General features: G+C 44.7%; 1 protein-coding gene across 1 annotated transcript; it reads right to left on the reverse strand.

Moving 5' to 3' along the window:
- Positions 1 to 2,879: 2,879 nt before the first annotated feature.
- On the reverse strand, positions 2,880 to 57,899 carry LOC146857263 (uncharacterized). Its single transcript, XM_085647774.1, has 4 exons — positions 57,834 to 57,899; positions 48,713 to 48,804; positions 31,412 to 32,176; positions 2,880 to 8,542 (listed from the first exon to the last, which is right to left on the reverse strand). Exons 2-4 carry the CDS (start codon positions 48,795 to 48,797, stop codon positions 5,427 to 5,429), a joined length of 3,966 nt encoding a protein of 1,321 aa, XP_085503900.1. The 5' UTR covers positions 48,798 to 48,804; positions 57,834 to 57,899; the 3' UTR covers positions 2,880 to 5,426.
- Positions 57,900 to 72,089: the final 14,190 nt, after the last annotated feature.

Raw genomic sequence — 72,089 nt, forward strand, 5'->3', positions numbered from 1 at the left:
GTTTGTGTGTGGAGCCATGTATTGGTTTTATGGTGCTTCCATGTAGTAGTGTGTGGGTCTTGGTGCTTAATTTGCCACTTCATGCCTTCTTCTACCACCCTATACTTCTTGTCTCTAAATCTCACTCTTGCATGGGCTTGGGCCCATAATATTGCAAGCAAAATATCATCCGACGAAGTGTTCTAAATGATATTTACGAAATTATTGGCCCATTAAAAGTTAATATTTAGATGCGCAGGACGCGCTATTTCTGTAAGATCTTATTTTTGCTAAGGATATTCTGTCATACAACTGTTCTCTTTTGATTACTATTTCCTTATCTTTCTGAGCCTTCTTGTTTCTTTCTTGTGTCTTTCTCTTCTTCTGGGTAAAATTCTGACCATGAAAATTAAGTCCTGATTCCCAAAAAATGAATGCTGGGCCTACCACCCGCAACTACTGACACCAATGAAGCACTGATTACCAGGGAAGCAAGGTGTCCTTGATGCAACGTCAGGATTGGCTCTGGGGAATCTGGGAGCCTGTGCCTGCACGGTAACGGTGAAGGAGCCAGAGAGGAGTGTCAGAGAGTCGAACAGGTAAATTATTTAATTATAATTGTTTTGTTGTTGTTCATTCCGGTCCCCCCCCCCTCCTTCCGCCCTGCCACTTTGTCAAGAAACCGGCTGCTACTGTTATAATTGGTTTTAATATAGGAACATGATGGGGTTCTACCTGCATTTGTGAAGCTGTGTGTAGTTTTCTCTGTGGAAAACATCTGCCAAGAACAAGGGAGGGGGAAATTGATGCCATGTGGAAATAGTGCTGAATTCAGCACACATTGGGCCAGATGTACGTAGGTAATTGTTTGCGATTACCAAATTGCGATTACCAAATAGCGAATTTCAAAAATTGGCTATTTGGTAATCGCAATCACCCATGTACAAATGTTTGTATTACTCCTTTTGCAATTCCCCATGGGTCTCCAATAGACCTACCTCATGAATATTAATGAGGTTGGTCTCGGTTTGTGACCCATTGGGAATCACAAAAATCACAGGGATGGTGGCCTCCATGGGGCAGCAAACCATCATATCTGTGATTGCTTTAAAAGGAAGCAATTTTTCTTTTAAAATGTTTTCCGTAAAAGAAAAAGGGATGCGTTTCATAAAGAAAAATGAAAACTTTTCTTTTCATTTTTGAAGTGTAGGCAGTGGTCTGTGGGACCACTGCCTTAGACCACTGCCTGCTCTTAAAAAATATTTTTGCAAACATTCACAAAGGGGAATGGGTCCAATGGAGACCCCTTCCCATTTGCAAATGGGTCACCACCTACTTCAAGTAGTTGGTAAAATTTGATTTTTTTTCAACAGCACTTAGGTCATAAAACATTCACACATACCCCTTCGATTCAGGTTTAGGAAGGGATGCCCTAAACATGCCCCTTCCTCATACCGAATTGCAAACTCAATTTGCGATTCTGTTATAGGTTACCGAATAGCAAATAGGGATTTGTACATTTCAAAAAGTCCTTCTGCGTTCGCAAAATGGGCTAATTCTGTGAATCGCCTGTTTGCGAACACAAAAACTATTTGTGCATCTGGCCCATTGTCAATAAAGAAATAGCTGCAGGCCGGGATTTAAGAAACTTCAAAAAAGACAACGTATAATCAAATGATTTTACAATGAGACAGGTAGATGAAGGAATAACATAAGGGTTAAAAGCAGGCATGGATTGAGTGAGACATGTGTGAATGTATCAGTCACGAAGATGGTGAACTAAGCTTTATAATTGCAATTAAGGTGGATGCATTATAATGGCCAACTGACTTTTTGGAGGCCATCATCAATCATCATTTCTTTCATCAACTGTACTGGGGCTTGTTACTGCACAGCTACAAACTCGAAAAGCAAAACTACAAGACCCAGAATCCAGAGTGTAGTTGGCTAGGACTGGCTGAGGAGGACCATCATGATGCATGCAGAAGCAGAGGGTATATGCCACTGAGATGAGACTCGTGGCTTAGCTGATTATGCCTCCTGCTAAAGTGTGGATAAGTGTCTAGGGTCCTTCAAGGGAAAAGCGGAGAAGAGAAGGCCATCTTTAAGGTGAAGCAGAGGAAGGTGCATGGAGGAGAGTTGTAGCTGCCACGTGATCCTGTCTTGTGTGGCTCCTTCCACCAAGCCTGACATTGTCTCCATCAGCACTTCGTATGCTGGGATTTATAATCCCATTCCTATATTGAGGGAAGGGAAAACACAAGTCCTAGAATGTATAGAACAGGTATCAGTCTTTCCACCAAAAACACTCGCTTTGAGAAAGCTCATAGACTTACATGTGCAGAATGTGTAGACTGATTCACGTGTATGAGTTAAAGAACAATATAATGATTTTTTCACCCTTTGCAAAGAAGAATGTTTTATTTTATTTTATAGGAGGAGTGTTTCAGCCTTGAATTTAACAGAGTGATTGATTCAACTTTTCAGCACATGGTTCTGCGATCTAAATACATGAGCAGTTCCAGGAGTGGCAGAAAACCTTCTAGCCTGCTTCACTATCATGACAGCACCGATGTCCTATGGAACCGGCGACTGCTGCGCTAGAAAAAAAGCCATACTTTATTTACCTTAACATGTGATCTCATGTGCTATGTTGGACTATCTTTGCACCTTCACATAACACCATGAGAGGCACATGGAAACAAACGGTTTCAAAATGCATCTTTTTATAACAATTTTATATGATGTATTGGACATCGCTAATTCATAACATTAGTTGTAAGAGGAAAACAGAAAAGATTGTTAGACTTCTAACTAGGGGAAAATGCCTATAACAACTTCTAATCACTATAGTCTTACATCATTCCCAAGGCTTTCAATCACAAAAGTCACCACAGAAATACGCACTATGAGCAGTTTATTGGCGGCCTAGAAAGAGACCGCAGCCCTTCATGTATGATGCGGCCACGAAAGAGACCGCAGCCCTTCATGTATGATGCGGCCACGAAAGAGACCGCAGCCCTTCATGTATGATGCGGCCAAGAAAGAGACCGCAGCCCTTCATGTATGATGCGGCCAAGAAAGAGAGCGCAGCCCTTCATGTATGAGGCGAGCCCAGCAGAATGCAACAGATCTCGAATGTCCCAGGAATGAAGTGGGGGAAACCTCCAGCCAGTGTTCCAGCCTTGTTAGGGTCCGAGGGAGGAGTCTCGCGTGCTTTCCTGCGTCGCAGTCGGGGTCTTCCCAGCAGCCCTCCGAGTGGCTCTGCACAGGTGAATGTTTAGTCTGCTCTCAGGTGTCACCGACAATGCACATTTCATAAGTCCATCCTGGAGCCTCGTGCAGTGGACATTTCCGGTGACTGTGGACGTTTCAGGTGACTGTACGTGTCTCCGACTGTGACGCTGCAGGTGTGTTTTGTGTGTCTCGAAGTGTCTCCGACAGTAGGTATTTAGTGTGAATCTACATGTGTCTCAGAAAAGGACAATTCGTTTCGAGGAGCCTTATACAGGGATCATTTCACGTGGCTCTCAGACAGTGGAAATGTCATGTGTGTCTGCAAATGTCTCATGTGTCTCTCCATCTAGCTCAGATGAAGGGGGTCCTTTTCGGCAGAGATGGTGGGAGATGCAAATGGAAAATATGGATTTGAAGTGCAGCGGGAATACGATTTTGTTGAAGGAATGTATTCATTGATCAGAATGTTGGGGGAATTTCTAGTTGAAGGAAGATGTTCCTTGTGGCAGTGTTTTCTATTCGAAGTCATGCTTTTTTTTCTGTCTGAGATTTTTAGCAGCGTGGGTAAAAATGCTTATTAGCATGATTGTCTAGGCAGTTTTGGTTTTCAAAAGCTATTTTGGCAGGTATTTGTAGGGAGTGTATTGTTTAAGGATAATGATTTTTGGTGGGGATTACAGTATCAGATCGATTTGTGAAAAGGGCTAGTGGACTGGGAGATGCTGGTCACTGGAAGAAGTTTTTGACCTAATTATATGGTATCTTGGTATTGAAGGGAAAATATTGCTGGAGGGTGTTGTGGATCTATTGTTTCTGATGCTGTAAGTTGGTTTGTGGCAGTCACCGTGGGGGAGTTTCCTCTCGATGTAACCCACTTGTTAGGACTCGTGTAGCATGAGGGGGTTTCATGCAGCAGAATAGCTTTTTTTGTTGGACGAAGTTTAACGGATGTTTATTTTTGATGAAAACCGCTTCCCACTGGGTTTTGCAGAGGGTATTTCATTGGCACTTTCTTGTTAATGGGGTGCGTGGGTGGTGGCTACTATGAGAGGAGGCTTGTCACAGGAATGTTGGATATGTGTCTATCTTAAGCTTACTTCCTGTGTAATAGGTGTAGAAAGTAGTGATTCACATTGTAAATATGGGTCAGTAGCACTGTGGCTGAAGCCACGAGAATTAACCAAGATCTCCCATACCTATACATATTGATTTCAAAAATTGTTTTCACATATATTCCATACATTCTGTGCTCTCCCCAGTGTTCCTGGACTTCAAGTGAGATGGCTGCGTTTGATTGCTGGGTAGTGTTGGCAGCAATGAGTATAAATATATTCCCAGTGGGCACAAATAGGATCCCTAAAGTGGTTTATGAAATTATCAGACATGATTATTGCGGTGGATCACCAGGCTATGGCTGCAGAACATACTACACAACTAGTCCTCTGCTCTGGTCTGCGTTAACCAAGTGAGCCTACACCGAGAGTGAGCTCCCACTCTGGTTCCTAATTCTGTAAAAAGCACCAAGCTCCAGAGTGCATATGTGCACATGGCTTGAATGCGTGTAATATTTCCATTTTAAATGTGACATGAGTGGCAATCTCAGCCCCAGGCACCTTTGTGGCCAAGACTTAGAACCCACTTGAGGGCATTTGGCAAATGTCACTGGTGCAGATCAAGGTTGTGCCCTTCTAGCCATGCTACATTGACATACATTGAGCATCTTGATCAGCACAGGAGGATGGGGTGATGTCTGTGATTGCACCCATCCCAGAGGTTCCCAAACCATTGCTTTCCCTCTTGGACATTTACTTCACGTGGAACACGCTTCTAAACTCTCCACTGCAAACCAACGAACACACTCTCTTAAATGTGGTGGGTTACAAGGTAAATCAGAACATTTGGTATAACATAAGACGCTACAAAACTCCTTGCAGCACAGCTATCTGATCTGAACAGTCTGCAGCAATTGATTAAGCAGTAGTAGGACTGAATTTGGCTGGGGAGTCTTTAATGGCAGGCCAGTGGGCAGACCTTCATATGTTTAATTGTATGGGAGGCAAGTGCACATCAGCTGGCTGCAGTTGCTATCTGCTTGTGTATTTTGTTTTGGCTCATGGGTGATAGAATAACACGCCTTGATTGTGTGATGTAGTGTTACATATTGGTCTAAGAAATTGAAGTATATGCAGACTCACAATTTATCTGAAAAATCACTCAGTTAAAAAGGGCTCTGTTGTTGTGGACTCGGGGTTTGGAGTCTCTGGATAGGTCACTAGAGTTGTCAATTGCTTAGTGACTGTGGTAGTTGTTGTGATTGTTTTTGTGCCATCCTCTACTGGAGCTGTGGTTGTCTCTGTAGTTGTAATTGATGAGACTGGCTCTTGGATAAAAGGCAAAGGAGGCAGTGCCCAATTAGAAGTGTTATTATTTTGTGTCTCGTGTGATGTATGTGACTGCTCTGATGAATTTCCGGTGTCCACAGTCACAGATGTGTCGATATTTACGGTTGTGGTGAAACAAGACTTGGAGCTGATAGTCGTTGTTCTTGTGACCTGCCTAGTCATTGCTTTTATGGTGGTGGTAGTTTTCGTCGTCTCCTGTATGGTGATTATAGTGATCAGCATCCCATTGACATTTCTTGTTTCAGTTGTTGTTATGATTTTAGTTTCGCTTTCAGTTTGGATTTTTGTAACAGTGGGTCCTCCTGGTATCGCTGAGGGGCTCGTAACCGTGGGTGGGTATGTGACTTGTGTTGTTGACTCAGATGTATGATCCTTTGGTGGCGTAGATTTTGGAAGCTCAGAAGTACTTGGCCCAGGAGTGGGAGGCTCTGGTGTGGGAGGCTCAGGAGTGGGAGGCTCGGGTGTGGGAGGCTCGGGTGTGGGAGGCTCGGGTGTGGGAGGCTCGGGTGTGGGAGGCTCGGGTGTGGGAGGCTTGGGTGTGGGAGGCTCGGGTGTGGGAGGCTCGGGTGTGGGAGGCTCGGGTGTGGGAGGCTCAGGTGTGGGAGGCTCAGGTGTGGGAGGCTCAGGTGTAGGAGGCTCAGGTGTGGGAGGCTCAGGTGTAGGAGGCTCAGGTGTAGGAGGCTCAGGTGTGGGAGGCTCAGGAGTGGGAGGCTCAGGAGTGGGAGGCTCAGGAGTGGGAGGCTCAGGAGTGGGAGGCTTGGGTGTAGAAGGCTCAGGAGTGGGAGGCTCGGATGTAGGGTGCTCAGTAGTGGGAGGCTCTGGAGTGGGAGGTCCTGGAGTGGGAGGCTCAGGAGTGGGAGGCTCAGGAGTGGGAGGCTCAGGAGTGGGAGGCTCAGGAGTGGGAGGCTCTGGTGTGGGAGGCTCTGGTGTGGGAGGCTCTGGTGTGGGAGGCTCTGGTGTGGGAGGCTCGGGTGTAGGAGGCTCGGGTGTGGGAGGCTCAGGAGTGGGAGGCTCAGGAGTGGGAGGCTCGGGAGTTGGAGGCTTGGGAGTTGGAGGCTTGGGAGTGGGAGGCTCGGATGTGGGAGGCTCGGGTGTGGGAGGCTCAGGAGTGGGAGGCTCAGGAGTGGGAGGCTCAGGAGTGGGAGGCTTGGGTGTAGGGGGTTCAGGAGTGGGAGGCTCGGATGTAGGGGGCTCTGGAGTGGGAGGCTCTGGAGTGGGAGGCTCTGGAGTGGGAGGCTCAGGAGTGGGAGGCTCAGGAGTGGGAGGCTCAGGAGTGGGAGGCTCAGGAGTGGGAGGCTCGGGTGTTGGAGGCTTAGGTGTGGGAGGCTCGGGAGTGGGAGGCTCGGGAGTGGGAGGCTCGGGTGTGGGGGGTTCGGGTGTGGGGGGTTCGGGTGTGGGAGGCTCAGGTGTAGTGGGCTCTGGTGTGGGAGGCTCCGGTGTGGGAGGCTCCGGTGTGGGAGGCTCCGGTGTGGGAGGCTCCGGTGTGGGAGGCTCAGATGTGGGAGGCTCAGGTGTTGGAGGCTCAGGTGTTGGAGGCTCAGGTGTTGGAGGCTCAGGTGTTGGAGGCTCTGGAGTGGGAGGCTCTGGAGTGGGAGGCTCTGGAGTGGGAGGCTCTGGAGTGGGAGGCTGGGGGGTGGGAGGCTCGGGTGTGGGAGGCTCGGGTGTGGGAGGCTCAGGTGTAGGGGGCTCAGGAGTGGGAGGCTCAGGAGTGGGAGGCTCCGGTGTGGGAGGCTCTGGGGTGGGAGGCTCCGGAGTGGGAGGCTCTGGAGTGGGAGGCTCTGGAGTGGGAGGCTCTGGAGTGGGAGGCTCTGGAGTGGGAGGCTCTGGAGTGGGAGACTCAGGTGCTGGAGGCTCAGGTGTTGGAGGCTCAGGTGTTGAAGGCTCAGGTGTTGGAGGCTCAGGTGTTGGAGGCTCAGGTGTTGGAGGCTCAGGTGTTGGAGGCTCAGGTGTTGGAGGCTCTGGAGTGGGAGGCTCTGGAGTGGGAGGCTCTGGAGTAGGAGGCTCTGGAGTGGGAGGCTGGGGGGTAGGAGGCTCTGGTGTGGAAGGCTCAGGGGTGGGAGTCTCAGGTGTTGGAGGCTCAGGTGTTGGAGGCTCAGGTGTAGGGGGCTCAGGTGTAGGGGGCTCCGGAGTAGGGGGCTCCGGAGTAGGGGGCTCCGGAGTGGGAGGCTCCGGTGTGGGAGGCTCTTGTGTGGGAGGTTGGGGGGTGGGAGGCTCGGGTGTAGGAGGCTCGGGTGTGGGAGGCTCAGGACTGGGAGGCTCGTGTGTGGGAGGCTCGGGAGTTGGAAGCTCAGGAGTGGGAGGCTTGGGTGTGGGAGGCTCAGGAGTAGGAGGCTCAGGAGTAGGAGGCTTGGGTGTAGGGGGCTCAGGAGTGGGAGGCTCAGATGTAGGGTGCACAGTAGTGGGAGGCTCAGGAGTGGGAGGCTCGGGAGTGGGAGGCCCAGGCGTGGGAGGCCCAGGTGTTGATGTTGCTGCTCTGAGTGGTGTTGACATTGGTGTGGTTGTAGTTGGTGGTTTATTGGTAGTTGATATGGATGTTGGCATTGTTGTAGCTGTTGCAGTGGTTGTTGTTGTTTCTGTTGTTGCTGAAATGGTTGCTGTTCTTGGTGTAGTGGTCATTATTTCTGGTGTGGTATGTTGTGCAGTGGTCATTGCTGATGTGGTTGTTGGTATTGTAGTGGTAGTTGTTGTTGTTGCTGGTGGTGTTGCAGTTGTGGCAGTCGTCATTAGTGTGGTTGTTGTTGGTGTGGTTGTTGTTGGCGGAGTTGTGGTTGTTGGTGGTGTGGTTGTTGTTGGTGGTGTGGTAGTTGTTGTTGGTGGTGTGGTAGTTGTTGTTGGTGGTGTGGTGGTTGTTGTTGGTGGTGTGGTGGTTGTTCGTGCAGTAGTTGTCGGAAATGGCACTGGAGTTTGTGGAGTAATAGCTGGATCTAGAAAGAAAACAGAAGATGAATCATAAATTAATGATGACTCTCCAGCATTTCAAATAATAAACAATGTTAATTTATCTGCATTCTGCATCCAAATCTAGACCACAATCAATCTCAGATTTTGCAATTGTTTAAAATATCAACAACACTTCAAGAGACGAAATATATTTGGCGCTGTACCTTTAATAGAATGGGTACTGGGCAACACCCAAATTGGAGACTGTAATATTGTGGGCACTGACAAACATAGGGAATGAAGTTTTTGAAATAGTGGTTAACAATAGCACTTGGATAACAGCCTGTAATATTGTGGGCACTGTCACATATCTAGACCATAGTATCTAACATCCTGTTACTGATCAATGTCTGGAGCAGAAGACTGAAGATTCTGGGCACTGAATTACATATTGAATTGGGTACTTAATATCATGAGCATTGATTTCCAAGTAGACCAGAGCCATTAATACACTGGGAATTGATGACATCTGAAATGGAATGTTTTATATTCTTAACACTGAAAATATGTAGTCTAGAATCTGTAATGAAATGGGTACTGATTCACAACTGTATTTCAATCAGTAATATTCTTAGCCATGGATTGGAGCCTGTAATAACTTGAGGTCTGGTGCATGTCTAGTTCAAAGCCTGAAGTGTTTTGGCACTGGCTCCCATATGAAAGTGCTTGTTGTCCATCAGTCCAGCTGCAAGGTTTGTTTATGTATTCTGAACTCTGAGAAGCTGCTATTACTTTGCTAAGAGTACGTTTTTCAGCTTACTTAATATTTTATAATAGGCCCTTTATTTTGGAATTTCTTTTCATGCCCACCTAGATTTGGAATGGAAATGTTGCCAGCTTCATATGTGTTTTATCTGGTCATCTCTGCAGGGTTACCCCATATTTTTGCCTTCCGTTGCAGAACCCATTTTTGTTGGCTTTTAGGAATGTGCACCTTTTCCCTACTAATCAGTGCTAAAGTGCTTGTGCTCTCCCTTTAAAAAAGTATAAATTGGCCTGCACTTGATTAATACATTTAATTAACGTATTTAAAAGTATTTGGTACTACATGCTACCAGTGGGCTCAGCACTCATTGTGCCACCCACTAAAGTAGCTTGTAAAACATGTCTCAGGCCTGCCACTGCAAACTGTAATGCAGTTTGAAACTGTCATTTCAACCTGGCAAAATATACCTTTTGCAAAGTCAATGATCTGAAGCACAACCTGGTTTTTAACTTTTACGGTTCCTTTTGCTTTTTCTCAAATTCGGCGTGTAGCACCCGGAAGTGCTCCATTCCTTTAGCACTGAACATGTAACAAATGAACAAATGGTGATCCGCCGGGTTGCAAATTCAGAACGGGTTGCACAGCCTGATACACTTTGGTGTTCATTTATACACTTCAACCATAGTAATCCAATTTTTGTCCTTTTATTTCTCATATTGTTTTCCAAATTAATCCATCACATCAAAGGTATGAGATTTCAATCATCTTATGCGTTTTAAATTTATCCCAGAATTGCCCATCCAGGCCTAATTATGGACAAAATGAAATCTCAGTTTCTCCCAATAATCACGAACACATAGCACCCAATGCATTTCGGTTCTTAAATAACCTTTGTCAGGGGTATCTGCAAGTTTATAAAAAACACATATATCAGTCATCAGTTGAAATCTCATACCTTTGACGTGATGGATTAATTTGGAAAACAATATGAGAAATAAAAGGACAAAAATTGGATTACTATGGTTGAAGTGTATTAATGAATACCAAAATGTATCAGGCTGTGCAACCCGTTCGGAATTCGCAACCCGGCTGATCACCATTTGTTTGAAATATACCTTTTGCCAGGCCTAAATCTTCCTTTTTAATTCTTATGTTACTCCAAAAAAGTCTGGAAAGTTTCACAGAATTTAGCGCATGGTATTTAAAAGTAGGACACGTGTATTTAAGTTTTGCATGTCTTGTCGTTTTTCACTGTTGTAAGGCTATCTCTCACATAGACTAACACATGGTTACCTTATCATCATCATAATAAAGTGATAACTTCACTTTGGGACCAGATAGAGAAATTCTGTTGACACTCAAAATAATAGTAATTTAAAATTCCTGTCTGATTTTAAGTCACTATTTTGAAAATGACACTTTTAGAAAGTTGCCATTTTTCTACCTAAACCAAATGTGCCTTTCTTTGAGTGTACAGGGTCACATGACTGTGAATGGCTCTCCTGTGGTGAATTGTGTATTCCTTCCACACATGAAAACAAAAGGGCCTTGGGCGTGGAGCAAGGTGTTCACCTCCTGAGCAAGATATCCGGGTGGATATCCTCAGCCTTTCTTGAGCTTCAAAGGATAGCTGCAGGGCTTGCCCACCCCCTTTCTGACTTCTACAGGTGTCTGCCCTACCACTGACGAATGCAGCTCACACCTAGGCCGGCCGGCCATTTGTTGCCCTAGACAGATTGGAGCCAAACCAAGGAAATGGGGAAGGTTAGGCAAAGGGTGCATCCGCCACCCACAGGCTCCTACTGCATATATGAATGGCACCTTGGGAATCTCTCATCGGAACACTCCTGGATTATGGAAGATTCAGAATAAGGATTGTCCTGCTGTCTGAAAAAGGAAAATCGGACCTACTTGACTTCAGCCTCCTCAGAAGTGACTGACCGTGACAGTTGGCTGACCTCTTATTTGAGCTACAGGGACGCAATATGCTTCCACAGCCCTCCCTGCAAGTGCCCAGCTGACCAGCACTAACTGGACCTGCCTGAACCCTGTTGCTGGCCACTGCTGGAGTGAGTGCTGATCTCCAATAAATGCCTCCAGGTCCTGTACCCTTCACTGACATCAGAGTGTACTCCTTCTGACCTCTAGATGAAGATACCAATGTGTTGGGTTCATCGTGATCACACAGTGATCTTTTCACGCCAAGGATCGACTGTCCACCATGTCCTCCAGAGCGAAGCTCCAACAGAATCTACACTTTGCCACAACATTGACCGTCTGTGACAACCACCAATGTGGGTCTACATCGAGACCAGCATGAACCTGGTCCCTGTATTCAACCCACACTCCATCATGGCCAGCCAGAACTTGTGATTTTATCCAGGTCTAGATGACTGAATGTGGCACTTTGTGCTCTTTGGCAGTATTTTCTCCAAAACTTTTAAAAACTCATTCCTCTGGTTCTACTGATTTGATGTTTGTCATTCTGGGGTCATTTTATTCATAGAAATGTACTCTATATTTCTAAGTTGGCTTAGGACTTTTCTTGTGTTATGTTTGCACTTTATTACTGTTTGAGTGCTGCACGAATATTTTACACATTGCCTCTAAATTAAGCCTGACTGCTTTCGTACCAAGCCACCAGAGGTTTAAGCATGTGTTTATTTAGTGAATTTTGTGATTCACCCTCACAGGGATTGTTTTTATTATATAGGTGGGGCTGGGATCCCTCTCAACTAATAACCAAATGTCTTCCCGTATGTGGGCAAGTACCATTGCCTCAGTGCCTTAATATGTGTGTATCTTTCACGCTTACTTTTATGTTGGCCCTGGTGTCATGGTACGCAAACATCAGCTCACATGTCCAGGACTGTCTTTGGCTAGGTGCAGTCCAGGACCTATTGTATGACTTAGAGGGGTGCATTAAGCATACCTTCATAGTGGACCAAGGATTAGCTTCCCTCTCCTAGGTTTATTACTTAAGGTGGTGGTGGCAGTATACTTTGTTTTGTTATATCATATAGTGGGCAATACTTTTTTTTATCAAAGTCAGAGAGAGTGTGGCCTAATTGCTATTTGTTAGAAACTGAGTTTCTAGTTGGCACAGATAAGCACCCTGTCCAAGCAGGAACTAACAATCCAGTCAGGGTAAGCTAGATACACACTAAAAGATATCCTGTGTGCACCCTTAGGTAGATTGCCTCTTTAGATAAGCCTGCCTGTTCTGTGTCAATGTGTTAAGTATTTGTGCAGGACACACACACAGTACCACAGTGGAAAAACACACAAAAAGACTCCACACAGGTTCAGAAAAATAGAGAATGTTTATATGAGTAAACTAAGATGAAAATGACAAAAATTGGATAAGTAGAAGTCGAGATAGGAATTTTTAAAGAATAAACCAAAAATAGTGCTTAGAAGTCAAAAGCGCCAAAAGGTTACTTGATGTCACGCTAGACCAGGGTAAATTCAAAGTTAAGGCTGACTATGATGGCGGGCAGGCCAGCTACAGGACTCAAACAGGTGCTGACAAAGAACCCTGGATGGAGCAAAGCGTTGTCATCGAAAGTCCAATGTGTTGTTTCCGTATCAGACAGTCGGGTCGATGTGTCGAAGTCAAGCCTCGCAATCTGGACCTCGGCTCGGCACTGCGTCATCGCCAACCCTCGCTGTTGGGTCCTGGATCGTCATCGAGCCACTTAGGTATGTCTTCTGATCGGCACTGTGTCAGCATTGAAGGGCATTGTGTGGTTCCGATCGGCGCAGTGGTGACAATGCTTTAATTTTGTAGCAAAGCAGCTTCAGGACCAACTTCTGAGGCCTAGGACTGGAGGGGCACTTCAGGCAAGGGTAGGACAAACAGATGGCTTAGACCAACAGCACAAGGAGGGTTGTAGGAAGTCTTTGATGACCCTGAGACATCACAAAACAGGAAGCAAGCCTGCAAGCCTTTGGTGTCAATCTGGTTCAATTCAGCTGGGTTCAGTTCTTTGTCCTCAAGAGTTCTTCACAGGTCCAGCAGTGTACTGATTTGGTAGGGTCAGAGCCCCAGTACTTATACCCAAATGTGCCTCTGAAGTGGGGGTGACTTCAAAGCAGCTCCTAGAAGTGGACAGGTCCCCTTTTAATTTAGCCATGTCAGCCAGGCTATCTGTGGTAGTGGGGGTGGGGTGGTAGGGGTAATCAGCCCATTGTGTGGGACACAGGACACTGCCTATTCAGATGTAAGTATTGGCTCCCACTCCCCTTTCCTGCCCAGGAAGGCTATTAGAATGCAGATGAGCGACCTGTCACACCCACCCTTCTTGTGTTTCTTGTAGTCTAGAGAGAAAGTGTAGCTGTCACCCAGCTCAAACATGTATTGGAGACAGCCTGCAGGCACACAGAGGAAAGTTAAGGGCAGACAAATTTCCACTTTCTAAACATGGCATTTCTAAAATAGTAATGTTAAATCCAACTTTACCATTAAAGAGGATCTATCATTGTAATTCCAAAGATATGAAACAGAATGCAGTTACTTCTTTCTAAACAGGAATTACATTTTAATTAAAGTGTTTTGAGAAATTCCCAATCCTAGCCTATTAGAGGAGAAGGCCTCACAGTAGTGAAAAACCAATGTAGCTGTCTGTCACTACCAGGCCATGTAAACCTGAAAAGTACATTTCCTACCTTTTTACTTACACAGCACCTGGCCCTTAGGTCACCCCTATGGTAGGCCACAGGTAGCCCTATGGGGAGTTTAAGCCTTGACAAGTGGTTTTAAATGCCATCTCAAAGTGGTTGTAAACTGCAAACAGTGGGCATGCAATGGCATGCCTGAGACAGGATTGAAGGTCAACTTGTGTGAGTGTCACATCCAGAGCAGCAGGACCACTAATAGCATTTAGATTTCAGGTCCTGGATATATGGTATGCCACTTTACAAGGGATTTACAAGTAAACTAAATATGGCAAACAGGTATAAACCAATCATACCATGTTTAGAAAAGAAAGCACATACCCTTTAGCTCTGGTTAGCAGTGGTATTAAGTTGCTCAAAGTCCTAAAGCCAACAAAAAGAAGGTCAGGAAAATAGGAGGACGAAGGGAATACATTTGTAGTGAGTTTGAGGTGACTCTTCAGAGTGGACCATTTTCCAACACCCCTCTTATGTAAAGTTCTACAGTTATTTGACATCTTATTTGTATGTTGAGTACATTGTCTATGCATTATGTGTGAGGTTCGGGTTTGGTAGTAGGCCTCTCTGTGGTCTCGGTGTGTGTATGAGTCTGTGTACTGAAGTCAGTGGGAGCCATTTTGGATGCCCTTGGTTCAGCATTACAGAATATTTATTTATTTATTATGTTTTGTATAGCACTTCACACTTTGGAAGGGTGGAAAATAGTAAAGAGAAAATGACAAAGGGGTTAACAGAGAATATCATATTTTGTTAATACCATAGCATACTGGGAGAAGAACAAACATTACTAAATAGGGAATAGCAGACGAACCTGAGCTTCACAAGCTATTAGACCACTAAAGTATGTAGTCAAAGGGGCATTGAGAAAAACAGACGAGCGATGACCATTTAAGGCAAGAACTTGTTAATTAGGATTATTTTTACTTCCTGTTTGAAGGCAACCGTCGAGGAGATTCTGCGGACTTCTAGTGGGAGAGAGTTCCAGATCTTTGGGCCGTGCCTGAGAAAGCTCTGTGCCTCGGTCTCTTCTTGCGAAAAATCTGTGGCTTTGGCCATTTTACAGCTTGGTATGGATAGCACTGTGCTAATCCCATGCTTAAAGACTTTGCTGTAGAAATGGCAAAAGACTTTGTCCGTTTCTATCTTGGCATGGATGGCACTGTGCTAATCCTTCACTTAAAGACTTTGATAGAAAAGCAGACATGTGAGGTGAGCACATTTAGAGTGTTGCTGGTGTTGAGAGTGCTCTATACTGGAGCTGCTTTCCACCTAAACTTGATAACTACACAGAGTTCTCTGCTTCTTTTTTTGCATAATTTATAAGTCACTCTATGCCTGAAAGGGTTTTGATTTGATTGATAAGTAAATATATTATATATATATATATTTATATATAATGCTCTTGCTTTCTGGAAACAGAGCATACAACTGTTTCTATGTCACCGGCCGCACGAGCAGGGAAACAGACTAATTGATTTCCCGCACAGAGAGCCATCGGGGAACGAAGGGACCTTCAGGTTCCCCTGTGGTCCCAGTGTAGACTAGGTACCGCGGAGGCACCCAGAGAACTATAGCTGGACCCTGGGGCATGGGAATAGACGCGGCGACTTAACACAGTGTACACAATCATGCCAATGAACATTGCTGACCTGTGGATACACCCCCGGCGACATTCTAGCAGTCTCATACACCAAAAAGGCGACAAGAAGAAAAAACAACTTGACACCTTAAGGGTGCCAGGGACAGGTTTAGCACACAGGATTGCTCCCCTCTCTCTAATGTAACAAGCTAACAATTAGATTATGCCAACACTTTTCACTGCAGGGATGGGATGCTTGGTGGGGTTAACGGACAAATCTCCCCCCATACAGGTACAAGGTATGGGAATTAAGCACTCTGCGAGGTTGGGGTGGTGGGTAGTTTTAAGTCCATCATGCAGGGAGGCAGGGATGGGGGTGGGTAAGGGGACAGAAGTTTTTGGTTTTATGTTATTATGTAGTTTTTGTATTGCACACTTGACGGTTAGGACTTACTATTCGCGCAATAGGCTTCCCGCAAAGAACATACGCAAATCCCCTTTGGCACTCACGAGTTATGACGAGGGGTAAAATACCAGTAGACGGGGCGACCGCTAACACACCAGTACCCGTAGCAGATGGTCCCCCTTATGATTTTATCACGGAACGTCAACGGCTGGGGAATAAAATAAAAAGAGGTCTGGTTCTATATTTGAAACGGCATACGCCGACGGTGGCCCTCCTACAGGAACGCATTTGGTGGGTAATACATGCAAAGCTTTGGACAGATGGGGCTACCGCATGGTGGCACAATCGGAGTTCACGTCTGGCTCCAGGAGAGTGGGCATCCTGATTCGGAAGCAGTTCCCAAACATAGATTTGCAAACATGGATGGAAGACCAGGGATGTTTCACAGCGGTTACATGCCAATGGGAAGGACAGATATATACTATTGTTTCAGTGTATATCCCACCAGCACTTCACACGCTGACGCTTTCAGCCCTCAGCGCGTTCCTCCTCACACTCCGTGAAGGAGAGCTCCTTATAGGCAGAGATTTTAATGCCACGATCAGCGATAGGCTCGACCGTATGCCACCTTGGGAGCAGCGTGGGGTAAGCTCCCGATTCGCCGAGTTCCATGAAGCACTGGGCCTTATAGATGTGTGGCGGTACAAATTTCCTTCGGAACGGCAATATACATTTCACTCTGGGGCACACAATAGCTTATCTAGGATAGACTACATACTTACGCTGGCAGATAGTCTTGGGAGGCTGGAGGGAGCGAATCACCTACCCAGAGGTATTTCTGACCATTCACCAGTCGTATTGAAGCATATGTGTCCAGCTAAAATTCCATGCCGAACCTTCTCTATATATCTGGGATTTCTAAAAAATCCTAAAATTGGGAAAATTCTGACAAAAACGACGAAACACTATTTCTCAGAGAATGACCACTCGGTGGCCTCTCCAGCACTTCTATGGGAAGCATATAAGACAGTTCTCTGAAGGCAGGCCATTTTGGCGATAGCCGGCCACAAAAAGTAACGTAAAAAACAAGTCGAAGCCTTAGAATAAGAGACGAGCCAAGTGGAAATAGCACATGCCATGAACCCCACTGCAGACACTGCCCATGACCTTCATTTAAAAAAGCAGGGTTATAGAGAATACTTATGGGAGGACACAAAGTCTAAACTGTTAGCTAGCCAACATAAAATATACGAAGTGGGTGATAAAGCAAGGAAAATTTAGGCTTGGCAGGATAAAAGGGAGCGCGATAGTTTATGGGTAACACAGTTGCAGTTGGATGAATATGGCCCCATAACAGTCCCCTAGAAAATAGCTAACGCGCTAGCAGCACACTACGAGAACGTATACGCCCCGGAAGCCACTACCACAGTCAGGGAGGCACAGGCATTTCTTAAAGACATCACTATGCCACTCTTACGCCAGAAGAAGCCCACGACTTTGAAATAGACCTTACCACACATGAGTTAGCGTTGACCATAGGTTCTATACAATCAGGGAAGGCCATGGGTCCTTATGGTATACCAATTGAATTGTACAAAAAAACGGCTATGACAATAACTCCGCATTTATTGAAGATTTATGTAGACAGCCTAACACTTGGAGAGCTCCCCAGAGACCAACGTATAATGACGTTAATACCCATTCACAAACCCGGTAAGCCCACCACGGACTGTGCATCGTATCAACCGATTTAGATGCTCAATGCAGAGGCCAAAATACTAGCTAAAATCCTAGCGGTCAGACTCACAACTCATCTCACCAAGCTGATCCATCAAGATCAATCTGGCTTCACGCCGGGTAGAAACACAGTACTTAACCTCCGACGTCTGCACAGAGTAATCGCTCGTACTCCCACGATCCAAGAACCAGCAGCCATTCTCTCTTTGGACGCACGCATGGCTTTTGACATGGGGGAATGGCCCTTCTTGTTTGTTGTCCTGAAACATATGGGCTTCGGACCTAAATTTTGCGCATGGATTCAGCTGCTTTATACGAAACCCCTAGCACATGTAGTGGTAAATGGACACATCTCAGCTACTTTTCCCCTTGGACGTGGCACATATCAAGGCTGCCCCCTATCACCACTTTTATTTGCACTAGTGTAAGAACTGTTGGTAGCCTGGATAAGGTGCGACCTTACTATTCGTGGCCTCAAATGGGCGAAGGGGTGGGAAGACCGCATCTCCATGTACGCTGATGATATACTACTTTATGTAACCTCCCCTAGACGCTCCATTACCAGCCTCCTCGACATCTGTGAAGCATACGGCAAATTTTCTGGATATACCATTAATTGGACCAAATCAATCCTATACATCCTACACGGTCCTCCACCACAGTTGCCAAGGGGATGCACACTACAAATCACAGTTGGCTGCTTTCAGTACTTGGGCATTTATACCTTACTACCAGAAGATTTTCTGGGAAAAAAACCTCATGGCACCCCTGCAAAGACTTTGCCGAGACACGAGATACTGGTGCTCTCTACCACTGACCTTGCTTGGTAGGGCGGCACTTTTTTAAATGATGGCACCCGAGATTCCTATACGCCCTTCAAAACACTCCGTTCCTGGTCCCCGCGTCTTATTTTAGGGCGATTGAAGTAACTATCCTGCTCTAGGATGGCAAACCGGCCCGAATTGCCATGAAGAAATTGGTAAAAGGTGGGTACGACAGTGGAATCGCCCTCCCAAATATACAAATGTACTACTGGGCCTCACAGATGATTGTGGTAAATCAATGGCTTCATGCCCCACAATAGGATAGGACGACCGGATAACGCAAATAACTCCTCTCTGGGAAATTCAGCGACTAGGTAGGCTGAGTACCAGTAAGGGCTTTACACACTGGGATTCAATAGAAATATAAACAGTGGGGGACCTTTGGCAGAAGGGGGAAGTAATTACTTTTCTACAACTCCAAGAACGATATGAGATGGCATCAACAGAACGGTTTTGCTATATACAAATTAGACATGTACTTCAGAAAGCCATCCCAACGGAAACTGTCCTCCCCGAAGCCTCCCCGCTAGAGGATAGGCTGCTCTCAGAACAGATAGGTAAAAAGGCTATTTCCCTCACATATCGCAAAATACTCAACACCCAACCAGATCCCACACTAGGCCTCCGTGAAAAATGGCAACGGGATGTGGGGGACTTAGACGAGACTGACTGGCAGGAGGCCTTAGCGTCCCCTCGGGAGGTGGCAATATCCTCCAAATTGAGGCTAGTGCAACAGAAAATACTCCACTGTATTTACTATACTAGAGTAACCCTTCACAAGATAGGGAAAACTGACAACCGACTCTGCCTTAGACAATGCAGGAGGGAAGGCACCTTCTATCATATACTGTTGGAATGCCCAATAATAGTATCCAACTGGGAAAACATTATGAGTGTACTTACACAAGTTGGTGGAGTGACGATCACCCCGGAGCCCAAGAGATGTATTCTAAACATATGGGACCCAACAGATCTCAACCAGGCAGGTCAGAACAGGCGACATTAGGAATGATGTTGGCAAAACGCAACATAGCTAAGCATTGGGGGGGCTCAATCTGCTCCAACATATCAAGAGTGGCGAGGGGACATGGATAGGGCAATGGTGGCTGAGAGGGCTGTGTATATACACCAGGGATGCCCCAAGAAGTGGGAAACACCTACACAGGGAACATTTGTGCTCCGCCCCCGAGAGGGTCTTCTGTGGACTCGAGTTGGATGTTAAAAATATAGAATTGTATGATTACTGGTCGAAACGGGGTAGCGTGGTGCAGAGCGGGTAGGCTAAACTCCGGAGCAATGTGTAAAGCATCTGCGCAGTCCACACTCACAGGTGACACACTAGGCACACTACAAAAGAGACTCCACACCAGGGTGTGTAAAAATAACTTGTGTATTAGGAAAACACATTAGAGTCAAAAACACAGGCACATATAACACTGTGCCAACTGTCACCAGGTAGCAGTTCACAGGGGATTATATACAGGGTAGGACCAATGGGGCCGCTGCCAGAACTATCACAAGCGCAATTAGGATAAATGTAAGAGCATCAGTAATAAATGTGCAACAGCCAGTAGTTACTGGCGAGACCATGCACTGAGCAACCTTACGGTAAGCATAAATCACTTTAGGGATTTATCAGAGTAGGCCTAAACACATGCATGGGGCATAGCACATTAGGCAGAACACCAACCAGGTAAGCATTAGGGGAAAATAAACCATTAGGAATAAATCCCATTAGCATAAACCACCTTAGCATGCGACACCTGATTAGTATGAGACCATTAGGAATCAATATATGTTATCCCACAATCCTGGAGCATCACTGACATTTGGCAAGCACCAGCATGAATACCTTAGGCACCCTCCTATTCTAATGGGGCATAGATCATGAGCATAAAGGCACCCTCGTTAGGCATGAAACTCCACTAGGCATAACATTGGCAGAGCAGGGCACACATAGTACCATCTACAATAAATGCCCAATCATTGCAACTGTCCACTGTCCGGCGGGGCAGTTGAGTAAAGGTAAGTCAGCCTCGGGTTTGTTGGAGCCCCCCTCCTTTCCCGGGGGCTCTGGAATAAAAAATACCCAAAAAGAGTACTGGCACCCCCGTGCTCTTGGGAGCCCCATTCCGGGACTCTGAAGGAGAAGAAATACTTGGGCCAAACTGAAGAGGGGGGGGGAACGATGGGGGCTGGGCAGGTGAATCCGCCACCAGTTCGGCTCCCTGGCACCAAAGCAGTTTGGCTCGGTGCCCCGATGCCTCCGGGACACCGAGATTCGGTGTTGTGACTTACTGTACCATTAATTGGTCCTAGCGCTTGTGAGGACCAAATAGGAAACGGTTTAATTTTGTTTGGTGGCAGAACCACTTTTAGAAAGTGGGTATTTTATTGTTTAACCATCCTGTGTGCATGTATCTGTTTGTGTATTGACTGTCTGGTTTTGGAGTGACAGGGGTTGGGGATATGCATTCACTGTAGACAGCCACTTGGGGGGGGGTTGAGCTGTGCTTGGCCCTTCCTGGATGACTGAGACATGAGTTGAATAGGGCTCAGCTGCATTTGGAGTAGTGGGAGGAGATTTCCTTGTACCTGAATAGGGCCTGTCTCCCAAGCATAATGCTGTCTCCACCCCCTGTGGTCATACTGCACCAGTGAGGACAGAACTGGTTTGGACTGGCTCAGAGACCCTTTGTTTCTCGACACTTCCCATCTCGGCTGCTGTTTGGCCTTGTGAATTTTTACGCATCTACAGGTACTTTGTGAGAAATCGAGCATCCATAGTTTTCTATGGACCCAGTTGCTTGAAACCTTTTTAAAGTCATATGCTTATTACATGTATGCTGAATTTTTGTCGTTTTGGTCTTGTTGAGTTTAGATAAAGATACTTTATTTTTCTAAATTGGTGTGGTGTCCATTTGTGGTGTTATCACTGTATTACTGTGTATTTTGAGTACAAATACTTTACACATTGCCTTTGAGATACGTCTGTCTGCTCGTGCCAAGCTACCCAGGGGGTGAGCAGGGGTAATCTAAAGTGGTTATCCTCCTTACCCTGATTAGAAGCAAGGGTGCCTATTTGGACAAAGGTACCTACCTCTGCCAACTAGAGACCCCCTTTTCTAACAATTATGATGGCCAGGAGGGCATCTATGGAGCAAGACCTAGTGAACGCACTTGATGTAGGAGTACAACATTCTGTAAACAAAGCCCTGGTGAGGACTATTGGACCACTAAAGCATCACCTCTATGGGTACACAGGGCTGCAACGTTGGTTACCAAACCCCTCTTGCTTACTGGAGCTAGTCAGTCGGCCACCAAAGCCAAGCTTGGCTCGAAAGTCCCTAAAGGCCCCACGTGGCAGATTTTGAGAAGGTGGCGGACTCATTTTCTTGCACAAGAGCACAACTATAGCACTCAGCTGCTCGCTTGACTTCAACCCCAATGAATGATGACTCCGATTTCTCTAATTCCGATAGCTTTGGGCAGGTCGACGAATCAGGCCATAGCAAACTAAAGTGTAAGTCTCACCATTCTGCTGGCATACAGCAACGGGAGTCCTTAAACTTTGAGCCTAAGGATATTGTACATCCCAAATCTAATGTATGGCTCCCGCTCCAGGTAGAGACAGATTATGTTCAATCACACATTGATAGGGGTTCGCCAATGATGTCAGAGCATGGATGCGTTGCAAATGCCCCAGACCTGATCGCCCTGGTAAAGTCCCTAAGGTGTATCTGACTCTAGTTGCTTACCACAATAAGTTCTCTACAGACCCTAAGAAGTGTATTGATTGTGCCTGGCCAGGTGCCTGAAAAATTGCTGGATCTAAAGGGCCATTTAACTAAGATTCTTAAGATAGCTTATCACGCTAAGGAGTCGACTAAATTTGTTAACCCAGAAGTCCTGGTCGATTGGGCTCACACAGCATTATGCCAGCTCAGAAATTCTAACTGCTCCATTTCCAGTGAAAGGTGCCGATCCATTCTCCTCAAACTGGGCCTTCAACTTACGGAACTGACGTCATCTGAATCAGGTCCCATAGCACAGGGCTTACTGTTTGGAACCCCTTTCTGAAAGAGTTGTCTAAATTTGTAGCTACATACATTAACCTGGATAAAGCCCAAGGGCTCACCAAGAATGTCTTCCACTTTTTGGCAGGGCCGCAAAATTCCGGAGACGAGTGTTCGGCCATGGGTACCACCAAGGTCCGCAAAGAGGATCATACCAACAGGGTAGAGGAGGCTATCCAGATTCCTCCTAAGAAGACACATTCTACCCCACATGGTCCAGAGACAACAGGAACCGCTACAGGAGAAAAAGATACATAGTGTCAGAAGACTCCCTCCTGAAGTCCGGCTCTACAGGTGAGGTTAATTCCTTTTTCAGAAGTAATACTGAGGAGCAGGACCAGGTTATTCTTACATAACTACCAGAAGTTAACCCGGATCCTTGAATTCTTGAAGGCGTACTGTGTTTCAAACTGTAATTTTACAGTTCTCCAGTTCAGACTTCTCACTCTCACACAATGTATTTGTTTCCCTAACAGGAGCAGGATGTCACCTCCTCAGAGGTGCATGCTCTGATTCAAAAGGCATGATAGAAGAGTCTTACCTGCACCCGGCCAGTTTCCTAAATTGCATTTTCCTGGTAGAAAAGAAACGAGGGGGGGAGGGGGGGGGTCCCGGTTGGTGCTGAATTTGAAGGACTTCAATGGTTGGATCATTTACCACTATTTCAAAATGGAAGGTATTCGTTTGCTAAGGGATATCCTTCAGGAATGGGATAGGATGGTCCATTTGGACTTAAAAGAAGCTTATCTAACCATCTCCATTTCCCCCCCCGTCATCAGCATTTTCTCAATTTTCTTTGGCTAGGAGTTTGTTACGAGTACAAAGTCCACCCCTTTGACCTCTCTTAAGCCCATTGGTGCTTCACAAAGATCATGAGGCCAGTGGTAGAATCTTTGAGAGCTCAAGGGGTTCCTCTGATCATGTATCTAGACCACATCATCAGAATGGCTCAAGGTCCTCGGCTGGTTGTGACCCATTTGGGGTGGAAGATATTCCTCCTTCAGGATCTGTGGTTCCTAACCAACAGTCAGAAGTCAGTCCTGGTTCCTTCTCAGAAGTTGGAATTTCCATGTATTCAGGTAGATTCCATTCAATCTCTTCAAGTCCTTTCTCCTCAAAAAGTCTCAAATATCAAGAAGGAGCTGAGATCATTGCTGAACAAGCAGTGGGTATCCTTGAGGTCGATAGACTGCTTAGTCGGCCTGGTGGCCTCATCTATACAGGTGATCTTTCAAAGGCCTCTCCATTATCGGGCCCTTCTAAGACTGAAGATCAGGCCTCTCCAGAAAGGCCTCAGTTACTCCAAGCAGATCCTTCTGTTGGAGGAAGCGAAGACCGAAATGTCTTAATGGTTAGATCACATGGAGGCCTGGAACAGCAGGACGATTTTTGTATCAGTCTCAGAGACAGTGATTGAGAGTCTGATGCCAGCAGGTGGGGTTGAGGAGTTCGTTGTGACCCGATTTCTACGGGGATGGGTTGCTGGTCAGAAGCGGAACTGAGTCTCCACATCGATTTCTTGCCACTCCTTGCGGCATCGTTTGTCATCCAGAGCCTCTCTTTGGAGAGGTCCAATTGTTGCATCTTCTCCGCATGGACAGCATTTCAGGTCCGTTATGGGAACAAGCTGGGCCAGACGAAATCCCATCTCCTTGCAAAGATAGCCAAATACCTTTTGTGTCCAGCACAGGGTCTCTGTGAATGCAGAGTATGCCCAGCGCACATAAAAACAAATTGCCGACTGGCAGTCTTGACATATTTGGGACTTCAGCAATTGGAGACTTCATCCCAAAGTCTTCCATGCCTTCTACTGGCTTTGGGGCCCTTGCCGGGTGGATCACTTTGCATCTTGTCTCAACCAGAAGATCCCATTATTTTTCAGTTGGCAGTCAGATCTGGAGCCAAAGCTACCAATACATTTATTCAGGATTGGTCTCTCTTTCTAGAGTACTCCTTCCCACTGTTTATGATGATTCCACATATAGTGGCAATTGAGGCGCCAGAAGGCCGAGCTGATCTTAGGGACACCTCTCTGGAGGGCGCAAGCGTGGTTTCCAGTGCTTCTGGAGATAGCTTGTGGTTTGGTTCTGATTCCCCTAAATTGGAACCTCCTTCTGGATTTGGGGCGGGGGGGCTTTTCATATCCTCTAATTCTATCAGAACACACGGAGTAAGACCTCCGACGCTCGGTATAGGTCCACTCTCTCCCCGCAGCTCTGCTGTGCCGTCTCTTGCCTCCAGACCTCGACCTCCTTCTAGGGAGGTTCGAGGCTGCTGTCCACTCCTGCGCCTGCTCCAACTGAGACCAGACTGCCTGCAACCACTGTAATCTTTCTCAGCCGTTTTTTTTTCTTAAATTTTCCATGTCGTGCCACTGTTATTGTGCCCATCTGTGTCGTGCTCTAATTCCACCACTTTTTATTTTCTCATGCCTGCCTGTTCCTTTCGCCTTTTGCCGCTGCTGCCCATGCAGCCCCTCCCAGCCTCTCTCCCTTCCCCCCTCCCTTACCTAATGGCGACTGCTGCGCGGACGAGCTCAGAGGGCGTGCCTCTGGCACGCCGAAGACTCACCAAAGGCAAGCCCGTCTGCGTTCGTCCGCAACCCGACCGCGGCCAGCGCCAGGAAGCCTGGACCTCCCACTACTCATCGCTACAACACCACCACCCTCCTCGCACTCAACCCTGGAAGACTTAGAGAATGCCAACAGGCCTCGCTGAACACAACCCATGGCCAGTTCTCCTGCCTCCACTGCCACCAGACCCTCACCGCCACCCCGGCCTACAACACTGCCGATGCCAGCACCGGCGACACCCTAAAATGCATCATCCTCAATGTACGCTCCGTACACAAACACGCCAAGGAAATCTGGAACCTACTCGACTCTCTCTCGCCCGATATCGCCTTCTTCACAGAGACCTGGACCAACGCATCCTCTGCCCCCGACATCAGCACCGTCATCCCAGACGGATACAAGATTCAGAGGAAAGACCGCCCCAACCACCCAGGAGGGGACCTCGCCATCGCCCACAAGTGTACCCTCCGCCTCACCACCTCCAGCGAAACCGTCCCCTCTGCCGAACACCTGCACTTCCAGATCCAGACCACCCCCAAAGCCACACTCCAAGGAACCCTTGTCTAGAGACCCCCCGGCCCCCGAACACCCTTCGCCACCACCATCCCCGAATTCATTGCACCCCACGCCATCGCCTCAACAAACTACATACTCATTGGAGACCTGAACATCCACCTCGACAACGCCAGCGACCCCAACTCCACTATCCTTTGTGACAACCTCGCCAGCATCGGACTTAAACAACTCGTCAACACACCGACCCACAGAGCAGGACACACCCTCGACCCCATCTTCGCGGCAGGAAACAGCATCCTATTCAACCACACAACGTATCCGCCATGGACCAACCACCACTACGTACACTTTGCCATCAACAAACCCAAGGCACCCAAACCAGCCCCACGCCCACCACGAAGGAACTGAAGCAAAGTTACCGACGAGCAACTTAACTCCACCCTCACCCGAGACAACCACACCTGGGTACCCAATGCAAACGACGCAGCCAGAGAACTCCAAACCTGGATCTCTGACTGCACAGACGAGCTCTCCCGCTATGCAACCCCGACAGACAACGCCCCAGGAAAGCAGTCTGGTTCACCACCGCTCTCCAAGAAGCCAGACACACCTGCAGACGCCTGGAGAAGAACTGGAGAAACACCAAGACAACTGAAAACCACACCACCTACATGGACACCATGATGGACTACCACAGCCAGATCAGAGCCACCAAGAGGAACTTCATCCACAACAAAATCCTGGCCAACTCCACCAACTCCAAGGAACTTTTCAGTATCATTGAAGAATTCACCAACCCACGCAGCGAAGCCACAGACATCACCGAATCCCAAGACCTCTGTGACAAGCTTGGAACCTATTTCCACCTCAAGATCAAAAACCTCTACGACAAATTCATCGACCATCCACCAGGTGCCACAGACAGCCCCTCGCTCCCCAGAAACATCAGCCAGCCCACCATCTCCAACTGGACCCCGATAATGGCCGAAGACACTGCCTCGACCATGAAAGCATCTACTCGGGGGCCCCCACTGACTCCTGCCCCCCTCACATCTACCACAGAGCCGCAGATGCCATCGCACCCGAACTACAACGCACCATTAACACCAACTTCAAAACAGGCACCTTCCCAGATGACTGGAAGCGTGCAGAAGTCAGACCTCTGCTCAAGAAGCCCACAGCTGACCCCACCGACCTCAAGAATTAATCGGCCCATTTCGCTCCTCCCCTTCGCAGCCAAAGTTCCAGAGTAAACAGTCAACAGGAAACTGACACGATTCATTGAAGAGAACGCCATCCTCAACCCATCCCAATCCGGATTCCGAAGCAACCACAGCAGAGACCGCCCTACTCACCACCGCAGATGACATTCGCACCCTCTTGGACCAAGGCCACTGCACAGCCCTCATCCTACTCGACCTATCAGTGGCATTCAACACTGTCTCCCACTGCACACTAGTCGCCAGACTGCACGACGCAGGCATGCAAGGAACAGCCCTGGACTGGATCCGATCATTCCTCACCGAAAGAAGCCAAAGGATTAGACTCCCACCCTTCCTCTATGACCGCACGAAAATCACCTGCGGAGTCCCACATGGTTCATCCCTGAGCTCCACCCTCTTTAACATCTACATGGCCCCCCTCGCAGCCATTGTCCGACAACACGGCCTCAACATCATATCCTACGCTGACGACACCCAGCTCATCCTCTCCCTCACCAAAGACCCCACCACTGCCAAACTCAACTTCCAGAAAGGAAAGCAAGACATCACAGTCTGGATGACCAACAGCTGCCTGAAGCTCAACGCCGAGAAGACGAAGTCCTCGGCATCACCCCTTCTGCATGGGACAGCACCTGGTGGCCGACCGCCCTCGGAAGCCCACCTACCCCCTCAGACCATACCAAGAACCTCAGCATCGTACTCGACTTATCACTCACCATGAACCAACAGGTCAACATGGTCACCTCCAGCTGCTTCAACCGCCCTGCATCCTCCGCAAGACCTTCAAGTGGATCCCCCCTGAGTCAAGAAATACAGTCACCCACGCACTCATCACCAGCAGACTGGACTATGTAAACGCACTATACGCCAGCATCAACAAGTCCCTACTCCGCAAACTCCAGACAATATAGAACACCGCCGCCAGACTCGTCCTCGACATCCCCCGACATGAACACATCAGTCAACACCTAAAAAGTCTCCACTGGCTCCCCATGGAGAAAAGAGTCACTTTCAAAATCCTCACTCATGCCTACAAATGCCAACACAACAACGGACCCAAATACCTCAACAACAGTATCAACTTCCACGTACCCAAAAGAAACCTCCGATCTTCCAACCTCGCACTGGCCGAAACCCCGCGCATCCACAGAGCCAGAGCAGGCGGAAGATCATTCTCTCACATTGCAGCCAAGACCTGGAACGAGCTACCAGCAGACATCAGACGCAGCCCCTCCCTGAAAACCTTCAGACGGACCCTCAAGACCTGGCTCTTCGGCTGAGCAGATCTGCGGACCAACCCTCCTAAGTACCTTGAGACCCTCACGGGTGAGTAGCGCGCTTACAATTCCCTGATTGATTGATTGAAAACCTCTCGCTTGTGGCCTGGAGGGTTTCTGGGAAAGGTGTAGCCTCCTGGGAATTTGGCAGGAAGCTAATGATTTCGCCAGTCATTCCTGGTCATCCGGCACTCACAAGAGATATGCGTCAGCCTGGCAACGCTGGTGTGGCTGGTGGAGTCAGCAATGTGCCGATCCCGTTGGAGAATATTGTTGTCTGGAAATACATTTTTATCCTCTCTTACCTCCTCTGAAATGGCATACAGGTCAGTGAATAATTTTCAGTCCGCCATTTCAGCTGATCACTTGCCTGTTGATGATAGACCTGTGGGCGAACATCTCATAGTTTGTAAACTATTGAAATGTATTTGAATGGATAGACCCTCACAGTCTAAGTATTCCGTTTTATGGGAGTCAATGTAGTCCTTCGATTTTTGGAGTCCTGGCCGGAGAACAAATATCTCTCTCTGAAACAGCTGTCAGCTAAACTGACCATGCTTTTGTGCATAATTTCATGTAAGCGTGTCTGGCGGACGAGCTTTAGATCTGGCGGCCGGAGTTTTCTCAGCTGAAGGTGTTACTTTTTCCGTTACAATAGGGACAAAATGTAATTATAGGTTTGTATCTTACCCGGCTTTTCCGGATAATTCTAAAATTTGCATTGTGCAATGTTTGAAGGCGTATGAGGTGAGTACTGCTGAATTCCATACAGATATGAAAGGACAATTGCTGATTGCTTTTCAATAACCTTTTCATTTAGTGGCATCTGCCACTATAGCCAGATGGATGATGTGGCTCTTGAATGAAGCCAGTATTGATTTATCTGTATTTGACGCCCACTCTGCTTGAGGGGCAATGGCTTCAAAACCATTTGCTTAGGGTTCTAGTTTGAATGATATTTTAAAGGCATGCAGATTGGTCATCAGAATCTATCTTTAAATCTTTTTATTATAGCATACTGTTGATTTTGCTCTGTGGTGATGGCTCAGCTTTAAACAAGCATAATCGGATGCTCTGGTCATGACATAGAATAAAAACAACTCTAGCACTTGTGACAAGAATTTTCATTCTATTAAGGACACGAAGGTGAGGATTATCCCACCCATACATTGCATTATGTTTGTACATACTTATGTGTTTTTCCTGAATTATATGTCCCAAGTAATATTGTTGGTTTGTCATACATTTTACTTTGGGGATCAGTGTTTATGGCTTGCTTTTCTACTGTCTCTATAGGAAATGACGACAAGTGACCTGCTTCTACGGAGTTTCACCAGAAGTTGGGGATGTTACACACTATTTTCTCGAGTTCATCATGGTTGGCAATATTCTGCTGTTCCAGGTTCTGGTCTTGGTGCTCTCATTGGAGCTCATGCTGACTTTTGTCTGTTGGTTGCGGACCTTGTCGTTGCAGGGTCTCGGACTGTTATTTACTGCATTGGACTGGTGCAAAGAAAGAAGAGGGATTATGGTTGTTCTAAGGTTAAATTGGGTTGGGTCTCTACGGTTGGACATGTGTTATATATGGCATCATGGGAAATGTAGTGCATTTTAATGTTTTACTTTGATTGGCTACTGAAAATTACAGTAAATGAAAATGAAGCATAATCCTCACCTGTGTGTCTTAATAGAACGGAAAATTCTTGTTCGGAATGCTAGAAACATTTTTACTCAGTTGCACAATGAATGTTCTCACTTTCTCTTCACTTTGACACACATTGCAGGATCAGAGCCTGAGTAACAGGGTTGTCATGTTTTTCACAGATTCATTCAAGCCATATGTACATGTTTTAAGATTCTGAAAGGGCCAGGAGCTAGTACTTGATTTCTAGGATTCGCCTGCACACCGCTTACGCTTGCACTGTGCTTGAGAAATCTATTGTTTTTAATATAAACTTAAAAGGACTTCCATCCTGCGTCCTCTCTTTCCTGGTTTCTTATTGGTTCCTGTGCCTACTACTTAATTTTCCTCTATTTCTATTGGTTGTTGCATATTTTCCTGCATTTACTAATTCTTGTTTCTCGTCTGCTTCTCTTATCAGTTTCCCCTTGTCTAAAGACTGTTAGAAACCGCTTTGGCTGAACTATTTTTTTCATAAAGTTTTGCCTCGTTTTGCTTTTTACTCCTTCAGCATATTTATATAGCAATTTTTCACCCAGGGAGAGTAAGTGATCTGTATAGAATCACAGGATCTTGCACTGCCGAGACCCAAACTTAGACCCCCAACTCTAGAGTCAACAACTCTGGCCACTGCCCCACACTGTCTCCACTCCCCTGTTATTTGTCAGGGGGCTTTCTCCTTCTTAAAGGAGATGATTGATAAAAACAGTGCTTTATTCATCACATAGGCGAAACCGATGCATTACCAATGCTTGTTTAGAATTCTCCCTCTGCTTTCTTTAACAAATAAAAAAAAGAGGGATGTTATACACAGCTCTAAAATGCTATTCAGTTTCTTATCGAGTTTATTGTTTATATCTCAGAACGGAATAAATACCAGGCCTTGTGGAGATTCCCGTTAATTCCCTGTCCTTGACATTAAAGTACCGGCCATATGGCAACCCTTCTCACTCCACCCTCGCTCTGAGGCACTGGGCATATTTGTACCCTCATTACTCCAAGTCCAAGTCTTCCCCGATCCACTCCTAGATTAACCACCCCAAAGAACCTAATATGATTGATTATAGTGCTTTATAATGTTTCTGCTTGGTAATAACTGGATCGGGGAAGATGAACGAGGTGGTAATGGATCTTTTCCGTTTGTATCTCTTCCTTGAGTGACTATACAACTTGTACATTTTCAATTTTCTTCTGTTTGTATCACTTCCTTGAATGACGTTACAACTTGTACATTTGCAACTTTTTCTGTTAGTATCTCTTATGTAACTCATGCAATCCAAAGTCCTTATATAACGCAACTGGTTCTTTTGTGAAGCGCTCTGACAAATTCGGGTAATGTTCGCGCTATATAAAATCGCATTATATAAAATACATAAATAAATAAGTAAAGAAGTAAGAAATCTGGAAATGTGAACAGTTGTCAAAAAACCCTAACCCTCATGGCGCTATCTCGCGAAGCAGTGTAAGTGACTTGCGGGTGTTTAGATCGTAAAGTAAATATCCTATCCACTCACTCATTCATTGCTTCAGTCGATCACTAAGGGATACATTCGTCCGTCCATTCTGCACCCCTCTTACCTGTGCAGTAAACCTCAAAGGACAGGAATCGCAAGAACTTGTAGACGTAGAACCCGTTGCTCGAGCTCGTATCCCCGAGTGGCTTCGGGCAGGCCTTGATCAGGATGGAGCTGGCCTCTGTGCAGGTGTTACTGATTGAGTTTGACAGGAGCTTTGCGGTTGTGATCCCAGATCCCAGGAGCGGGTGGCTTCCTTCTTTGAGGGTGAAGGGCTCTCCTGAGCCACACTTCACCGGTCCAGTGCAGCCCTCCTGCAGCCTGACTCCGGCATTTCCGATGTACCGGAACCAGCCGGCTAAATACCGGTCGGTGGGGAACACGCCTTTGGAGTCAGCATTGGAGAGCCGAGTGAGTCCAGACAAAGTCTGGTAGTTCGCACAGGGGTCGGCGCACTTGATTTCTGCACCGATCTTCATACAGTCGGTGTCGTCGTCACAGGGAGCTGTAGGGCACTGGAGCGCGCGGTTCAGGGAACACAAGTAGTTGGTGGGGACATTTGTGCAGGATTGAGGGGGGCACATGTTCAGGGCGGAATCAGCGCATTCATTGACGTCGACGCACCTCTTTTGTGAGGAGCTCCAGGTGGTGCTTCCGGAGACACAGCACTTGGCCGTGGTGCATTTAGAGAAAGCGGTGCAGTCGCTGCCGGTGCCACTCCCGGCGAAGCCAGTTTTGCAAAAGCAGCGGACGAATGTCGGGCCGGGCGATGATCCTACAGTGGTAGGGGGTGATGCGTTCGGTGAACAGTCAGTAGGAAGTCTGGCATCTGTAGGACAAAGAAACAGTGGGAGTATTATTAATATGTCGGTCCAGGGTTGACATCTGGCCAGCTATACTGGCCTGACCCATATTTCTTTTTTAAGGACATGCAAGTACAAAAACGACAACAAGCACTGGCAATGGCAATAGGTCTGTCTGGCTTATAATAATTGAAGTGCCTTTTCAGTCATTGAAGAGTTCAGGCAACCAATAAATGATAAGACATGCTCTCCCTCACCCATCCATGAAGTCTTACTTCCATTGACTTTCACACTAAAGCAGGCACACAAACACAACAAGCAAATGCTAGATTAATTATTATTACAAAGTTTAATACACTTCTCATCCATAACATAGGCAGTGTCTAACATTGAATACAATTAAAACACGTACACAATTCTTATTAAAACAATAAGCTAAAGTCTAAATTATAATTTAAATCACAATTAGTTAACTAAATTACGAAATTGCATTACAAACGAAAGCTACAGCTAATTCCACTTTCTTTGATTCAAAAACCAACATTCAAATGTTACGTGCACGAACCGAATTCCAGCTTTATTTATAACACGTTTGAGATAAATAGAACACGCTTCGAATGCTAATGGATATTCGAGCATTAAGGGCCATAAATCGTGAGAAAGTTTCACAATGGCAACGGAGATGATTTATTCTAAGATTTAAGTTATGATTCTGAAATACCCTGAGCTGAAAAAGTAAAAATTGGCGTCAAAGCCTTGGATTGATACCATTTAGTAAATAGCCTACTACTCAAGGTACTACTTTTTAACCCCATAATAGTGGGCCACTGATTTTTAGTATTTATAACATTCTGTCTACCATAAACGATTTCTTTGGGCAGTTGCCTCAAAGTGATCCTGCTTGCTTGCACCGTGGGACCTGAAATTATTTATTTGCAATCGAAATTCACGTCATACTTTTCAAACAATAGTTGTTTTTTTCTAGCATTTTTTACACAGTTGGTGGCACCTTGTATGAAATCTTTGGGACACTCAGTAGCCCAACTATTGGTACATTCACTGGTCAAGAAAGCTATAAATGTTATACATTCAATCTCAATCTTATGATGAACTGAACACAGTCCTATTCATAAACATATAGCTCTGTACTTACGCTGGATGGTAGCCCTAAGATATGGTGTCTCGCCCATCCCCAACATTTCTTAAGTCTCAGATGACCTCCATGGCTAATCCTGGCAGACCATGAAAGAGAACTGACACAATTTTTGCATAATTTAACTTTAATAGAGGCTCTATTGTCAAACCACAATATCTACAATTAGAACGTAGTACAGTCATCATGGCTTCCTTTGCTCTGTCATGTACATTTGCAAAATGTTCCCCCAACTCCATTTAGTATTAAAAGCAATGGCTTGATATCTATAGCTTATACCTCTAATTTCATATTATGTGTGGCCTAAATCTAAGTATTATACCACTCACTTGCATAACGTCTTCTTTATATTAATTGTACAGCAAGAGTCTAAGGCAAGCAACTGTTGTTGTAAACCAGGCAGGGTCTGCTAAAAAAAAACAGAGTCGTCACAAGACAGTGAAGTATGTAAAGGAGGCCCAACTAGAAGTGGGGGCTAGCTCTCTCAGAATAGAGTGAGGTTGGACGCAGTGCTTTAAATGGGCCGGTACTCACCGGTACTGAGTACCGGCACTTTTTCATTTTCTTGCATAGAGTACCGGCACTTTTCCTTGAATAAGGAGAGTACTGGTACTCGCGAGGGCCCGACTTTGTTGCAGGTGGTGTTCCCTTCATCAATCACCTCGTACCTCGGCAGCACCTTCCACTCCTATTCACAGTGGAAGCCTGGGCTGGGCTCCCACAAGAGAACAGCTGCTCTTGTCACCGTTAATCAGTGATCTGCATATGCTGCTGGAAGCCACTAGAGCAGAGGTGTGGCTGCAGGGCGGTTCTTGTATCCACAGCGGGGGCAGAGCGGTGGCTATTAAACCTAATGGGCGAGGGTGTGAGAGGCATTGTTCAGGGTAACACAGTGACACAATGACGCTTCGGTAGCATTCTACCATTGGACTTAACACAAATTTGCCAGTACATCTATCACAAGACAAGATGTTGAGCACTATGTAAGAGTCAAATACTTGATATTGTGAATCTACAAAACACATACAAGCATTTTTCCCTGTTATTGTTTCCTGTGGTGGGTATTTTCAAAATGCCTGGACAGAACAAAAAGCTTGTGCTTACTTCACTATCTCTAACCATCGTTTCACATTAAATATAATGGTATCTCGGTACCAAACTCACTGATCCCTGTGAAAAATGTGCTATGCTCTTTGAACAGAGATGTTTGCAGCCAGAGCAAACCATCTGAGCGTACATGCCACAAGGAAGCATACAGCTATATTTGAATCAAAAGCCAATATATGTAATGCATGACTAGGTAAGTGCATGTAACTCACACTCATGGTTGCAATTGTGTTTGCTTTGCAATTTATTGCACACTGTTGTTGGATGACAAAAGCAGGAAAACTGAAACACTTCATCTATTTTGCACCCACAGGTGGTCATTGGTGCAAGTTATTTGAGTACAAGCACAGGAAACATATTTTATTTGTAATAAGTCTCATCTCCTTTCAGACATACCCTCTTGCCACTTGTAACGTGATGTGAATTTCTTTTGCTTTTTTTTAATATATATTACATCGACATTTAAAAATGCAAGAATACATTTGACATTTACTGTATTAAGTATATGAGGCATATAATATGTTATTATCTAAATTAATATACGTGGGATTGCAATAAATATTGCAAACTAATGTCAACAAAAGATTTTAAACCAATTCAAATTATCCAACAGAGACGTTTTTTCAACATGTGTGCTGTTTTACATATATGGGTGTATATTTTAACTACACAGAATGTATTCAGAGAACTCAGTTAGATACCTTTATTCATCTAAACTCACACGTGCAACCTGTTTATTCTGTCCACCACTCCTTTTCAATCATATAAAATGGAATGTTGAAAGGTTGAAAGGTTGAGCCACCAGCAGCAACTTCACCAGTGTCTCTCTGTCAACATTTCTTATCCAGTGGCAACTAGAGAGAGAATATGCTGCTTACTGAAGTTACACAAAGTGTGTCTCTTGGAAAGCAACTCTGGTTTCCATTTTAGACAGAAACATCCACTAGAGCCGAGAATGAAAAGAGTGTCTGATGAATTGGTCGCTTTTTTGCAGCTAAGCATTTACTAATTGCTTAAAACAGGCAGCCAGTGCCTTTCTCTCAAGTAAGTAAGATTGGGGCACCATAAGTAGTAATAAAGTTTATAACTCTGGTGGTTAATGTGCTTGCTAGAAAGATCTGTGTGCATTCTAATTTAAGGTTCAACTCACCATAAAATTGCATAGAGGGTCATTGTGCCTGCTGGAAAGCATAGCATGCAACATGTATATCAGAGATTTTTTTTTTTTTATGTAGATCATTTGGATACTGTCTTTGTTGCATAGAGCCTTGTCTTCCCTGTAGGTCACAAGTTAACACCCTTGGCATATGTCTTAGTGAATTATGCCCCTGCAGCAAGGACCTGCATGCAACAACAAGGCATATATATAGAACCTTACATTTTTTTCTCAATCTTTTTAGTTTTTTAAGGTTGCTAAAAAGGCTTACTTTGGGTAGTAATAAACACTTATTAGTAAGTGCTATATAAATGGTTATTAGTGTAAAAAGCGAATGGACAGATACAGCCGATATTCTAAAAATGCATGCAGATTTCTTTCATAAAAGTTTGGAAAGGTCAAAAACTTAGCCCCGCCCCTTGTTCCGCCTTTAGCACCGCCCTTATGTCCGCCCCCAGCTCCACCCTGAGTCTATCCCTCCTTTTGATGAGTACCTGCACTAATTTTTATCCATTTAAAGCACTAGTTGGACGATCATAAACAGGAAGAATTACAGTGGGGCCAATGCACATATCAGTTTAGTGATTGAGTGGTTGCCAGGGCATAATTTAGTCAATAATGGTAGGGTGGTGTGAGACGTGAGACTTCCCAATAAGCGACAGAGTGTGCTCAGCCAAAAAGCAGAGTGGGAGAATGTTAAATAAATGTTAAATGTTGTAGACTTGTAAAGCGCACAGCTACCCCAGCAACAGGGCGTCCCAGCGCTGTAGACCGCTGGGGAACCTGTCCTGGCTATCCCTGTGAGATGGTCCCTTACTGGGTATCTCCAAGGTGAAACCAGGCATCCCCAGCATCTGTGGGGGGCCGTTGTAGAGATGAGGCAAGCTTAATGCCCAGAGTTGCCGAGTGTGTTCCTGGTTAGAGTAGGTACCGAGGCGAGAATTATCGAGTCCGTTTTGACCCTGGTCCACAACCCTGCCGCGTCGGGAATTGAACCCTGGTCCCTGGCCGATTCTCAGTTTACGGGTCTGCCGCCTCTAACTAGTGAGCCACACCTCTCCACCTAGGGCATGGTTTGCATTGAGGCTGAGTTAGTGGAATTTGTTTGACATTTAGGAAAGTATGGAACGTTCTTGGTAGCATTAAAAAATCCTCCAACCATAAGCTGGCATAACACATTTGAACCTTAGAATATACTGCAAAGACCATTTGAATAATACACCAATGCTTGACCATTGTATAAGTCATACGCATACAAAGTGGAGCAATGCTACAATCAGATGGAATACACTAGCGTGTAGGCACATGAGGCAGGGCACTATGTTTTAGACTTGAGTGATTACATTTTGCATTTTAACTGTCTTCTGGCAGTCTTCTCTGGGATGGTTAAAAGAATCCCAGAGCCTCGAGCAATGTACTCTTGAGAAACATGCACTCGTATTTTTGTGAAATATTTGGCAGATTGTTTGGATGTCGTATACGCTGAGGTTCATGACTTTTCTAGAAAAGCAGGGTAACTTTTGCAGGTAACCTGACTTCTTCTTTTGGAAATCAACTGCAGCAACATCAAGTTGATGGATGGAATGCTTAATTATTCTCAGTCACATGCAATCAATTGGGGTGCATCCCAATCCATCAATTTAACCCACCATGCCACCTCAGATTAGACCCAGCCATGTGCAACTCAGTCTTTACCCTGCTCCAATTCGAGCAGTCCAGCCTGAACTGCCAAGCCAGGTCCTCCTTTTACCAGAATACAAGCAACCAATGACTGGATTCACCCTGATAAGAGCTCATCATCCATGTATAGCTTGATTCCAGTGGCACAGTGAGCATTGGACCCACGTCTAGGCATACCCATCGCACGTAGGGCATCAACTGCAACAACAATGTGATGGATGGAATGCTTGAAATAATTTCAGGCATTACCAATTGCTCAGGGCTGCATCTCAATCTATTGATTTTTGCCCACCATGCCGCCTTACTTTGGACCCAGCCATATGCAAATCAGTCTGCACCCTGCTCCAATGGGAGCAGTCCAGCCCGAACTGTCAAGCCAGGTCATCCCTGAACCTGAATACAAGCAACATAGGACTGGTTTTGCCCTTGTTATGAGCTCAAACAATGGATGGGATGCGGCTGAGCGATTGCCAGTGGCTGACATTAATTCAAGCACAGAGCTTGTTCCAAATTAAGGGGCCATTATGTGTAATATAACGATGGATTGGGATGAGGCCCAAATAATTACCAGTGGCTAAGAATAATGTAATCATTCCATCCATCATTCTTTGTATACATTAGTATGTCTCCATTCCTTTGGAAGGCCGTGTGCCAGGTAGATGAAACGCGGACTTTTCATCTTGCATTTTATACCAGTCAGAAATGAAGGGCAATAGCTTGAAAGTGGTTGTTAGCAGTGCTAGGATATTCACCAGTTCATATTTTTCAAGTGATTGTTTCTTGGTCAAAATAGTTTATTCCCCATTGAGGCTTGCAGTCACAGTTGGTCAGTTGCTACTGCTGTGCACACCAGTGAAACTTAAGAGCCTGATATATTGAGAACCAGTGATCGGGGATGGAAAGATTATTTTGACTCTGGGGCAGTAGGTACGCCCTTCTGGATAGGTTCACTGGATTTCAAGGCAGGAGAACATGGACTCACAAGAAATGAACCAAAAAGCACTTGTTCAGGACTTGCAGGGGGTCCCTAGTGTTGTACTTTCTGCACTCCCTACAGATTTACGAAACTGTGTGTCTCTTCTGACATCCTTAGAGTTCACCATGGGGAAGATCTCAATACCTAGGTATGATCCCCAGCATGTTGGAGACAGATAAGGAGACTTTGGCTGTAGGAAGCTATTTAGGAGCAGAAGAACAGAGGAGCTTATTTATAGTCTGGGGATACGGGCCAGCCTGCCCAACCTTTTCAGGGTATATAGAAATGTAAGCTCCCTAAATATGCATTTGTATGCACCTAAATAGGGCGGGGGTGACCACTCGCTTCTGCCAAACTCAAAATAATCAAAGTTTCTTTTGTTGAAGCAGGAGAGCAAGTTGTCCTGCAGTCTCCACTGTGAAAGGCACAGTGGGCAGGAATGTTAGACTAGGATGCTGGAAGAACAGAGCAGGGTTGGTGACCCATCCCATGACTCATTAGATCTGGCTCAGGCAAAAGTCTGACTGTTTTTTTCTGTCTGAGGAACTCTATTTTTGTCAGAGGTAGAGGAAACGCCATCAGGCACTTTGGTTTTGTCTGTGACTCTGACCATTGTTGACTGAGGCGAATTACACAGGGTCAATGTGACAGGGGCCCGACTGTGCACAGCGCCGATTTCAGACTGCAGCTGCGCCCTTCCCTGAGCCCTTACACAATGTTGTAACCTGCAATATTCGAACAGTTACCCAACACATATCAGACACAAGCAGTCAGCCATCTGGGGCATGTTACCCGGCTGACAGTAAATATTGGGGTGGGGGATGTTTAAATGGGATCACAAGAGGTACTATGAGGGTCCCCTTAGAAATAAGGGATGGTGATGGCTATGACAGTGTCACCTGGGGATTACGGTTGCTTTCGGCAGTGAAGCTCCTTAACAGGCGCCCCCCACGCCTAGGGGAGGGGCACCCTTAGTAGTGCCATGGGGCTGAACCTCCTCCGGGGCCCTGAAAAGGGGAGGGCTGGTTATGGAAAGGCTGGTCGTGGTGATGTCATTAGGAGGTGGCACAGAATAATGAAAAAACTTAGCAGGTATTTAAGGCTGTGCCCGGGGAGTTTCCTTCTCTTTGTCCCTTCAGACCACAGCAGGGCTACAGACGCGTCGTCGACCACCCACCCACCCGGCAGTCGAGCAAGGCTTCAAGGAGGCGGAGCACTGACAGTTAACAATAAAGGGGGATGCACAACAATAGAGGTGCAGCCATTCGATGGATCCCAGGAGGGGGTAGTTTCCACATGTGCCTTGGGTAGGCGGGGACAAGGGACTGACCTGCCGGTAGTCCTTGATTTTACTTCCCTAACCCACAATGTATGGACTGAGTACAATCTTGGGGATGCTGCATGTGTTCAGGTACCCCGGTGGGCCGGTGCAGTATGCGGTGCCCTGGATGTCAAGTAATGCAACTGTTGTCTGTAGCACATTGGGGCCTGCCAGCGCAATGTGCGCAGCAGAATGGGAGATTGATGGGCCGAGACGGCCGAGTTAAAATGTACGGCCAAGTTCTAGTGTACGGCTGATTTAAAAAGTTAAAGTGTAAGTTTGTACCTTATTTCCTTACTGTTGGCTGTAGCGCGTTGGGGCCTGCCGGCACAACGTGTGCAGTGGAGTGGATGACTGGTGGTCCGAGACGGCCAAGTTAAAATGTTCTGCCAAATTCCAGTGTACGGCCCAGTTCAAAAGTTAAAGTATAATGTCTTACCTAATTTCCTTACTGCCGTTCACATGTTGATGCAGATAAAAGTGATGCTGTGAATAATGGTTATATACCCAAGAAGGATACTTATGCTGGTAATGGTCTGTGGTGAATAACTTGGATTTAAGTGAATAAAAGGCTATGCCATAGACAACATACCTTGATTCTTTGAGTTCCTGGGCGTAGCGAGGCGGTAAGGTGATGGAATTTGGGGAGGAGGGAATGTCTCATTGTGCGCTTACTATAATTTTTTGTTGCATATTTATATAGCGCAAACTCAACCCGAAGGTATTGGAGCACTTTACACAAGCACTGTATTTACATTACACATTCAGGCACGGGGAGATTAAGTGATTTGCCCAGGATCACAGGATGTGGACGCGACCCCGAGGCTCGAACCCTGGTTTCCAGCACCAAAGTCGGCAGTCTAGCCGACGGGCCACATCCCCTCCCTCTAATCTCTATTTGCAAGAGACAGTGCTTGATTTGTAAAAATATTAGTGCCGGGCCCTCATGATGAGGCCACCGCAGTTTGCAGCACACATTGCCACTGCCAGAGTTGCCAATAACAGAATTTACACAACTACGAACCAGCGCACTGCTACAAGTGTGGCAATTGAGACTGTTTGAGTCCCCAACCGCTTTAAGAATTGTTTGTGTGGCAGGTATTAGCTGTTTTAAACTTATGCTGAACTCATAAACAACTGTTTTTCTGCTCATCTTTAAATGAGCAGCGGTCCTAGGTGCCGGTGCCGAGCACCATAAACCACTGGCTCAAATTAAACGCTGTGCCAGAGCAGAATTAAAATGGCACGTGTAATAGAGGCCGTCATACCAAATAGTTGCTGCACACATCTTACTGACTGCCTTTCTCTTTTGTTTTAGAATTAAGTCTGTTTTATGCCTTCAGGGCTGACCTTCATTTACTATCCTCCTCACCTAGGGCCTTATATCATTGCTTCCGTTATAGGTCCTTCAACAAAGAATTGGTTCATCGATTCTGCTCATCCTGTTTGTCTTTATTATATTGCCTTTAGTCCGTGTTGATTTCTGTAATCTCAGAATTTTCATAAATTGTATTCTGCTATGGTTGAATAACACCATATCAAAGTCGATAACATCGACCTACAATAATATTTCATCCACTATATTGCCTACCACTACATCTGTAGGTAGGAGTATAATTATTATTTTTCCCATTCACCTAGACTTACCTTGCAATGTATTTGTTATGCATGTGTGTAATATTTGTAGTTAGGTTAAGGTAGTGGAAGTGATAATATTGTTTTGTGATATAATGGAGATAAACCTTCAACTATTAGCTTGATTCAGATGCGTCTACATCTGTTACTCGGCAGGTTGTATCAGTGCTCCTACCTCCATTTCACCTTTCACTGTACATGAGGTGCTAAAAGCACAGAGTTCACAAGAACATGCAGAGCACTAAGTCCTGAGAAATACTTACAGCCCTATTCAGATAAGAACCTTGGCTAAGAGGTCTAGTCTCATGCATTCGTTTGATGCATTTTAGTATCTTGGGTCAATTCCTTCCATCTGGAAGGGTGCTGAGATTATTCCCGGGTGCAGGAAAGTGGACTAGTGCTAAACGAGTGGTTATTACCCAATGTCGCTGATTGAGGGGATTGTTCTTAATCAGATTCAGGGCTACCTTTATCTCGAAAACATTGTCTCAGATACCAAGTTGGGTTAAAGGAAGACGAAAGGACTCATAGGTAATGCTTTTAGATTTACCGTTCTTGGTAAAATTACGTTCCTATCAGGCCGACTGTTTCTTGCATTGAGGTTCTGAAAGCTTCATTCTACTCTGTGATTCAATATAGTCTTTTATCCTGCTGCCAAGGGCTATACTTGTTGTTAAACGCCCTGAACCCGAGTTATAGTACTGAGAAGCAGGCAAGGGCCTATAACGAGGAAGTGGGCCTTTAACAACCAGTATAGCTGGGCTTATACCATTCAATGTAAGCCAAGAGCTACTCCATTGTCGTCAGTGGAGCTCTCAACATTTCAGTGTTGTGCTACAGTCTTGTGGCCTGCCAAAGCCAGCTATACCGGTCTTTAAAGGCCCACTCCAGCATTAAAGGCCTGAGAAAGGGCCTTTTAACAAAGGAGAAGAACTTTCATACAGGTATAAGCAGCTATGGAGGGCTATAAGGCTATTAGAACATTCAGCCACTAGAGGGCTGAATGTTCTAACAAATTCAACAAAGGCCTCAAGGAGCTGAGGGGACTGAAATCCCCTCGGGCTCAGTGAGGACTTAGTTCACAGCAACATCTGTGAATGACAGCATTGGAATTTTGGAGCTCCAGGCTTCTACCGGCCATTAGAAGCCCGGAGCACTCCATTGTTTTCAATGTTCTAATATTTATTGCAGGATAGTCCATCATGTGCTAGTGCCCAATGTTTAACTGTCTGATTGCTGTTCTTTGCTTAGATCAGACATAGTTGTGCGGAAGAGAGAATGAAGGCTGGTAGCTCCGTTAACCTCCCAACTCCCTGCCCTTGTACTGTATCACATCCCCATCTGGTCCTCTGACCCCTCTACTGCACCAAGTAGCCTCTTGTTAATAACCAGCAGGGCTTATGGCACTGAAATTTCATTCAGAAGGTGTTAGAGATGGGGGTTTCTGGTTGGCTAGGGTATGCCACTAGTCCAGGCAGAACTCACCACTCTAGTCAGGGTAAGGGAGTTACACAGCCAAGATAACCCCTGTGCAGGTTTGTATATCTGTTTATGTTAGACTACATCACAAGTCCAAATTACAGGGTATGGCACTTCACAGACAAACACCTACACATCCCTACTTGAGTAGACCAGGATCCCTTGGTCCTGACGAAATCCCAAGATCCCTTGGACTATAATAGGCAGGAAATATGTTGACCCCCTTCACTGCACATACACTAATTTGAGCTCAAGAGACCGAACCTCCCCTCTAACCACAACTTTACAGTCTGCTGATTGTACTATGGCATAGGGACCCAACCAATAAAGGCATCCTGTGGGATCCCTAGAGCTATTTTTATCTTGCACATACCCTCTCCCACCACTACTCATATTACTCTCTACACATATGCCCCTTCACCCCTAAGACTACACATCAACAAAAAAAAAATACCTATGGCAAAGAGCCCCATCGCAGTGCCAGCCCAATGAGGGGCTGCCCGATGATGAAGCATGACAACTCTTGGGGTGTGTGAGGGCCCTGTCTCCTAAAAGGAGCTACTCCCTCTCTATCCTTCTTCCTTTTGACACCTAGAACATCACCCCACCGTGCCCCGCCCACCTGCCTCCCTTACGTATCCCTCTTCCCTGTCTTCACTAGGAACTGCATACTTATGTTCTTGCCTTTAAATAGTAGAACATTCTGAGAGCTTGCATGATTGTCAAAATCACTAAGTGGAAAACAAACACCTCAGGTTTGTCCCAAAACATAAAAGGACAGGATGGGTCAGCTTCTCAAAGCTATACAATGGATCTTTATTCGAACTAGGATGCTTGGACATTTGTAATGCTACTATTGGAAGTCTTTTAAATAGATCACGAAAGAATAAGTAGTGATGTTTTAGAATTGAGGCATGACAGCCGTTCTGAATTCTTTGTAGCCTACTCATAGATGATAAAGTTGAGCCATGATACAGACCATTAGCGTAGTCCAGTTTTTATAGGACAAGTTATAAGGTAGCTTGAACCATGTGTGGGAATCCTAGGTGCGGGAAGATGAGTTGTAGTGTTTCCATTATGAGAAAGCTTGATTTGGATACCATATCCACTTGTGGATTCATTCACAGATTGGCGCTTTGGTAATTCCAACAATTTTTACCTCCTTAGATATTGTTGTAGGTTGTCCTAGATCATCAGGCAAGGGGCAGAGAGGGTCATAGTTTTTCCATTCGCCACAGGAAAGTATATCTGTTTTGGAGGCATTCAATTTGAGGTGGCTCCATTTCGTCCATTGGTGACAACTCAAAGAGTTTCATTGTTTTGATGTACTTTCAACTTTCCAATTTCAGAAGTATCTATGTGTCATCTGCGTAGTTGTAGCAGGTCATTTTAAACCCATTGATCAGATCTGGTAATACTTTCATGTAGTTGTTGAAAAGCATGGGTGAGATAATTAAGCTTGAGGGACTCCTTCTTTAATGTTGTGTGGTTTAAATAGAATGGGGGGTGTATGTATAATATTGTTTCTGTTGTGTTTGTAGGATGTAATTCAAATGAGGGCTGTGCCCTCTATTCCAAGTTTGTAAGTCTTTGGATGTGTGTATGATGATCCACTGTGTCAAAGGCTGCTAAAAGGTCCAAGAGAAGAAGGTCAGCAACTCTGTTCTGGTCCACTGTGTTTTCAAGGTCATCCCAGATAGAGGTTAGGGCAGAGCCAGTGCCTCTCCCAGTGCAGCCCTCTTTTGAGGGAATTGGAGGAGCATCACTGTAAACTGATAGGATAAGTGGGCTGTCCAGCCCTGCTAGTGCCGCACAGTTTCTGGGCCCACTTTGTCTGGTGTGTTTTTAGATCTCGCCTAACAGACAGCCTTTAACTGCATGCAACCGAAACCTCTTGCAGACCATACCGTAAACGTACAGTATGCTCAGAGCGCGCCCATTGCTCAACTCTGGTTGTCTTTATTGTCACTTTCATCAGTTTGCTTATTCAATGCTTTGGCTTCCTCTTGTTGTGGTTGCCCCCTTTACCTCCAAAACACAAACCCTAGAATAGGCCTATTTTTTTGCACATGAAAGAAATACCTTGACATCGAGTTTATGGTTTATTTTCAATGTCATGCTATATCTGAGATTGTTGTCAGGAGGACCATGTTCTAAAGTAAGCCTTGACTTCTTTACTTGGCGACCATTGAGGAGGCGAGTAAGTAAAGGAAGCAACTTGATTATCCACGTAGAGTTCAAGAATACCGCTCACAGGCTTGAAGCACAAGAGATAAATAGCCGTCCCTGTCCTGGACAGTGCGCACTAGCCAGAGCACCCAAAGGAAAGGCCTCTCAGATGGAGTCCTTGTGTGATTTTATTTTCAATTATTTACTCAAGAATATGTTTTTCTTCTTTCTTTCTTTCTCCTTGCTACACAAGTAGCATTGCAAGGACAGATCAGTGAGATAAACACCTGATATCTAATTACAATTTGTAAGCCACTGCTGTACTTCAAGAAAGGCGAGCCTCAAAATGTTATCCTTCTCAGGTTTCTCAGGTTGATAAACTTAATATTATTTACTGGATTTATATTAAGACATGTTATTAACTGTGCTACAAGGTTACACATTTGCAGTAACAATCTCTTTATAAAGATAACGCTGATATTAGATAGAAGGGTTGAGAGTAAAAAGATACTGGAACTCCTTCAAGTCAATGAGTTCTTGGGAAATTCATTGAAAGGAGCAGAGAAAAATTTACAGAATGGGAAAGAGGCTCCTCTAGATATTTTGTTTGAGCCTCAAAGAGATTAGCTGAAAGTAATTTGAATGGCAATGGATATGGGAATTCTAAGAATGTGGTAAATTAAACTCATTAAAATCGAAGACGAAGAATTCCACAGAACGGACAAGATGGGGGCCTACAGAAGAGGGTATACAGGACCCTAGTAAATTTGTCGAGAGTAAATCAGATAGATGGGGCAAATTGATTTGTCGAAGAGAGCTAAACTGATTGAGATAGAGGAATGTCAATGAAAGGCATAAAAAAGTGTCATGAATGTAATGTATGAAACTCAAATGTGCTAAACGTAAATGTAGCAGAAGCTTTAAAGAAAACTCTAACCCATTAGTTGAAGGGAACTATGGAGAAGTGGTTGAAAGGAACTTTTATAAATGGTGAAAAGTAAGTGTGGAGAATGTGTGAGGGGACCTCTAGAGAATGCTGTGTAGAGAATGCTCTAGAGAACGATGTAAAGGAAACGCTAGTGAACTGAGATATAAAGAATGGGGCAAAAAGAAGTTCAGAGAAGTGGATCAAGGAAACTCTTGGTAATTAGGTAACGGAAACATTGTTGAGCCCGGTAATAAGAATTCAAGTAAATGAAAATTAGTCGGTGTGGTGAAAGGAGAATGAGGAATGAGAGTGGTAACATCAAGCACCCTCCTTTTGACAGAATTAAGTAAGATAGTGTTACAGAAATACAGTGAATTATGCTACAAAAGTAGCATTTACACTTTATAATATATAGGTCAGACTACATCTATATAACTGTTATGATTTATCCTCCATCTTAATAACATATAGAAAATTATTAAACTAGAAAACATCTAGAGAAGGTGTCGCAACTAGGAGAGGGCAGGATGAATCAATGAATGTAGATTCTTTTTTTTGTAACCTTGGACTGTTTTGTGGATCAGATGAGAGCAAGATTTTCCCAAAATTAGCCTTTTTCACTTTTGGGCAAACAAACACGCCACCAGCTCTAGTCCAAATTGCACAATCGATATATTATAAGGGGAGAAGCAAAGGTAAGGAAAGTATGACACATTTCCAGGCAGAATGATGGCCCATCCTTGAAATACTGGTGCATTTTGGGTGACATTCTGACTATCTGGAATAACATAATGGTCTCTAAACAGCCTGCTCACACTATTTGAGATTGTAGCTACCCCACCATGATAGTAACTTGCCTATTGTTGGACTTGGCCATTTTTGAAGGGTCATCCCTGAACTTTTTGCTTTCCCCCTAGCCTTTTTTCTGACATGGTGTTGGTGGTTTTAGGACTCTGGGCACTTTAGCACTGCTGTCCACTGTAAAGTGTGTGTGCTCTCTGTGTTAAAAATGGTGAAGATTGGTCTACACCTGTTTGATCCCATTTCTAACACCTATGATATATGTAACTATTGTTTGGTGACATCCTGGCTAGTCCAGGCACAATATTGGCCTCATCCATGACAGATTACTGACACTCTTGACAGCATTTGGCTGTCCCTGACATTGAGGTGACCTAGCGTTAATATAATACTGCCATTCTTAACGACACTGTGGCAGCCTATGGCGCAATAGTTTCTGATCATTGACATGCTGTGGCCATTCTAGGCAATAGTTTTGCTAGACCTGGTGTAATGGTACTTGTCTTACAATGCATTGGACATTTTTGATCTACCTATCAATTGCATAGTGATGGCGTCGATACAGGTTTGACAACCCCTGACATAGAGAGTCTGTTCTTCACATATTTCTGTCTATTCCTAGAATAATGGGAGTAAAATGTGCTGCCTACTGATGGACAACCATAGTATTTAATTCTTAGAAGTAGACATGAAATGCAAAATGAATCGGTGCATGTTGGGCATTTGAATACTTGTAAAAATGGCAAGCCGAGTTGGGCCCAAACATGTATGCACTAAAAATGAAAATGTGGTAGATAAGCTTCAGTTTCGGGGGCATTGAGCTTATTTATCTAAAATTAACATTTGTATTTTATTGTTAAAATGTCTGCATTTTCAGAGTCCGGCAAGCTGATGTTTGGTTCAAAAATATTGAATGTCTGAAGTACGTTTAAAGCAAATATTTGATGGCTAATTCATGCTTTATTGCTGACGTTGGCTCCTTGATATCAGGGGCACTTACTGCCAGGGCTTTTATTTCATGACTTGTGTGGAGGCATTTAATTGGCTATTTTAGAAAAGCATTCTATCATGTTGCATTGTGTTGAAGCATTTATATAGCGCTTTTTACCACTATGTTGGCTGCTGCTGCGCTTGCCCTAATGGGTAGCATGCTATACAGTGTAGAGTGTGTGGATGGAATGTTGTCTTTGTTTTGATCCTAGGTGGGAAGTTTTTCCATGTCAGGTGTGATGACCACAAATGTTGTGTTTATTATGTCATGGGTCGCAGTGCTTAGCAGTGTGATGGATGAAGAAATATGAAAGAGAGGCCCCCAGTTTATAATTTTCAGTAAACTGGTAGTTCTGAACTGCTCTGCAGCTCCCTTTATGGTATTTATCATGATTATAGTCCAGTTATCTGGTCACTGCACTGGGTTGTCTAACCTGAGATATTTTGTTTCATGTTTATAGTCCTGAGCAGGCAGGTTGGAGGGGCAGATGGTGGGGAGATCTGCTATGATGGTCTCACCTGCAGTCTGAGGCCTTGGTATGCATAAGCCTGTCAGATCTGTCTACCTCTCAGTAGTAGTCTATGATTGTAAAGTTTGTAAAGCTTTTCCTTCTTTCCACCCTGCCCCTAACAAATAGGGTCTCCCCCTAACATGAATCAGTGACTGCAACCAGCAGTATGGAAAAATGAAGAAAAGAATGTTGCTATGTGCATTCTGAGAAATGAAAGGTCTTGTTACATTGTATTGTGTTGGAAAAAAAACTGATTTGCCACAATGTTCAGTTTTGTTTAAAGGGAGACACCAATAGAGGCTTGACTGGCACGCCACAAAAATAATGAAATATTTCATTACAGCCTCTTTATAACCTGTGAGATTTTTTCAAAATGTACTCAGGGGACAAACGCTCCCAAAACCACAAAAAGGAAGAAAGGCGTGCTTGTGCAGTCCACTTTGAGGCGGTTGTATAAGCCCACCCACCCCTTCCAAAGTTCACCTGCCGCCACTGGACTGGGTTAGACATAATGATCCACTCCCCAGGGGGTCACTTCCTAGACTATGTTTCAATGATCCAACTTTAGACATCGCTTACACAGCCTCTGTCTGCACTGTCAGATCTCAAGTTAGGGTGGTCAGAGGCAATATTTATCAAAGGGTTTTTTACTCACCACCAGAGTATGTTCTTCCAAAGCAGGCGAGCAGCAGCGCCAGTCCCAGGAGCAACTTCATTTCTTTCGCAGGATTCTCTTTCATTTCATACCTGTGTAAAAACAAAATAAAATATTCCCATATATTGCAGTATTGTTTCATGGGTCTAGTAAGCCTAGCAGCCATTTTGTTCAAGGTTGTTCATTTCATTTGCACATTTCTGCAGAGTGTAACCTCATTCCCAGACCTGGCAAGTGGAAGCAGGATTTTGGGAGAATAGTGAGCTCAGCTTGTATTCATGAATTATATCTTCTCCTCAAAGATGCCTTGAGTTTTCTTGGGTAGAAGATCCTTCCACCTGCTCATTAGATACGTTTTTGCTGTAAGTACCACCTTTCTGTCACATGATTAGGAGCCATATGTATGAAAATGCCCATTTGCGATTCTTAAATAGCGATTTTTTGCGAACCGCTATTTGAGAAGTGCAAAACTCTATGTATGTAGGATTTGCAATAAATGTTGCGAATCCTGCTTATTCCTTAATTGCAAATCGCAAATTGCGATTCGCAATTTAGGAATACCTCCCCATTCCTTCCTATGGGCCTAGAGGCCCATAGTGATGAAAGGGAACACATTCTCAATTTGCGATTCACAATTAGAGAATTGCAAATTGCGAATGCAATTTAAAGAGTGCCAGGGTGTCAAAAGGACACCCTGTTGCACCCCGGAAATGAGCATGGGTACAGATGTGGTGCACATACATGCCGTAAGGGCATGTATGTGAGTCACATGGCACTTTGAAAAATGCATAAAAGTGCATTTTTCAAAGAAATCGCAAATTACCACCAACTTGAAGTTGGTGGTAATTTGCGATTGCTTAAGTCCAAATTGCACTTTTTCTGTGCTTTTCACATTGCATTGAAGGAATCGCAATTTGCGATTCCTTAAATGCAATCGCAAAATAAGGAATCACAAAATTTGCGATTCCTTATTTTGCGAGGGGTAGTTTGTGTCATACATATGACACTGCTGTTTTGCGATCGCAAACGCCGAAATTCTGCGAATTTCGGCGTTTGCGATCGCAAAATTGCCTTCATACATATGGCCCTAGGTTCTGTAAACTTGTATTGAGAGAAAACATATATAGGGATGCTCTAAAATTTGTTTATTTTTGTATTATGCTCCAAATGACCCTTTTCAAGTGAGAGCTCTTGTTGGTTAAAAGGACTAATCTTAATCATTTAAGTTCTCATACAAAAGACACTACTCTTGTATTTACAAAGAGCCTGCTGTTACAGACCACAGCACCTGGCAATCATCCAATCAAAGAGGTTTTTGTGAACATGTGACACCAAAGAATTCAAGTCTTTAAAACACTGTATTTCATGAACAGGTACATGTGTACAGGTGACTTTAATCGAGCACTATTTCATTCTGTATACGTTCCAACCGCAGGTCAAGGCTCGCCCTATATTACCTCTGGGCCTCTTCTTTGTAATGTCTCACCCACCAAAATACAAAATATAGGTGGAATGCTTGAATTAATCTGAGGCCACATTTCACTCCATTGTTTTTCTCTCCCTTCAGCAGTGATCCTCTAGATCTCACTCATCATCACAGTTCCTGTCCACTCACAGCTGGCGCCCATAGGCAGTGAGCTCTCATTATTTCAGAGTGGGGCGCCCTTATTTAAGCTATAACTGTTTTTGGGCTAGTCTTCTAGAATACAAAGAGTGGGAGTGGGAGAGTAAGGACTAGGGCTATGTTTTACACCAAATTCTCTACTTTGAATATTTCAGGTGTTGTTGTCTGTGGTCTCCCTACCAAAGGTCTCTTCCATCTATTACCCCGACACGATGCTTCACTTCTCCTGCTCTCACCACTTGGTTCTTTTTTTATCTTTTATAGTTTTATATAGCGTGAACTCAACTAGAAGGTATCCAAGCACTTTACCTGAGCACCAGTTGCATTACAGATGGACACATTAATTTTGTTTAAGTGATTTGCCTAGAATCACAGAATGTTGAGCATCGCTGCCGAGACTCAAACCCGGTTCCCCAGCTTTGAGGCCAACCGCTCTGGCCGTTAGGCTACATCCTCTCCCTGGTTCTTGTTTTTATTTTATTTTATTGCACTGTCCTTTCACTCTAAACCTTTCCCATTCTTACCTTAGTCCATCAGGGTGTATCTATCTTTCACAATCACCTGTTACTACCCTTTCTCCTCTCTTTTCTCACCTTATCTTTCTACTGTCTCCAGTCTCTTCTCTTGATCCTCTCTCTTCCTTACCAATACCACTCTCCTGGATCTCTTTTCATCTATGCCTATACTGCCTATCTTTTCTTACCTCAGGCTGTCTCCCCCTTGCATTCACCTTAAAATCAGGTCCCTGCCCCTCCCCTTATCCATTTCTGCTTTTACCAAGAATTTCCTTTTCATTAACTCTTACTTCTAACACCTATGTTGCCTCTGCCCTTAGATTTGATTCTTGCTTGTCCCTGTCTCGCTTCTAGACAGTTTCTCTCCTTTTGCAGCCCGTCTCTGTCCATCCCTATTTGTTTAGTCTTACCACTCCCTTTTCCCTTTTACATTTCTCCTATTACTCCTTTCTCTTCCATTCTTTATCTCTTTTTTGACTTTCTCTTCTGTTCCTTCTATCTCTCATATTTATGCTGTCTTTTTTATATACATAACGTGCAGCTGTCTCTTCACAGTTTACCTATCATTCTCTTACACCCGTCCCTTGCCTTACTCATATCCCACGCATAACACACCCACCCCTTTCCTCGGTTCGCCCTCTGTCTTTCTCTTAGATCTCGCACAACTCGTCTTTGCAATGACCTTAGAGGCGTGGCAACATGTTGTAATGCCCTCAGAGAAGCAAGAAAAGGCTTATCTAGACAGGAATAATATTGTAACCCTGAATATCTCAAAGGCCTCTACCTCTGTCATCTTCAGAAAGGAACTCTTTTTCCTACAAAAAGGAAGCTTGTAGCAGGCAGATATATTGGATGGGTTCAGGCCCACATAGGTGGTGAAACATTGTGATTTTGCAGATGTTGCAAGGAAATTCTGAGCCTAATAATAATATAATAATAATAATCACAAAAAGTGTGGGGGGGGGGCAAGGTCTCTTCTTATGGGCCTGCTGGAGTGCTGCCAAATTCCAGGGTTTCCATATACCAGTGCTGCCTACTCTTGATTCCATCATTCTACACTTCCTGTTTCTTCATGCCACTCTTGTAGGTACTTTTCTATCTCTGCTTTTTGCTTTTCTCACAATTGTCCTATCTTTCTATTCATCATTCGTTCTATATTTTCTTTGCCTTTCGTTTGCTGTTATCTGACTCTGGTGTGATGATGAAAAGTGAGTCCTCGTCCCCAAAAATAAGTGCTGTTGCCCAACCCCTGCAATCACCAGTACAAATTAGGCCCTTCTGTAGCCCCATCAAGGCAAAGCTCCTGGAATCAAACATATAAGGACTGGTGCTGCCACCCAAGTGGAACAAGAACCCTGTCTTTGATAGGTACAGTTTCAGGAGCTGCCTGAATATGTAATGACTGATGCACCTTACTGCAAATTTGAACCACCTGATGTTCTATGAACCTGCCATATACCTTTGCACCAAAATTCCCGATGGACAGTCAAGGCCCAAGTAAATGCCGTGGGGCATGGAGTGGATTATTTCATCCTCACCCTGAGCAGCAGGAGGGGAATGGCCAGGAAGAAGAATGTGTCCAGATAAAATGGAAAGCCAATTGAGATGTCAAGAACAACAGCATGCTGAGGGAGTCGTCTTAAACCAACACAGTTGTGCGCTAGAGCCCGCGTGGGTACCTGCGTTGGCATTCTCCCAGCAGTTCCAGTTCGCTCCATCACTTTGCCTAAGCAAGGAAACATAGTGATTGAGCAATAGATGAATAAGGTGTCAGGATGTAGGTACGGTTCACTTAACAGTGGTGAAACCTGACCTCTTTCAATACTCTTTCAGGGAGAACACCTTCTTTCAGTGTAAGATTAACTGGAATGACACAGGTGGGACAGGTCACCGGAAATCATGCTTGCCCTCTGTCCTCTCTGAGACTCTGAAAGTCATTGGAGGTTAGACGTGTGCCACACCCCACCCTATGAGCTCTTTTGCTTTCTCTAAGAAATCAAAGGGCAACCACGAGGATTTTGCCTTTCACATCACACAAAATGAACAAGCATTGGCATAGCCAATAGGTCTCGCTTTTGTGAACTTATAAGTATTTAGTTATGCAGCACAATATCCTTGGTGCAACAACATTAACTGTTGCATGGTTAAAAACTAATAGGGCCCCAAAGGCGAGACCTATTGACTATGCCAATGCTTGTTTTTTTTTTTAAAGGACAAGCTGTGCTATCAGGCTCTGGCTGCCACTGCAAGAGGTGTGTAGAGAGAGAGAGAGAAAGAGAGAGAGGTGTGAAGAGAGAGAGAGTTATGTAGAGAGGTGGGTAGAGAGAGGTGTGTAGAGAGAGGTGTGTAGAGAGAGGTGGGTAGAGAGAGGTGGGTAGAGAGAGGGGTGGAGAGAGAGAGAGGTAAAGAGAGAGAGAGGTAGAGAAAGAGCGGTAGAGAGAGAGTGGTAGAGAGAGGTAGAGATGTAGAGAGAGGTAGAGAGAGAGAGGTAGAGAGAGGTAGAGGGGTAGAGAGAGAGAGGTAGAGAGAGGTAGAGAGAGAGGCAGAGAGGTAGAGAGAGAGAGAGGTAGAGAGAGGCAGAGAGAGAGGTAGAGAGAGGGAGAGGTAGAGAGGTAGAGAGAGAGAGAAGTAGAGAGAGGTAGAGAGAGAGGTAGAGAGAGAGGTAGAGGTAGAGAGAGAGAGAGGTAGAGTGAGGTAGAGAGAGAGAGGTAGAGAGGTAAAGAGAGAGAGAGGGAGAGAGAGAGGGAGAGAGAGAGGTAGAGAGAGAGGTAGAGAGAGAGAGGTAGAGGGAGAGAGGGTGTTGGAAAAGTGGTAGAGAGAGAGAGGTAGAGAGAGAGGGGTGGAGGAAGAGAGAGAGAGAGGTAGAGAGAGAGAGGGTGGAGGAAGATAGAGAGAGGGTGGAGGAAACTGCAGCCTGCTTGCTACATGGTCGCAGTTGTTTCTCAGCCAAAGAAATGCAAACAGCAGATTATTGCAGCCTAAATTGTAGCCTGGCCATCTGCACGATGTGCATAATGAAATGCTGAGAGGCGATCTGGCTGATGTGTTATTTCAGAGAGGGTTTAACTTTAATACAATTCAATTTCTGGAAGGCGTGTCACTCAAACCAACCCGCCATTTGCAAAGAGCCAATGCCTATGATTTTGTCCGCAGTTATTTTAGCATGTATTTAAACCAGCATTCGTATTTAATCGAACATGAACTGTAATCTAGATCAATACTTAAACAATAAATAGGAAAACGGGTGTACAAGTTTGCCTTGATTAGTCCCTACACAGCCCCAAAATGATGCTAACTGGCCACGCCCCTCCTGAAAGGATGCTCATTATTCATATGCAGGAACAAAGGGAAAATCTTGCCCGAAAAAATATGGCGGTAAGCTCGCGCTCTGAGGTGCGGAAGTAACGTCACCTGCGGAGAAGATAGCGAATGGAAGAGGGGCGGGAGCCGGATAGGGCTGTTTGTTTTCTATCAAGATGGCGGCTGGGATGTATCTAGAGCATTATCTGTACAGTAAGACGAATAAACAAATTATAAGGAGTACCGATTTCAACGAGGGGGAATGGAGAGGGCAGTGACGAGAAATGGTGCATGAGAGAGGCAGGACAGTGTGGATTGGAAGGGGAGGTGTCCAATTGAGGCAAAAGTGGGAGGGGGAGAGTAAAATGTGAGCATTTGGTGGTAAATATGGTGATGTGCATGGATGGAGCGGGCAGTGAAAAGGAGTAATAAGATGAGAGCGTATGCACAGTGAAGGGTGCCATGCACTTTCCCTATGTCATTAGAGCTTTACTTAAGTCTTTCTTGCAAAAGATGTGGCGGAGACCGGTCTGGGGAGGAGAGGGAAAGGAAGGGAGTCAGGGGCGTCTCAAGTAAAAAAAAATACACGCGACTGGTGCGCACGCAGCAGAAGTGAAAGTGATCGCGCTCCAGATGGCGCCTCGGGCGCTGAAAGCTGGTGGCTGCGCGCATGCATGCGCACATAACCGCAAGTACTAGGCCAGCAAAAGCGTTTGGTAGCACTTTGAAAACCCCACTTACTAAATGTCTCGCAGAGCAGTGCATGCGCTGGCTCAAGCGAGACCTAAAAACTCATTTGCATGGTAGACAGAATACCATTCCTGAAAATTAAAGTTGTTTGGGATGGGGAAACAACTATTACAACGCAGGTATTACATCATACTTCCTTTACAATGCAGTCATTACCATGACTGCGACATTACCCTGAGTTCCATAACAATGCAAGTCATTACAATGACTTGCTTTAGGGAATTGTATTTTCAGTCCAACATCTTCCCTACTGATACACTGACTGGAGTTGGAATAGTAATTTAAACTATTCCAAAGTCCAGTGTTTCCCTAAAGCAAGTTGTTGCAATGACTTGTGTTGGAATGGAACTCATGTTATCGACACAATTGTGGTATTGACTGCGTTGCTAAGCCACATGTAGTTTTGGCATGCATGGTAACAGATGTTATTCTTTGGGGAGAATTACTTTGAGATTGTTTTCTCACTGCTGCATGCTGTCTCTCCATGGAATTTAACATTAAGCAAACTGGTGAGAATTTTCTTACCACCTCAGACACAACTCTTGAATTACTCTTTGGTTATGTTGTTGATAAAAATATGATTTTAGTTGAGTATATAATTGTTATTTTGGCCTTCAATTTATTTCTCAGCTCTGAGAACTAGGTACTAAGGGCTAGTTTAGAGTTGGGTGGTAAAGTGAACCTAATGATTCCTAGCAGATGCAGTAAAGTGAAAACAGTTGGATTACACCCAACAAAACTGCCAGCCTTGGAATTACCACCTCCAGGTTGTAGAATGACAGTGGTGATAGTAAGTGAAGAAATCCATCTGATACCGGGTTTACTGCTTGTGCCAATCTGACATTATGGCCCACCTCTAAAACCGAATGTTATTCTTAAACTACACCCACGTTAACTTACTCACTCCTCCTTGAGCTGCTTAAGGTTTTCATCAAAAGATGATGCTCATCCAGCAGTCTACAGTCTGATTCTGTATTAAAAAGTAACCTTTTCTGCCACCATGGCTACACAGGCATGTATTGCCAGCATTACATGAACACAGAGAGAGATGTCAATTGTAGCTCAAAATGGCTGCCTGAAGTGACCCATTGCCACATTTTTGAAGAGACTGATTTCGAGTTGGATGGGAATGAAAACACCTGCAGTTTCTGAAAGAAGTGCTAAACCTATAGGCGAATTCACAGGCAGAAATCCCTCCTAACATTCAATCTCTGTGCTGTAGGAAATGATGGCTGTGGATTTTCTTATGGATTTAGCACATTCTGCTGAAATCAGAAGACTTTCCCCTGACATTAAGGGTGGGTGAAGTTGCACTCTCTACCTGCAAAGTTGAGGAATGTCTCCATTTGCAGAGGTGACATTCTCTGTCCAGTTCACAAAGATCTGATTTATCTTTGTTCTGCCCTACCACTGGTCAGAACAACTGTGGCCAACACCACAGTACTGCAGCATCACCGGAAGTATGCAAGGCCTCGGATCTCACCTCTGGCTCCTGTAACAAGGACAATCTCTGGCCAATGAGAGTCTGGCACTGTGGGCACCCCCCTCGCCCCTCCAAGGATGACACACCATGGGAACAGACAGCTCTCCCCCTGGAGTGCCATTAGCCTGTCCCAACCCACTCACCCCCTCCCCCCAGACCAAACCGGACCGCCCACAGACCAAGATCAGCAGATTTGGAAACTAGTAAAACCACGAGATAAAGGACCTGGTATTCCCACATCTGTGCGGTTATTCCCCATTATGAGGAGCATAACGTTTAATTGTCAAAATGTGGTGCAGGGATACTGGCTGGAATGGGAGATCCCTACAGCCTGGTATACCCGCACCAAATTCCAGTTAACTCATAACCAGAGTCTTAGTGAAGTCCCAGCTGTCAAAAGACAGTAAACGTATCTCTTTTTATTAACTTTGCAGCTTGCACTATACAAACCTCGTGAAATAAAAAAAGCATACATCGTTGAGAATTGCAAGTCTTCTTAGCTTTGCAGGCATCTGTTTACCAACTAAATGTAATTCTGGCCCTAAGAATTTGGAAACTTATAGGCAGACCCTTCCCGTTATCCAGATCAGGACGACCCACACGTGATCAGCAAGTGAGTCAGCTAATCCACTCGTGCATAAGTGCCTCACTCCGCGGTTCACAAGCCATGGATGACCACATCTGATCTCTTTACCAGAGTATATGAAGGACTTTAGCACATTGTGTTCCTCTCCCAGTGACCTAACAAGGGTGCCACGAGCCTTCATGCAAACAAATAAAGTGGGCCCTTTCCCCAAGGTTCTGTCGAACAAAAATCGTAATTTAGGTGCAAATGGCCCCTCACCCCTTGGGCCCGGGGCCACTGCACCCACTGCGCTTTTGTTAGCCTTGCACCTGTCACCATCTACTACCAATGGCCGGATAACTACTACCCCTTTTACTTCCTATGTCTGTTCACTTGGAAAATACTTAATTGCTGGAAGGATAAACATAACAGAGTAGGGAGGTGGCTGTTGTGCTGTTGAGCTCTCAGGTGACTGCAGAAAAAAGGTGCTGCTGGTACTCAGGACCTATGTGGAATGTCAGTAAGTTCTGACCGACTGGTTTGTCTGGCTCCATGCTGACGTCTGGCTCGCCCCTCTCACCCGTTTCGACTAGCGCCTGCCTCTCCCTCACTCCTGTTTCTTATGTTTTTATATGACTTTTCCTATGCCATTCCCCGCCTCATCTGCGCCTCCGCCTTTCATCCACAGCTGGAGGCAGTCGCTAACTGCCCAATCGCTATTCTATCTGCAGGTCCATAGAATGCCCTTCTGTGCGAAATTCGGAATCACTTCAAAAAACAAGCGCAACATACAAACACCCCTTTGAAACCCGTTTCTCTCTTTCTACCCTTTACCTCTCCTCTTTAACCCTCTCTCTTCTCTGTGCCCATGCGTATCGTCTTACCTGTCCCGTTCTCTCTCCAGCTCCTCTCTGTGCCTCCTCTGCCAGGTGTGTGGTATAAAAGTAGAGGTGTCCAGAGAAACGTCTACGGCCAATCGTCACCCCGCCCCTTTTTCCACGCCCTCCCAGTGGTCATTTTTAAGCAGCCGTGCCCTAGAAAAAGTGTGAAAAGGGAGGTTACCTGTACATTCCGTTAGTTAAGTTTCAAATTACTAATTCCGTTCAGTACCGCTTGTCACTCACACAAAGGGCTTCTTCAGGGCATGTCAAATTTCATTTTGCTGTCAGGCAGACATACCCAGATATATCGGTTTTTTTCTCTTTAGAAAGGTGACATGAATTCCAACCAAATAAAACTCGAAAGGGCAGAGACCACGTGACCCAGAAACAAAGGAAAGCTCGGATCAAGAAGGGATTTCTTAAGTATCTTTTCAAAACGTGAAACACCCTACTGTTTTTGATAGAGCTGGGTGGCTTGTTCTCTATTAGAGACGTTTTAAGGCATGGTCAAAGTGGGTTCTGGCCCAGGGCCCCATCTTTTTAGGGGGGGAGGGGGGGTTGCTCTGTTCTGCAGATTCTTGCCCTGATTACCGTAAAGATTACCGTAAATAAAACTTAAACAGATAGTAGTTTTAAATGCCGTTTTTTTCTTTATTGTGAATGTGCGTCTGGAGTCTATTGCACACATTTTGCAGATAATTGTTGTGTTTGTGTTTCATGCAACATCCTTAAAAAAGTTTCTTTCAGATCAAAACAGGACCTCACAAATGAGAAATAGGAGGGGGTTAATAGAGTTTATGTGCATTCATATTTGTGAGCTGTTGTTATGTTACAATTTGAAAACACACACCACTTGCCCTGAATATTATATGTGAACACATTTAGAGTGTGACTGTGCATTGTCAGTGACCTGGCCAAAGAGGACATGGAAGAGCTGAAACTGGATCACAAATTTAAAGCTGTCCTGAAGAGGGGCCCCCAAAATATGTTTGGCCCAAGGCCCCCAAATTCAAATAGATGTCCCTGCTCTAGGTTTCGGAAGACTAATAAGCTGTTCTATAGTTTTAAGGAGCTGTGTAGCTCGTTTTATAGGCTTAAAGTGCTGTGTCAGCTTGTTAGGCAGGTGTGAGGAGCTGGTTAGATTGTTCTAGTATAATTACAATTGAACATCACCAAGACTCATGTTTATCAAAGGTAGGCGGGTCACAAAAGTTTGTGGTTCTAAAAAATGGGTTGTGGTTCTAGAAAACTTTGGGTAGCACTGTTCAACAGCTTTACAGCAGTGAATAGGGTATTCTATAGCCTCAAGGTACCTGGTGGTCTGTTCTAAAAGATAAGTGAATTGGGGTGCGTATTCAATAGTTTTAGTGAGCTGAGTAGGTTGATCCATTGGATTGGGAAGTTGAAGAGCTTGTCTACATGTCTAGGTATTTGGATACCTTATTTTATAGGGGCAGGGAGCTGGGTAGGCTGCTCCATGGGTGTATAGAGCTAGACAGATTGTCTAAGACTGTTTATTGAGCTAGGTAGAATTTTCTGTGGATTTAGGAAACTGGGTAACTTGCTGTATAGGCTTAGCCAGCAAAGTAAATTTTTTCTATAGGCTTAGGGGGCTTGGTAGCTGGCTCCATAAGTAAAGAGATGGGGCACAAACTGCTAGAGAACATGGCCTGGGTTTCCCGAGGCACCTACGCACACTATGGGAGAAATGTTGAACTTGACTATCTGAAAGTGACTGATAACAATATTTTATAGAGCACTGAGAACAGACAAACCACTGACTAAACTAAAGGACAGGGTAAATGAAAAGAAGCTGAGAAATAACCTGCCACTGATGTAAACCTATACAGCCACAAGAACTGTTGCAAATAATGCGCGCTTTAAGTTTGTTCAGTACAATCATGTTAATATGACATACAAAACTGTGTAAAGTCTACCCAGACTGCTCTGCAGGCTGACCTCGATGTCATGCATATGTCATACATATTACATGGCACTGTCAAAGTGTACAGGGTTTTTGGATGGAGGTATTGGCCATGCTCAAGCGCTGCACAGTAATGCTGGACTGACTGGTCTTGCAACACTGCTGCAATATCAGCCCCAGTAACAAAATCAGCAGACCACCCTAATCCTCTCAGCCCTCACTTCCATGTCCAGCCTCCCTCTGTCTTAAAATAGGTTATGGTTTTAAAAGCAACCCCTGCAGAGTTCTTTGTATATCCAGCAATTTGCAGCACCAATAAAAGTACCAAGATATATCTGGTGACAGGGGTGGCTCCTCCATTGGAGCGGAGGAGCGTTGCCCCACTTAAGTTACCCCCAAAGATGAAAAATAAAATAGTAATATATCCTCCCGTCCAGACGTTCGCTTTAGGATGGGGATGGGGACGCTGCTAAATGACAGCAACAGGGAGGAGGGTGGGCTGTGTTTGCACTTTTCAAAGTGCGCGTGTCTTTTTGGATGGCTGTCTTGCGATGGCCAACCACACATGCGCACTTTGAAACCTTTAACCTAACAGTCTTAGGATAGCTGGGTCAGTGTAAATGCAGGCTTCCAGTGCCCTCGGGAGCAGCAAGTGAGGCCCCTCCCTCCAATCAGGGCAGTACAAAAGGGGGTGGTGATGGACGGAGCATCAGAACCAATCAAACACTCACACCCAGTCAACAGATCTGGGTTTGATCCATCACCGTTCTTTAGCCCACTCTGCCACCCCAGTTCAGACATGGCTATACGCAAATCAGTCTGACCCTGTGCCTCATGGGAACAGTCCAGCCCGAACTGCCAAGCCATGCTTTCCCTGGACCGGAAACAAGCTTCCTAGGACCGGTTTCTGGCATTTCAGCCGTCTTCAGCCAGGCTTGCTTGCATCCAGTGGCAAAGTGAGCAAGGGACTCACGTCTGAGCATACCCTGCCAACTTATGGCGAACAAAGTGGTACAAAAGGGGGTGGTGATGGACGGAGCATCAGAACCAATCAAACACTCACACCCAGTCAACAGATCTGGGTTTGATCCATCACCGTTCTTTAGCCCACTCTGCCACCCCAGTTCAGACATGGCTATACGCAAATCAGTCTGACCCTGTGCCTCATGGGAACAGTCCAGCCCGAACTGCCAAGCCATGCCTTCCCTGGACCGGAAACAAGCTTTCAAAGCGCGCGTGTCTTTTTGGATGGCTGACTTGCGATGGCCAACCACACATGCGCACTTTGAAACCTTTAACCTAACAGTCTTAGGACAGCTGGGTCAGTGTAAATGCAGGCTTCCAGTGCCCTCGGGAGCAGCAAGTGAGGCCCCTCTCTCCAATCAGGGCACTGCTCTCACGGCGTGTGAATAGTGCCAGGATTTGTGCCCGCATTGCATCATTCGGTTGAGAAGAGGTCAGAAGCGGAGGAAGTCGGAGGACGTTGGTTAACGCACGTTTTAATTTTTTCAAAATATTTGCTTACACGCATGTGCCTGCCCACCTCCCCTCCCCATAGATACCAGCCGCAACTGTCTGGTGATTAATCTTCCTGCTGGGGAGAGCTTTGACTTTTGTTTTGTCTAGTGGCAGTTTTGACTCATCTAAAGTAGCGCAGAGGGTTAATATGCCTGCTGCAAAGAATGTGCACCATGCAGATCACCGAATTGCATTTTATGTGCACAGCTCCATTGGTTACTGCTTTCGTCACAGAGATACTTTTGTTACTTGTAGTTCATAAATAAAAATCGTAATTTAGGCCAGTGAGCTATGAGCTGCCATAAAAGAGCTGCATGCAAACTGCAGAGTATAGGTTAGAAAGTTATGTTTTTTCTCAGTCTTTCATCATCCTGATATTACTAAAAAGTGTTTGGGTAGAAATTAATTCTTATTAGTAAAGCCAACCCTAACCACTGTGTTACATTCTGAATCCTGAGTTTGTGCTTCTGCAGACCAAACACTTAAAAAAAATCCTACACCACATAATCCCCTTTGTTTTATGTAACATTTTCTATACACTGATTGACACATATTATTCATTGTCTCTGTGTGTGGTATAAAGTGCTCCAACTCCCTACACTGGTATGAGAGGCACATTGAACAAATAAAATGCATGGGAGAGAGGGGCAATGGAGAGATGAGGGGTACTGTTGAAGAGTGATAGTGAGGGAATCATTGAAGGGCCCTAACAAAGATTGTCGTATCCTAATGCTCTGTAAGGTCATAATTTACTATGCGTTGAAAGCTAATACAATTGAATATATAATGAAAAATCGGTTGTAGAATGCACCATTTGATGTCATTTTTCCTCACATGTTCTTGGGGGGGGGGGGGAGCAGGGCACCAGTCCTAAAAAAAGAAGTGGGGGGACTAACCTAATTAATCAGTATGCAAGTGGCATCACGGCGCGTGGCATCAAAGCATGTGACATCACAGGAAGTTGCAGCACAAGAAGTGACATCAGATCTTAAGCCCTCGCATATATGTTTAACATGTCTATCATGAGTACATTTGAGCACATATCGAGTATACTTGCAAACCCTTCTGATTTAGGAAAAAGATTCACACTTTTGTAAGCTACACATAAACCAATGTTGCCTTTTGCCAGCGTATAGCTTGCTCTACCCATAGGGCTTTGAAAAGAAAAAATAGTGATATTTAAATTATTACAACGCCTCCTCAGGGGTAGTAAGCACTATATGAATGATATTTATTTTGTGCAAATATTGGAAAAGACCAACACATCTGACATTCTTACAGGCATGCATATCTCCTAATAGAGCCTGAACAAAGTGAAAAGCTGCCTCTCTTAAGTATGTGTGAAGTGCTAACAAGGTGTGAGCCGTTGTGTCCCCTCAGCTCCATTTGTATTGTATCAGGTGTGAGGCTCCTGGCTGCTCCCAGCCAGGAGACTCGAACAAAAAGGAGGCCTGATGACCCCTCGAATTCGACCTTTGTTATTGGCCCAGCAGGAGTCAGAAATAAGAGAGCCCCCTCCCCGCCGGCACGTTGTTGCGGTTTGAAAGCAGTTAACACAATGTGCAGTCGCAGCTGAAAGTGTCCCGGTGTTTAGAAATTACACCGGGACGAATTCAGCATCTTTTTCAGTGGGGCCCAACTTCTTGGCAGGGTGGACGGCGTACACCCTGTGAAAAAAGTGGGTGGACGCTGTCTACCCACGTGTACCCCCGACTCGTGCCCTGGGGGGAGACCCCGACAAGCCCTCCCTTATAATGATCAGGCTCGCTTGCTGTACTTGCTTGCTACGCAATGGATGGGGTTCGTCTGAAAAAATTTGCCATGGCAGCTATGGGTTCCCCGTCCAGCCCTGCTGCACAGTTAGAATTGTGGTCCCCACAATTAAACAATGTGTACCTGGAACAATGGCAAAAAAAAGATAAAATCCGGGAAAAACGTACCCTGCTGGGCACTCTGTTCGCTAAGAGACGAATAGCCACACATTGGCTAAGTGCTAGGCTCAAAGTTGGCAGAATGGGCCACTGCGGAAGAAATTCAAATGTAACAGGTTCGACGAGATGAAAAATGAACAGATGATTTGATGATGTGGACGGAAATGATCAGGTTATTGACGGATCCCCCAGGCACCAGGCCGCCTTCAGTGATTCACAACAGCAAAAAGGAAACAGTTAGAAGAAGAGTAGAGGTCTGACCAAGACTACAATGACATTAATGGGACTCCAGTATTGGAGCGCAGCGACAGTACTGAGTAAACGACGCCCTGGCTGTGAGATATCTCTGATTGGTTGAGAATAAGAGATGGGATGATAATAAAATGGAAATGAGGATGATTTCTAAAGTGAACCTTAGGTTCTTTTATACTATGTTAAAATTAATTCCGACTGAAATGGTGTTCTCGTCATATGCTTGTGTTGTAATATTGCTATCATGAAAACTGTAAAGTTTGGTGTTCTCTATTTCAGTGTAAATCAATAAAAATAAATTTTCAAATTTATTGGGAGCTGGGTCTATTGTTCTGTAGGTTGTTCTATGTCTGAGGCAAACTTGCCTAGCAAGAATAGGGACATTTGTATCTTATTAAAAAGATGTTGCTTGCCCTCATCCACCCCTCTTAGATCAAAGCAATACACAGAAGTATGCATAATTGATTTTGTTTCACTCTTGGAAGCAAAGAGAATGCTGAATTCATTATAGGGTTTGGCGGCTCCATTGAAACCATGATTTCCAGGGCCGGGTAGACTAGACTCTGGAAAACCCCATTAGGCCGCTGGGGAAGTGGCTCCTTTTAGTAATGGATAGTAATGGATGCGAGTTTTTTTCCGACTAGCATATAAAGCCATTTGTTTTGTAACCTATAATAGAATACAAAATACACTTGGGAAAAACAATCCAAACAATGGGTGTACGTAGTTGCAAGGGTTTTCCCCTGCAAACAGCGTAGTTTTCTTCAAACCGTTGCAGATTAGCAACCTTTACAAAAGTTGCAAAGTTGCAATTGTAATTTTGTTTTTCAAAAGTAAATTTTGTTGTAAAAAATCAGTAACAATGCTTTTAGCGCACCAGTTCTTTTTCATTTTTTCAGAGACAATTTGTTTGCAAAAAAGGTTTTGCAACGTTTACAAAAATGCACAATCATTGTTTAGTATTATGTTTGTAAACCTTACCAAAATTCACAGGCAAAAGTAATTTTCCTTCATCCCAATCTCTCCAGGAAGCATTCATATTCAAATGTGTTTGACCATAGGGGGAGGCCTTCGACCGAACTCAGCAGAATCATCGGTCGTACAGACCCCTTTCTAGCAAAACAAGACATCAGCATTGGTATTGTTGCTGCCACATTTCACGAAATCTTGACGTTCTGAGCAGTTGTCTTGAAGGGGCCACCCAGTGCAAAGAGAAAAAAAAAACAATTCTCTTTACCTAGTTCTACTGGTCTAACAATTTCTAAAATTCTGGAATGCTCCTATGTGACGATACTTGATTGATTTTTAGACATGCTGGTACATTATTCACTAGATGAACACTTTAAATCCTTAGTCACTGCAGGTGCCTATGGGTTATTTGCAATGCGAGATTTACTCCAAAGACAGCAGGGGGATGTTTTTGTTGAACTTAAACATTTGCTGGCAACCTTTTCAAGACAGCACATTTCACCTGAGGGGGAGTCAGAAGAGGATGTTTGCTCCCAACAATCTGCGCAAGGAGTAGCTCAACGCAAATTGCATTTGGCAAGCGGAATATCACAATGGTTGTACAGCAAGGTCATTAGCATCAATCAATACAACTATTAAATCCACTATATAGTCAAGGTAAATATGTATAAGGGAGTATAGATTTAACTCTTACCTCTATGTCTACATACCATGACAATAATTGTGCTCAATTTTGTGGATTTCATATTTTTGTAGGTCGTTATTTTAGCCAAGATATCATGACCCCTGATCAAGGAACATCTTAGCGAAAAGATATCAAATCAGCTGATCAGGGAATATATAATGTGTGGTTTTCTAGAAAAAAAAATGTGAATGCCATTTTTTTTAAACCAATACTGGAACTGGAAGAAGTTGTGACGTCAAGTTGATCACAAACATTGGTCATTTTTTGACAAAGTTTTGCATTTCACAAAGCGTGAAGTTTGAAAATGTGAGCATAGTAGGCAATACCTATCGTGCATCAGGGCATTGGCTGAGGTATCTGATATCTGGATATCTGAGCACATTGTGGCATTGATTGGCCTTGGAGCATGCCAGAGACGATTCATGTCGCTAACTCACGCATAGTGATATCTTTGACACTTCATGTTATTGATCAGCATCTGGGAAAGACCTGGGACACATCACTGAGTTGCACTGTATTGTAGTTGCATTTATATTGCACTCAATACTCCTGAAAAGGCATTGATGGGCTTTCGGTGAACGAGAACACACTGTTCCTTGTGCTTGGCTGGAAGGGTGTGGCTCTGCAGTATGGCCTACGTGAGAAGTGTATTAGAGTCACGCCTAACTTGTACTGTGGTGGGTGGATTTTCTATGCAATATGGCACACTGGCACTGTTTCCACTGGATGTACCTAGGGAAGGGGCACCCAGCGTAGACTGGAGCAGTGTGCCATTTTACATAATACTCCCAAAGGTGTCTAAGATGTTTCTTGTCTTTGGCTGGTTGGTGTTACATAGATTTGCTGTCTGTGCAACAAATCTATGTAGTGCTTCAGTGGGTAGCAAATCGAGCACTTAAAGATTTGCTATGATGTGGTCACATAGGCACATATTTTATAGTTGTTTGGAGGCTGCATATAGGATTCTTTGAAGTCTTTGGAATAGGAACAGTGATACAGCTAGGTAAAGTCCCTTTGTGTAGTCCTAAGGACTCTAGACTTGGTAGCTTGGATCCTCTCTGAAAAACTATGGTTTGGCAAAATGCCTAGTGGCTCAGGTATGAACCATGGGGCCGGCCATTGGTCCAATTAGACCTTTGAAGTTTACAAAAGGATTCAGAGAGTTGTTTAGCCAACTCTCTTATTTGCTGTACCTCTCTGTAGTATCCCCCTTCATCCTAGGTGCAGAGTCACTGAGTATGCTTATCCACTCTCCAACGTCGAGTTTTATCCAGGACCGTCTGAGTCTGGGGAGGTGGGCTGCTTGACTGTGGTCCTGGGAATGTCGAGCCACAAGGGGACAATGAAGTGACCCGATCACAGAATTCGAATTGCATAATCTGAGGCCATACTTATCACGCTTGTAAAGATAGGGTCGAGAAGATAGCCTAGCCTGTGTGTAAGTGTCTTAACAAGTTGAGTTGATTGTATAGCTGCTAGATCTTGAGCTAAAATGTTGGCATTGCCACAGCCATCCTCCTCGAAATGTAAGTTTAGGTCTCCTAACAGAGTAAAGTTGTCTTTCTAAAGACTGCATCCCACGACTATGTCAGGTAGTGTTTGAAATTAATTAAGAAGATAAATAGCTCCCAGTAATGTCTTGGCAATTATCTGCAGCTAAGCAGATACATGTGCACCTTGTGACTGTGTTGCACTTTGTTTACTGTTCTGGGGTACATAAAGCTCTGGAATTAATTGCCCCCCTTTCATTGCCAATGCCAACTCTCTCTCGGTCTTCAGAAAACATCTGAAAACATGGCTATTCACTTCTCAATCAGCTGATAGTGCTTCTCTCTTTGCTTCTCTCTGCCCAGCGCCTTGACACCTTCGGGTATAGTGCGCTTTACAAATACCATCCTATCCTATCTTATCCTAAAGTGTGATTTGAAGTCTCCCACTTTGAAATTGCATTCTTTGGAAATGATGGGTAGTTTGTGCAGAGCTGTAACATGCACGCAGTTCTTGACCGTTATCTCATTGAGTTGAAGAAGTTCATCTGATGTATAAATTGGCTGCATGGTGGAAAACGGGCCGTGTTTCTAGCCTCCGGCGGACATGGAGAGGCACAGACGGACTTGCCTTTGGCACGCCCCCTGCGCGTGTCTGCACCCGGTGTACTTTTTATAGCCATGATGGACCCTCCCTGACTAGAGGGCTGAGTCAAGATGGTGGCTCTAGTTGTCTCAATGTGCAAAACAGAAAGTGGCACTGAACTCGACCACAAGAAGTAAAACAGGCTCCTACCCTCCAACCCCACAAAAAGAAACTTTCAGGCGTTTTTCATTTTAGTAGTAAAAGCAATTAAAAGGTATAAGCCTTGAGCTCCAACATTCCAATGTTTGTCTTCAGGTTTCTCCCTTCCTAATTTAGAACCTTCTGCCTTAAGTGAATGGACTGCTTTAATAGCCTTATAGCCCTTATATCTCAGGCCATACCTGTTTTTAGAGGCCCTGACCCTTGTTATTGTTCCTTGCCTAAGGCTCGAACCTATAACTCGGGTTCAGGGCCTTTAACAACTGGTATAGTCCTCGGCAGCCGGCTATAAGGCTATATTATTTTAGCAGCCATAACATGAAACTAGGGTCAGCCTGTTTGTAAAATAATATGGTGATCTCAAACACTATGTTAGCTAATATCATAATTTCTAACAGGTCCTAAGCTTTTCATTTACACACTCTAAAATATTTTTGCAGTCATATTTCTCATACAATTAGTCCTCATTTTTATGTAACATGCACATGTCACTAGAAAAAAACCTTGCCACTTAAGTCAGCATGTGTCACGTCCCAAAAGTAAGTGCAGACTGTTTACCTTTGCTACTTCTGAAAACCTCAAAAAGTAGGTGTTAGCAATTGTGTGTCTTCACGCTCATATATGGTTCCTAAAGTCCAGCACAACGCACAATATTTTTTTAAAGGATTGCCCAGTCATCCCCAAGTTTCCTAAGACTTAGACAACTGGCTTGAGTTGAGGGGTGGGTGTACGAAGTCACAAACTTCAAAAATACGCAAAGGTTGCGAAAGTCTACACATGTTAGGTTTTCCTGTGAAAACCTGAATTATGTACTTAAGTGTAGTTTGTATCCAGTCAGTCACAGGGAATGGCGAGGTAAAATATGCACTGATATACCAAAGCCTCACAAATAACGGTCTCAGAGTGCTCGTGAGAACAGGCTATGCAATCAGGGCACAATTCCTAAAAAAAGAAGTGGGGGGACTTACCAAGTTAGGCAATATGCAAGTGACATTGAAGGCGCATGAAATCACAGTGCATCAGCATTGCACAGCTTAACAGGAAGTGATATCACAATCCATGACCTGACAGAAAGTGGCATCAGATCTTAACACCTCATCTCATGTTTCGCAGGTCTTTTATGAGTACATTTCAGCTCATTAAGAGATTTAACAAATTGCTTAGGGGTTGTGCCAAAAAAGTGAAGCATTTATAACTTTAATTTGTAAAAACACTTCCACAAAGAAATTGGCAACAAGGAGAGACATGGCAGTAAATCTGTTCTGCTTAATTAGTTGCAAAGTCCACATTTTAAAATAGCTTAAGGTGGGGGCGTGGCTTAGGAGCCCGAGGGATTGACCGCCGCTCTAAGGAGCTCCGGGAGAGTGTAGAGCGACGGGCCTCCTCCGGGCTCCCAACGTGGATGTCAGGTTCCCGAAGCCGCTTTTCCATGCAGCGGAACGTCTTCTACCTACAACAGAAGCAGTGCGGTGACACGGGGTGAGCGCGCAATGTGTTTTCCCAGCTCTCATTACTGATCGCGGCTCGTTTCCGAGTCACGGCCACCATTTTGTGTTCCTGCCACTCCCCGTGAGTCCGCCGATTTTCTACCTCATATTCCGCTCTGAGGTGTGTTTTTTATAATTCTAAGTGTCTTATTGACAGCAGTTTTATTTTTCTTGTCACCTATTTAATGCCTATGGACAGTTTATTTTTTTTAATGGCATTTCTGGATCACCTCTTAATATCTCCTCAGTAATGAACTGTATATCTCCTCAAATCAACTTGGTTTCTTGAATGGGCATACAAGTTTGCTCCTAATATGCTCACTGGTACTTAAATAGCAAATGATTCTTTTTTTTTCTTCACCATTGACTTCATATGGAGACGATGTACATTTTTGACATGTATTTATAGACTTTTCAATTCCATTCAGCATTACTCAGTCTCTTAGTCGCTATCTTTGAGTCTGGAGCCCACCTGCCAAGTATTTTCTTCTCACATTTCGTCTGCTATAGTGGCTCGCTCTAACCGCAGTAATGCACAACAAGTCAATTCTAACTGCACGTTGTTAGAGGACAATAATCCTTTTAGTGTTCTACAGGAAAATATGGATGAAATCTCTAATGACTCTGCTGGAATAAAATGCTCCTCTTCTGCGACGTCACGTCCATCCTCTAAACCTAACTCGAAAATACCCTCCTCCGCATCAGGAAAACGAGCGAAGACAAATCCTCCTTCTCCTACTAATTCTTCCTCTTCCATTTCCATGGAGCTTTTACTTGAAGAAATACGCTTGCTTAAATAATACATGGCTGAAACCAATGCTCGTCTTCAGAGTCTTGAAGATAACTGGTCTCATACCGAGCAACAAGTTGCGGAACTTGAGGGAAAAGTGACTTCAATGCAGGTAGTCTCAGATCAGGTTCCAGGTATGCACAGAGAAATCCAATATCTTAAGCAACAGGTTGAAAATTTGGAAAACCGCAATAGACGCAATATTCTACGAATTTATGGTCTTGCGGAGAGACTTGAAGGTCTTAATCCTATATCCTTTTTTTAATCCTTTTTGCCAACACTTCTTGGACTTCCAAGCTCTCCTCCATTGAATAGTCAGTGAGCTCATCGCTTAGGTCAGTTCTCTCTCTCATCCAACTTTTCATCCTCTGCAACAAAACCTAGAGGTGTATTTTCTAGAATACACGGATCTGATTAAAGTCATCCAGGCTGCCAAACAGAAGGGAAGACTTTCTTGGAAGGGTTCAAATCTCTTTCTTGCTCAAGATTAAACCAAACCCACTGCAGATCGGCGGAAACCATTTTTAGACATGAGACCAGCTCTACGTACCCTGAATGCACGTTATGGACTGTTTAATCCGTGTCTCTTTAAAGTGACTTACAATAATAAAACGACAAATTATGAAGATCCTGTGCTTCTTCAACAATTCCTGAACAACTGCAGAGATGACGCCATGGACACTCCCCAACTATAGTTGTTTTGTTTTGTTTGTCCCATTAATGTTGCCGCTCTTTGTACTTTTTACTCCTTCTGTTATATTTTGTTATGTTCCGTGTCACCCTCCTAATGTTTTTTCTTCTCTTTTTATCAGGTGTGGTTCTATGTTTCCCTGATTTTTGACTTCTTCGTTTTATGCCGGGAGGCTGATCTCCCTTTGCTGCGCCCTCTTGGAGTCTTCCGTCCGGTGTGCTGCCTCCCTTATGTGGTTCCTCCATCCCCATTCGTATTGTCTCATTGTGGTATGTCTTCTTGACCTTTTTACTCACCATAGAATGTCGTCTGACATGTTTTGTTTCCCTGTTCAGTGTTTTCTCCTTCTCTGTCCCTTTCCCTACTCCTCCTTTTTTATTGCTTTCCTTTTCTTTTTCCCTTTTCTCTTCTTTCCTCTTATATTTGAAGATTGTTTTCTCATGCCTCTTTCTTTCCGATTACTGATCCGGACTTTCTATTTCATTTCTTGTTGTTCTATTATCTATCTTTCTTTCAGTAATGGATTTTGTATTCCTATTGGTTGCATAATGACTGTTCAAGTTATTTTCAATTGGTTTCATATTCATTCTATTCTTTATTTTACTTTTAGTAAGGATTTAGGTTTTCTTGTTGTTTGCATAATATATGTTCAAGTTAAATTGATTGTTTACTTTTAGACTTGTTTCTTGGAACGTTAAGGGAATAAACAATCCTATAAAAAGACAACTGGTAGTAACCCATTTACCCAAATTAAATGCCGATATAGCATTAATTCAGGAAACACATTTATCTGATGTTGAAGCGTCTAAATTGAAACGTTGTTGGGTAGGTAATGTTTTTTCTTTCCAAGCTCTAGGCAAGAAAAATTGAGTCTCTATTTTATGTCATAAAAAATACCAGGTGCAAAAAGAACTATTGATGGAGAGAATGCAGAACAATGTCATACATTCACTCCAGTACAGAGATCTGGGCCTAAATCCATCATTTTTTTGCTCACCATGCCGTTCCAGTTTGAAGCCAGCCATATGCAAATCAGTCTTGACCCTGTGCCTCATGGGAACAGACCAGCCCGAACTGCCAAGCCAGGTCGTCCCTGGACTGGAAACAAGCATCCTAGGACCGTTTTCGGGGTTTCACCCCTCTTCAGCCAGGATAGCTTGATTCCAGTGGCATGGAGAGCACGGGACTCACGTCTGAGCATACCCGTCCCACTCAGGGTGACAAATGCAAAAAGAACTATTGATGGACAGAATGCAGAACAATGTCATACATTCACCCCAGTACAGAGATCTGGGCCCAAATCCATCGTTCTTTTGCTCACCATGCCGCTCCAGTTTGAACCCAGCCATATGCAAATCAGTCTTGACCCTGTGCCTCATGGGAACAGTCCAGCCAGAACTGCCAAGTCAGGTCCTCCCTGGACTGGAAACAAGTATCCTAGGAGCGGTTTCGGGGTTTCACCCCTTTTCAGCAAGGATAGCTTGATTCCAGTGGCATGGAGAGCATGGGACTCACGTCTGAGCATACCCGTCCCACTCAGGGTCACAAATGCAAAAAGAACTATTGAGTACAGAATGCAGAACAATGTCATACATTCACCCCAGTACAGAGATCTGGGCCTAAATCCATCGTTTTTTTGCTCACCATGCCGTTCCAGTTTGAACCCAGCCATATGCAAATCAGTCTTGACCCTGTGCCTCATGGGAGCAGTCCAGCCCGA

This window comes from Triturus cristatus, chromosome 3_2, assembly GCF_964204655.1.
Source record: "Triturus cristatus chromosome 3_2, aTriCri1.1, whole genome shotgun sequence".
NCBI lineage: Eukaryota > Metazoa > Chordata > Amphibia > Caudata > Salamandridae > Triturus > Triturus cristatus.

Excerpts from the sequence above, each read along its gene's own strand:
- LOC146857263 (XM_085647774.1), bottom strand. The coding sequence starts at position 48,797 with ATGAAAGAGAATCCTGCGAAAGAAATGAAGTTGCTCCTGGGACTGGCG. Across the intron at positions 32,177-48,712 it reads TGGAAGAACATACTCTGGTG|ATGCCAGACTTCCTACTGAC; the intron begins GTGAGTAAAAAA and ends TTTGTCCTACAG. Across the intron at positions 8,543-31,411 it reads CTTTGAGGTTTACTGCACAG|ATCCAGCTATTACTCCACAA; the intron begins GTAAGAGGGGTG and ends TTTTCTTTCTAG.